The sequence below is a fragment of the Bufo bufo genome, chromosome 1 (genome assembly GCF_905171765.1).
Source record: "Bufo bufo chromosome 1, aBufBuf1.1, whole genome shotgun sequence".
NCBI lineage: Eukaryota > Metazoa > Chordata > Amphibia > Anura > Bufonidae > Bufo > Bufo bufo.
In genome coordinates this window covers 757,818,533-757,890,621 of record NC_053389.1, presented here as the reverse complement: position 1 = coordinate 757,890,621, position 72,089 = coordinate 757,818,533, and the positions used below count along the sequence as shown (strand labels likewise).

The 72,089-nt window shown below is 45.2% G+C and overlaps 2 protein-coding genes and 1 long non-coding RNA gene across 4 annotated transcripts in view; 1 reads left to right on the top strand and 2 right to left on the bottom strand.

Moving 5' to 3' along the window:
* Positions 1-15,019: 15,019 nt before the first annotated feature.
* On the top strand, positions 15,020-36,098 carry LOC120986179. Its single transcript, XR_005775650.1, has 3 exons — positions 15,020-15,032; positions 19,058-19,059; positions 34,942-36,098. It is a non-coding gene; the product is annotated as an uncharacterized LOC120986179 (long non-coding RNA).
* A 4,679-nt stretch (positions 36,099-40,777) lies between these two features.
* On the bottom strand, positions 40,778-61,805 carry ELMOD3 (ELMO domain containing 3). Of its 2 annotated transcripts, none has more exons than XM_040414569.1 (13): positions 61,658-61,805; positions 59,602-59,748; positions 58,990-59,067; positions 55,695-55,767; positions 54,591-54,650; positions 51,561-51,581; positions 50,606-50,697; positions 49,737-49,860; positions 46,703-46,825; positions 46,084-46,214; positions 45,923-45,999; positions 44,968-45,095; positions 40,778-41,751 (listed from the first exon to the last, which is right to left on the bottom strand). In XM_040414569.1, the coding sequence occupies exons 2-13, from the start codon at positions 59,611-59,613 to the stop codon at positions 41,531-41,533; spliced, it is 1,140 nt and encodes a 379-aa protein (XP_040270503.1). In that variant the 5' UTR covers positions 59,614-59,748; positions 61,658-61,805; the 3' UTR covers positions 40,778-41,530. The 2 variants fall into 2 exon arrangements, with proteins under 2 accessions (XP_040270503.1, XP_040270504.1); XM_040414570.1 differs by having other exon boundaries at positions 41,681-41,805.
* A 7,305-nt stretch (positions 61,806-69,110) lies between these two features.
* DBNL (drebrin like) overlaps positions 69,111-72,089 on the bottom strand; it is a 24,357-nt gene continuing 21,378 nt past the window's right edge. Inside the window, exon 13 of the mRNA XM_040414568.1 lies at positions 69,111-69,459. Coding sequence (XP_040270502.1) covers positions 69,320-69,459 — 140 coding nt within the window. The 3' untranslated portion in view covers positions 69,111-69,319. The remainder of the gene's footprint in view (positions 69,460-72,089) is intronic.

Here is a 72,089-nt window from a genome sequence, read left to right as displayed (position 1 = left end):
GTATTTCCCCCGCTATCTTATGTTTGCAAGAAACCCACTTTAGGAAGGAAGGGGCACAGGCATTCCATAGGCATTCCATAGGTCATGGATGAGTCATACTTTCCACTCAGCGTTATCCAGCTATTCCCAAGGGGTTAGCGTCCTAGTCCATAAATCAAATCCCTTCCAGGTTCAGTCGTCCAGTATAGACCCTGATGGTCGCTTTATTTGCATATGTTGTACTATCTTCACGCAGGAATATCTATTAGTATCATTATACACTCACCTAAAGAATTATTAGGAACACCTGTTCTATTTCTCATTAATGCAATTATCTAGTCAACCAATCACATGGCAGTTGCTTCAATGCATTTAGGGGGGTGGTCCTGGTCAAGACAATCTCCTGAACTCCAAACTGAATGTCAGAATGGGAAAGAAAGGTGATTTAAGCTATTTTGAGCGTGGCATGGTTGTTGGTGCCAGACGGGCCGGTCTGAGTATTTCACAATCTGCTCAGTTACTGGGATTTTCACGCACAACCATTTCTAGGGTTTACAAAGAATGGTGTGAAAAGGGAAAAACATCCAGTATGCGGCAGTCCAGTGGGCAAAAATGCCTTGTGGATGCTAGAGGTCAGAGGAGAATGGGCCGACTGATTCAAGCTGATAGAAGAGCAATGTTGACTGAAATAACCACTCGTTACAACCGAGGTATGCAGCAAAGCATTTGTGAAGCCACAACACGCACAACCTTGAGGCGGATGGGCTACACCAGCAGAAGACCCCACCCTGTACCACTCATCTCCACTACAAATAGGAAAAAGAGGCTACAATTTGCACGAGCTCACCAAAACTGGACTGTTGAAGACTGGAAAAATGTTGCCTGGTCTGATGAGTCTCGATTTCTGTTGAGACATTCAAATGGTAGAGTCCGAATTTGGCATAAACAGAATGAGAACATGTATCCATCCTCTGATGGCTACTTCCAGCAGGATAATGCACCATGTCATAAAGCTCGAATCATTTCAAATTGGTTTCTTGAACATGACAATGAGTTCACTGTACTAAAATGGCCCCACAGTCACCAGATCTCAACCCAATAGAGCATCTTTGGGATGTGGTGGAACGGCAGCTTCGTGCCCTGGATGTAAATCTCCATCAACTGCAAGATGCTATCCTATCAATATGGGCCAACATTTCTAAAGAATGCTATCAGCACCTTGTTGAATCAATGCCACGTAGAATTAAGGCAGTTCTGACGGCAAAAGGGGGTCCAACACTGTATTAGTATGGTGTTCCTAATAATTCTTTAGGTGAGTGTATATACCTCCACCTTATAGCAGTGTGCCGTTAAAAGGCGCCCTGACATTTATTAATGATAACCCTGATATACCCGTTATTATGGTGGGAGACTTTAACAATACTATTCACCCCTACTGGGATAGATATGGGGGGACGCGGGCAGACGCTGATGGTCCTGTATCAGCCTTTATTAGATTGGAGGAGGTGGCCTTAATAGAGTTGTTTTCACCTGGAGGTGGGAGGAGAGGTTGCGACTAGCCTATATAGACATGGCCAATTGGATTTCTGATCGGTCACGACTAAGAACATGTTTGTTCGAAACGCGTAGACGTTCATTTGGAACACTGAGGTGATGCTGTCACTGTATGGATCTGTACTATACTGAATAAAGGAACCCACAATATTTTCAAACTTCGATGCTGGATCCATCTCTTTATTTCTACTATTTCACGGTCTTACCAAGGTCTCCGTGCATCAAGGAAGTTGATACAAGGGATAGAGACAGCAGGTGAGCTGGACATTGTTTACAATAGAGGAACTCTTCGCCTGGAGTTACTTCCCTGCTCTATCAGGCTATACTGGATCGATCTCTGCGAGACTACCCAGTGAATAGTAGGGCAAAGTGGGCAGTAGAGATGGGGCCGTTGGAGGAAAACCAGTGGCAGGAGATATTGGAAAGGACTCCGCAGCTTTCTTTCAGTGAAGCCCACAGGTTGTCACAATTGTACCTGATCCATCGGGTTTACAAAACCCCTCAGTTTCTGTTTAATATTGGACTCTGTTCAGATTCCAAGTGTCCTCGATGTGGGGAGGAGAATGCGTGCATGTTGCACATGCTGTGGTCATGTTCGGCACTGGAGGGCTTTTGGCGCGCTGTGCTGCATCTTATTAACTCCCTATATAAAGTTACATTGGATGTGACCCCATTTGTTTGTGTATTGGGATACGTGGAGGACCTGCTAACCACTGAGCCCAGATAGATAGCAGTGGCCAAAATTTTATATATGGCTCGTAAATTGATTGCCCAACATTGGCTTGATGAGTGTAGTCCTAGTAGAACCTAATATATAGCCAAGATTAATTGGCTAATCAACCTGGAACGAGGGGTCTATAGGAAAAGGGGTGCTCTGACCAAATTTGAAAAACTTTGGACTCCCTGGATTGATGCCAACTGGGCTGGTGTCTAGGATACTCCAGAGATACCGCTTGGGATTGGTGTGAGGTGTACTACTGCCTGCTGTCTATATCTGGCGGTTGGCGATCTCTTGTAGGACTTAGGGAATGTCTATCTACCATTTAATGAAGGGAAGATGTGCCTGATAACCCATGTAATGTTCTCTACAGGATCCAAGATTTAATTCAATTATATTGATGGGAGTTGTGGAGGAGGGGGGGCACGTATTGTCACGCTGAAATGTTGGTGTGGTTGGGAGGTGTAGGGTGTGGCGGATAGAGAGCATCTTCACAATATTTTGTGGGGGGAGGGTATAGGGGTGTTGGGGTTTTCTGTATGTAAAATTCATATTCTGCTAATAAAAATGACTCAAATAAAAAATAATATATATGAGATAGATAGATAGATAGAGTAGGGGTCGGCTCAATAGAGGTAGGCACAGCAGTCAGAGACAGTGACACAATGGCACAGTTCACACAGGGATTTACCTGTTTTCTTTATTTTCATCCACAAGAAAAAATATAAGGCCTTTACGTTCAGGCAAAAACACAAAATAAATTCCTGCTCGGCTGAGCACTAACTAAACACAAGATCACCCTTTCTATACGGGCGACCTACTACCGGCCACACCACACAACTCGGCCACACCACACAACTCAAAGTAAACTTACAGTGTCCTTTTTGTTGTTTTAGCAGACTTCAGCAGCAATGGTGAAAAACAGTCTGTTCAACCAGTCCCCACCCAGACATATGGTCATAGTGCAGACCTTTATAGCCCAGAAATGAGCTGAGCTCCATCACCTGGCTGAGAGTTCTATAGGAAACCTGTTCTGGACAGGAAGGGAATAAGGAGCCCGCTACCAACCTGCATCCTCATTCCATAAAAATCCAGGCCTGACAACACCATTTACCAAAGTCCTCAGCAAACAATGTTTTGCTAAGGCAACCCATCTTTCCTGGATTTCTGATATCTCACCCAGGTTTCCTAGTTGAGATATCCACTTTCTGTACCCTAGTACATTGTATATGAAAGAAACCTAGGCTGAATATAACAATTTTCTACTACTTTTCCAGTGACTGTCTCACAATAGATAGATATGAGAGATAGATAGATAGATAGATAGATAGATATGAGATAGATAGATAGATAGATAGATAGATAGATAGATATGATATACCGTAGATAGATATGAGATAGATAGATAGATATGAGATAGATAGATATGAGATAGATAGATAGATAGATATGAGATAGATAGATAGATAGATAGATAGATAGATAGATAGATAGATAGATAATAGATATGAGATAGATAGATAGATATGAGATAGATAGATAGGAGATAGATAGATAGATATGAGATAGATAGATAGATAGATAGATAGATAGATAGATAGATAGATAGATAGATATGAGATAAATAGATAGATAGATGATAGATAGATAGATAGATATATATGAGATAGATAGATATGAGATAAATAGATAGATATGAGATAGATAGATAGATAGATATGATATAGATAGATATGAGATAGATAGATAGATAGATAGATAGATAGATAGATAGATAGATAGATATGAGATAGATAGATATGAGATAAATAGATAGATATGAGATAGATAGATAGATAGATATGATATAGATAGATATGAGATAGATAGATAGATAGATAGATAGATAGATAGATAGATAGATAGATATGAGATAGATAGATATGAGATAAATAGATAGATATGAGATAGATAGATAGATAGATAGATATGATATAGATAGATATGAGATAGATAGATAGATAGATAGATAGATATGAGATAGATAGATAGATAGATAGATAGATAGATATGAGATAGATAGATATGAGATAGATAGATAGATAGATAGATAGATAGATATGAGATAGATAGATAGATAGATAGATAGATAGATAGATAGATAGATAGATATGAGATAGATAGATATTTCCAAAAAATGAGGCAGCACTCCAGATAAAAGTGAAGTGAAGGTGATGACCCATTTTATTCCCAGGCAACGTTTCAGCCCACTCAATGAGGCCTTTGTCAAGCAAGGCAATAGTGTCACAATTGGAGCGCCGCCTGTATGTGCTCAATGGATCCACTATCTCCTTTATTCTACCAGTTTTTGTCTTTTTTTTTTTTATAATACTCAAATGATCCCACTGATGCCCTGTATTGATTTCACGATCGCTACCTTAGTGATCACACACGCCCCTGGTGCTGATTGGCCAAGGTGGAGTCACGTGGTCCACCCCTCTCTCCTTTTGCTGCGGGCGACACGGTCTCCGCCAGCACGTCCCCGGTCACGTGGACGGTGGCTGGGAGGAGCGCCGCTCACGCGGGGAGGGTGGAGCGGACTGTCTGGCCCCACGCTTGCGCGGTTCGCACAGGAGAACTCTGGCTACATGTGGATATACTGAACCACCAATGGTATGCTGGTTTTGATATATGTAATTGTGAAATATAGGTCAGCTGTGTATTAACTAGCTAGACTAGATTTTTTAACCCTTCACTAGCACAATGCACTTGCACTTTATTATTATGATAGCTATTCACATAGCAAGTTTTTGAGTATGTCTTTTTTAGTTATTTGTGTTCAAAGTTTCATTGGTCCCTTTAGTAATTATTAATAATTATGCACTTATTTTGTATTTTTGTAATTTTTGATTCTGTGTATCGATCATGTGACCAATTGTTTTGATGTATCATGTGTTCAATTATTAACTTATGCATCATGTGATCAATTTTGGGTATATATACTCACTTGTGACACTATTGCCTTGCTTGACAAGGGCCTCATTGAGTGGGCTGAAACGTTGCCTGGGAATAAATTGGGTCATCAGCTTTCACTTTTATCTGGCGTGCTCCCTCATTTTTTGTAAATATTGTACAGTGGAATGGTCGTCTACCGTCCCTGCGGCGAGAGGCCAAGAAGAATGATATAGAAGATAGACATTGTGGGATTCATGATAGTAAGGTGGTGATGTCTGGACCAGAGAGGTAGATTTGTGTGCCGTCAGCGTAGGAGTGATACTGAAAGCCATGGGACTCTATGAGCTGTCCCAGGTTAAAAGTGTAGATAGAGAAGAGCAGGGGTCCTAGGACAGAGCCTTGCGGGACATCAACAGAGAGGGAATGAGACGAGGATGTGGTGCGAGAGTGGGAGACGCTAAACGTCTGGTCTGTGAGGTATGATGTGATCCAGGAGAGGGCCAGGTCAGTGATGCCAAGAGATGAGAGAGTTTGCAACAGAAGGGAGTGGTCGACAGTGTCGAAGGCAGAGGACAGGTCAAAGAGAAGGAGGACAGAGTATTGTTTCTTGGTTTTGGCTGTCAGTAGGTCATTGGTGACTTTGGTAATGGCAGTCTCAGTCGAGTGGTGGGGTCGGAAGCCAGATTGTAGGCGGTCGAAGAGGGAGCAGGAGGAGAGGTGAGAGGACAGTTCAGAATGGACATGTTGTTCAAGTAGCTTTGAGGCATACGGAAGAAGTGATATGGGGCGATAACTGGACAAAGAAGATGGGTCAAGTGAAGACTTTTTGAGGATGGGTGTAATGGTAGCATGTTTAAAAGCAGAGGGGAAGACACCAGAGGTTAGTGATAGGTTGAAGAGATGAGTTAGGGCTGGGATAAACACTGTGGTGAGGTTAGGTATGAGGTGGGATGGGATTGGGTCAAGTGCACAGGTGGTCAGATGAGATTTGGAGAGTAGAGTATAAAGTTTTTCTTCTGTAATGGTGGAGAAGCAGGTTTTGGAAGAAGAGGGACCGAGCAGTTGTGTAGAGGGTCTGTGGGGACTGTGTACTGAAGCTTTCTCTGATGTTGACTATCTTTTGTTTGAAATATTTGGCAAAGTCCTCAGCTGAGAGGAGAGGGTCGGGGCGCTGGGGGACGGAGAAGGGAGTTAAAAGTGCTAAAAAGTTGTTTAGGGCTACATGCACACGAACGTTGTTTGTTTCCGTGTCCGTCCCATTTTTTTTTTGTTGCGGATAGGATGCGGACCCATTCATTTCAATGGGTCCGCCAAAAAATGCGGACAGAACACCGTGTGCTGTCCGCACCACCCCCGGAGCCCCGCAAAAAAAAATAGAACATGTCCTATTCTTGTCCGTTTTAGGCATTGTTACAATGGATCCGCAAAAAAAACTGTTGGCATACGGATGTCATCCGTTTTATTTTTTGCGGATCTGCAATTTGCGGACCGCAAAACAGATACGGTCGTGTGCATGTAGCCTAAGAGGTACAGTAGATTGGACTCCAGGCGCTGACTTGTTTATCTCCCATCTGTCCTCCCTCCTCCTGAATAAACACAATATAACTGGACTGTTGTCTTATTGTCTCCGCTGATTTCCTTCACCCCTTTTCCTTGGATTATATCTTTGACCCTACACTCCTCCACGCTATTCATTCTCCTGGTCAGTCTCTCTCTTTTGGCCTCTCTAGGACCCTTTCTTTTTTCTTTGTCTTCCTGTCTCACACAGCCTTTCTCCTGTTGTCTATACTGTTTTTTTTATCTACTCTTCAGACTGTGCAGGAAAACATCCTTTTGACAAGGGGAATGGTAAGCCCCCAACACCAACCTCCCCCCCCCCCCCCTTCCCCATATTATTTATTTATTCACACATTTCCAGGAGGAACTACAGAGGATTAGCATAACGCAGAGCTCTAAGAAAAAAAAAAAGGCAATATCCAGTAATCTGTTGTAGGAAAATCTTAGGGCTCTTTCACACCTGCGTTATTGTCTTCCGGCATAGAGTTCCCTCGTCGGGGCTCTATGCCGGAAGAATCCTGATCAGGATTATCCTAATGCATTCTGAATGGAGAGTAATCCGTTCAGGATGCATCAGGATGTCTTCAGTTCCGGAACGGAACGTTTGTTGGCCGGAGAAAATACCGCAGCATGCTGCGCTTTTTGCTCCGGCCAAAAATCCGGAACACTTGCCGCAAGGCCGGATCCGGAATTAATGCCCATTGGAAGGCATTGATCCGGATCCGGCCTTAAGCTAAACGTCGTTTCGGTGCATTGCCGGAGCCGACATTTAGCTTTTTCAGAGTGGTTACCATGGCTGCCGGGACGCTAAAGTCCTGACAGCCATGGTAAGTGTAGTGGGGAGCGGGGGAGCAGCATACTTACCGTCCGTGCGGCTCCCGGGGTGCTCCAGAGTGACGTCAGGGCGCCCCAAGCGCATGGATCACGTGATCGCATGGATCACGTCATCCATGCGCATGGGGCGCTCTGACGTCATTCTGGAGCGCCCCGGGAGCCGCACGGACTGTAAGTATACCGCTCCCCCGCTCCCCGCTCCTACTATGGCAACCAGGACTTTAATAGCGTCCTGGGTGCCATAGTAACACTGAAAGCATTTGGAAGACGGTTCCGTCTTCAAATGCTTTCAGTACACTTGCGTTTTTCCGGATCCGGCAGGCACCTCCGGCAACGGAAGTGCATGCCGGATCCCAACAACGCAAGTGTGAAAGAGGCCTTACTGTGCCACTGCAGCATAGGAGCTCAGATAAGATGCAATGCACGGCCACACGAGGTGGATACACTGTGAATTTGCCCTGCAGCGTATTACAGCACCAGCAAAGTGGATGAGATTTTAGCATATTCTTGACTCTTCGCATCGCATAGGATTAAATCTGTAACAAACGCACAAAAAAATCTGGATGCAACACATGGAGATTTCACTGTGAATTGTTGTGGAATTTTCTACTGCCGATTACAGCTCCACTATTTCCAATAACAACCAGCAGAATTACGAATGCAGCTCTGGATTATTATACAGGCCTTATGTATACCAGGTGTGATTTGTAACCAAGGCATCTCTTCGTTCAAGACTATCCTGGTGTATTTCCATACTGTCTCCTAAGATCCAGCCGTCATACTTGATGTTCATCGCCTCATATCCAAAGTCTTCTCAGAAATTGCATTCCGATGTTGTTCAGAGGCCAGTTGGCGATAATAGGAATAAGCTGTGCATCGGGACCTTGAATATGTTCTGATCCTCCACCATACACACCGACTACTCCCGCTGCTCTAGAATTTCATTAAAGACCATATGTACACCAGCCCTGCAGCATAGTACATACCGGAGGAGCAATGGCTCCAATGCCCCCCGCATTCACACACAGGTCCTGAGAATTTAACCTGTTATCTTCTCAAGACATTTACAAGTCGCATTGAATTTATCAAAAAAAGCCTAATAAGTTTTCTCTAGACCAGGCATGCTCAAACTGCGGCCCTCCAGCTGTTGCAAAACTACAACTCCCAGCATGCCCAAATAGCCTACAGCTATGAGCCTACAGCAGTGCATGATGGGAGTTGTAGTTTTACAACAGCTGGAGGGCCGCAGGTTGAGCATGCCTGCTCTAGACGGTTAAATTGTCTGGGTTTAAAATAATCAATAAAGTGGTTGGATAAGATTAGAAAAACATAGTTGCTTTAGTCAACTATTTGGTTGTATCTGGTACTGCAGCTCAGCCCCATTTATGTGAGTAGAGGTGATCTTCGGTAGTACATATCACAGTGGACCTGTAGTATTATGGTCAACCCTCAAAAGCAACTATTTCCTCATGTCGCAGTCATTCTGCTTTTATGCAGTATCCAAAATGTACTCCATTATAAGCCCATATAATACTGCCATATAGTTCCGTTCCCTAAAAATAACACCACCATACACTACCAACGGTACTTGGTAGTGTATGGTTTTTGTTTGCTGTTGGGCTTTCCATCCCTGGAGGCCTCCTTGTCTATTGCGTAGTTTGTAACCTTCCTAAAATTGGCAGTGGCCAGAATTATCAGTACGGGGTGCTGTGGGGGCATTTGGAAAGGGGTATATGAGAAGTCTAGCATAGTAATTTTGTACTCATTCCACAACTCGAGAGACACTTAAAGGGGTTGTACCATTATGGCTGCTGGCAGTTGAAGATTTAAACTGAGCGCGTGTGACCACCTCAGTGTGGTGGACAGAGAAAGGAAAAAGAACAAACAGCAGGTGGCGCTATACAGATACATTTTATTGAATAGTTCAGTAGCTAGACTAAGTTTTACATTACATTCAATTATAAAAGTATTCAGATTCAGGTGAGGGTTTGAAAAATTTTGAATATTTTTCGTGGCACAACCAGTGTTCCCTCTAAGCCTTGGCAGCTGCTGAGCGGGGTCGGCTCAGAGCTGTGCACAGCGCCATCAAAGGTGGGCGATAGGAAAACCTAAGATAATTGTCACTTCAAAGAGCATACAAACCACTGCGCCATCCCGTACAATATACAGTATAACCCCTGCACCATCCCGTACAATATACAGTATAGTCCTCTCTGTGATCACTGGACATTGCTCTCCATATATAAACCATACAGGGAAAAAAAATCTTTGATCCAGAGAACTTACATAGAAAAACTAATAACCAAGAGGCTAAACAAAACCCAGTTTCTGACCCTTATGTTAAAACATAACTTTCATTTGATTGCTTTAATACCTAAACACCTAAATATTTTTTTATTTTTTTTAAAAACCTGCTGTTTCTCTAGATGACCTTATGTTTATGGTAGTGGTAATAGAGTCTCAAGGGTCTATAAAAGCAGCTACACTATTTTTTACAAACCATTGAGACTCTAATAACACTACTATCAACATAAGGTCATCTAGAGAAACAGTAGGTTTTTCTTTTTTTTCTTTCTCTTTAGGTGTTAAAACATAACTTTAATTAGATTGCTCTAACACCTAAACGGGGAAAAAAAGAATTTTAAAAACCTGCTTTTTCTCTAGATGACCTTATGTTAATAGTAGTGTTAATAGAGTCTCAAAGGTCTGTAAAAATAGTGTAGCTGCTTTTATAGACCCTTGAGACTCTATTACCACTACCATAAACATAAGGTCATCTAGAGAAACAGCAGCTTTTTAAAATTATTTTTTTCCTTTAGGTATTAAAGCAATCAAATGAAAGTTATGTTTTAACATAAGGGTCAGAACAGAACCCCACACAAAATGTCTCCTGCGGAGTGAAGAAAGACCTTGTCAAGTGCTAACCTGACACTGGCTAGGACGTCTAACTTATACATCTTCTTGTATATAGTGATATGGACCGTGCTGGTATTACCTGGGCATCTCCTGTATATAATTATATATGTACAGCTGGTATAAGATATACATCTTCTTGTATACAGTGATATGGACCATGCTGGTAGAACCTGGGCATCTCCTGTATATAATTATATACGTACAGCTGGTATAAGATATACATCTTCTTGTATACAGTGATATGGACCATGCTGGTAGAACCTGGGCATCTCCTGTATATAATTATATACGTACAGCTGGTATAAGTTATACATCTTCTTGTATACAGTGATATGGAACATGCTGGTATAACCCAGGCATCTCCTGTTGTATATAAAAAATGGTATATCACCCGTGGGTGATGTGAGACAAAAAGGGCTTTTTGTCTCGCATCACCCATGGGTGATATACCATTTTATATATACTTTCCTAAGGAGAACAATAGCTCCTTAATAGACAGCAAGCAGCGGGATCTTCCTATTAAGGTAGATTTACACATCCAAACAATAGGAGCGCAGGGGGGACCTTTTACTTCCTGTTTTATATAGTTATATATGTTACTTTTCCCCCCATTTTCCTTGGCTGAGACAAGCAACATTGCCAATGCAAAACCTGAAGGGAAAGCAATGCTGTTCCAGAGAGACTCACTCTAGCCTCTCTAAGATGGCGGCGCCAACCAGCATTCCCTTGTTTTGCATTGGCGAGTCTGCTGTGATAAAACCTCCCATACAGTACATGCTGTTTTCATTGCTTTCACAGACACAGCTCCTGCTGCCCACATGAAGGACTTATCACTATCAGGCTCGGCCAGAGAGACTCATTCACTTCACTCACTCTAGCCTATAGGATTAAAAATAACTAAGATTGTTGTGTTCTCCCCTACTACTGACATTCTACCGTCATTGATTGCTGAGCTGGTCTCTCCTGGTATTTCTAGAGTGTGAACTCGTAACAAGAAGTGGAGAACAGCGGGGGACAATAGTGGCACTAGTAGACTACTAGTGCCACTATTGTCCCCTGCTGTTCTCCACTTCTTGTCACGAGTTCACACTCTAGAAATACCAGGACAGACCAGCTCAGCAATCAATGACGGTTTCTAGGATTTTACTCATTGTAGGTAGCCCATAAGAGAAACTCACTCTCACTGTGTGCCTCTGGCCTGGCTCTAAGATGGCGGTGCCGCCGCCACTATCGCACCTTACTGCCTGCTGCTGCAGCTCAGTCCTCCTCTTCCTGCAAAAAGAAGGAGGAGGCAGAAGTCGCACGTGGTAGCTGGTAGGCGGCGCCCCGCTGTGCTGAGCCGCACAAGACTACGAGGAGGACGTCGGCGCCGTCACGCAGATGAGTCTGACGACAAGTGCTGGCATTTTACCAGCAGCGTTAGCGAACTTAGCGGCACGCTGTAGGCTGAGTGAGCGGGCATTATAAAATTGTGAGCGGGGCCACAATAATTGCTGCGCGGCCGCCCACCCGCGCAGCTTAGAGGGAACACTGGGCACAACTCGTTTGAGGCCCTTTTACATGGGTTGATATACGGGCAATGATCAGGAACGAATCAAATTCCCATCTGAAATAATTGTTATAATTCTCAGCCCATTTAAAAGTATCTTTAAACTGGGTTACGATTAACTCTTTGTTTACTGAGAAGAATGTGGTAAACATCTTTACACTGTGACATGTAACATGTACAGGGAGTGCAGAATTATTAGGCAAGTTGTATTTTTGAGGATTAATTTTATTATTGAACAACAACCATGTTCTCAATGAACCCAAAAAACTCATTAATATCAAAGCTGAATATTTTTGGAAGTAGTTTTTAGTTTGTTTTTAGTTTTAGCTATTTTAGGGGGATATCTGTGTGTGCAGGTGACTATTACTGTGCATAATTATTAGGCAACTTAACAAAAAACAAATATATACCCATTTCAATTATTTATTTTTACCAGTGAAACCAATATAACATCTCAACATTCACAAATATACATTTCTGACATTCAAAAACAAAACAAAAACAAATCAGTGACCAATATAGCCACCTTTCTTTGCAAGGACACTCAAAAGCCTGCCATCCATGGATTCTGTCAGTGTTTTGATCTGTTCACCATCAACATTGCGTGCAGCAGCAACCACAGCCTCCCAGACACTGTTCAGAGAGGTGTACTGTTTCCCTCCTTGTAAATCTCACATTTGATGATGGACCACAGGTTCTCAATGGGGCTCAGATCAGGTGAACAAGGAGGCCATGTCATTATATATTCTTCTTTTATACCCTTTCTTGCCAGCCACGCTGTGGAGTACTTGGACGCGTGTGATGGAGCATTGTCCTGCATGAAAATCATGTTTTTCTTGAAGGATGCAGACTTCTTCCTGTACCACTGCTTGAAGAAGGTGTCTTCCAGAAACTGGCAGTAGGACTGGGAGTTGAGCTTGACTCCATCCTCAACCCGAAAACGCCCCACAAGCTCATCTTTGATGATACCAGCCCACACCAGTACTCCACCTCCAACTTGCTGGCGTCTGAGTCGGACTGGAGCTCTCTGCCCTTTACCAATCCAGCCACGGGCCCATCCATCTGGCCCATCAAGACTCACTCTCATTTCATCAGTCCATAAAACCTTAGAAAAATCAGTCTTGAGATATTTCTTGGCCCAGTCTTGACGTTTCAGCTTGTGTGTCTTGTTCAGTGGTGGTCGTCTTTCAGCCTTTCTTACCTTGGCCATGTCTCTGAGTATTGCACACCTTGTGCTTTTGGGCACTCCAGTGATGTTGCAGCTCTGAAATATGGCCAAACTGGTGGCAAGTGGCATCTTGGCAGCTGCACGCTTGACTTTTCTCAGTTCATGGGCAGTTATTTTGCGCCTTGGTTTTTCCACACGCTTCTTGAGACCCTGTTGACTATTTTGAATGAAACGCTTGATTGTTCGATGATCACGCTTCAGAAGCTTTGCAATTTTAAGAGTGCTGCATCCCTCTGCAAGATATCTCACTATTTTGGACTTTTCTGAGCCTGTCAAGTTATTCTTTTGACCCATTTTGCCAAAGGAAAGGAAGTTGCCTAATAATTATGCACACCTAATATAGGGTGTTGATGTCATTAGACCACACCCCTTCTCATTACAGAGATGCACATCACCTAATATGCTTAATTGGTAGTAGGCTTTCGAGCCTATACAGCTTGGAGTAAGACAACATGCATAAAGAGGATGATGTGGTCAAAATACTCATTTGCCTAATAATTCTGCACGCAGTGTAGATATGAAGAGTGTTCAATAAGTTATCTACCTGAATATGAAAAAAAATTCTGTGAAAATTGAACTGGCTACTTTTCAATGTAATCCTCCTTGACTTCAACACACTTAGGGCTCATGCCCTACACGGGCATCGGCCGTGTGCACCCCGTATCACGGATGTGGACCCATTCACTTGAATTGGTCTGCAATCCCGGCGATGCGGTGCGGAACGGAGGCATGGATCGGAAGCCCACGGAAGCACTACAGGGTGCTTCCATGGGTTTTCTGTCCGTGCCTCCACACCGCAAAAAAAATAGTGCATGCACTACTTTTTTGTGGTTCGGACCATTGGTTGCAGATCGCGGACCCCATTGTTGGTGCCTCTGCATTGTGGACCACAATTTGCGGTCTGCAGCAAGGGCCCTGCCAGCACACGACAGCATGAGACCTTATTCTACTTCGCCTCCAGCAATCGGCTGCTCCTGGATTTTCTCTAAGCATGTCTAAATTATCCTGGTCTAATTGCTGGCGACAGCATTTTTGCTCAGGCATCAACATTAGTAGCACCCACCGGGAACTGACCTTTGACATAATCAAAACTTCATGAATAATACTGGAAACTGTGCCAACTGAAATCTCTAATTTATGAGCTATAACACTGACTTTGACCCACCAAGCTTCCAAAATCATGGCCTCCACTTTATGGCAGGTTTCCTCTGAAGGTGCTTTCGATAGGACGCCCTGAACGGGGTCATCTTCAACTGAAAAATGCATCGTCACCATATAAGGCAATCATCCTTTCATGGGTTTCTTAAAGCTTCTTTCTTTACCTTTATAAGAAATGTAATCACGGAAGGAAGCTCCAAATTCCTCACTTTCTTGGTAGATCTGCACTGTACTGCACTTGCCATCCTGTCACTTCCAGTGCTTTCATCAGACTGAACTGCTGCTGTGGGTGTTGCATGTCCAGACATGTCTCAACCTGCCCAGACAAGCTCAGCTCTCTAAGGCTAGTTTCACACTAGAGGCAGGGGACTCCGGATGGCTGTTCCGGTGGGGGAACAGCCTGTCGAATCCGTCCTGCCGCTAGTTCACGTGTGCCCCCAGACTGCCGCTCTGTCCCCATTGACGTGCGCTGCCGTGCCGCCGCCGGAACTACGGCCCCGCCCCCATTATAGTCAATAGGGATGGAGCGGCAGTCCGGGGGCACAAGTGAACTAGCAGCAGGACGGATCCGACAGGCTGTTCACCCGCCGGAACAACCTGCCGGAGTCCCCTGCTGCTAATGTGAAAGTACCCTTACACTGACATAACATGCTGGGGTGGATAACTTATTGAACACCCCCCTAGTATGTATACAACAGTCTTGTCATGTCCCACAGTGACAAGCAGGATGATGGAATGCCAAAACAGTCTCCACACTCAGGAATTGCTTGTACTTGATCTGAGGACAACCTCAGAACAATATTGTGTTCAGCCTCTGTATACACCGGGTGCCCTCTACTGGTAATGTCTGTCCCAGGGATGAGAATTGCCTGTCCTCTAGCAGTGATGTGACTTGTACACTTCTGAGGTACATTAAGCTCCACTTGTTATCAGAATCTGTGATGACAATACTTAGTATCTGAAAGTGTGCTGTCCCAGCTATGGCATCTAATTAAGTTTAATTGTTTTCAGTGTTATATTTATTAACCACTATTCTTAGTGTACTTTGCTGCCATCTAGTAACCATTGTTATATTTGGTTTTATGAAGTGATCTATACAGTAATTTCTTTGTTATTCATCCTGCAAGTCCTTCTCTTCTGTGAGCTCACATCCTGTGTCCTGCAGTCCTTTTCTGTTTGTCAGACATGTATCACAGAGCTGTAGAGAGGATTTTCCTTTGATCTCTATCATCATATCTGAGTACATTCCAAAAATTACCTAATGGCATCTCCCTCACTGGAATTCTACTGGTGTTGGTAGGGGAATGATTATAGCGAGTTGATTATCTTCCACTGTACAAAAGCTTGCCACTCACTTCATCAAAGGCTTCTCTCACATACATCGGTGGCAGAATAAAAAGACTAGGCCATAACTTTTCCTATTGTGGCTCCAGTTCTCCCCTCTGCTCTGGTACCTGGGTATTTAGCCCTGACTGAGCTAGACACCTGATCTCTGCACACAAGTGCACACACTGAAGCAGTATTCTCTGACTCTGCTTCACTGTCATCTTGACCAAGGATTTAATGCCCTCTGCTGGCTGCTACATTGCTTGTACATCATGAAATGAATGCAGTAGAATTACCTACAGTCGTATGTAAATTCACAAACTGATCAGTCCTACATCTATCTGGGACAAATTCTTCATAGGCATAGTCAACCTTCATCCCCAACTTTGTCTGATCTGTAATTCATGCTGATTGGACAGGCTGAGGCTTATGTAAACAAGATTGGCGGGTTGTCTTCCCCCACAGTCAATCATTGTAGTATAGGATTTATAAGTCAGCAGGACTCTTCATATTCCTTAGGACAGGGTTAGCATTCCTAACCAATGTGTCAGGAGAGATGGAAACTGAGTCACAAGTGTGTAAGGCCTCCAGCAGATGTTCCTTGCTAGATCTGAAGAAGAAGAAAGGATGTTTGCAGTGTGGCTGTGTCATCTGTTCATGCTTCAGTCTGGCGCAGACAATAAAGACGGGGAAAGTGGACTCGTGAACAATGCAAGTGCATGCAGAATGTAAGCTCTTAAAGAGCATCTATCAGCACGATCAACCAGGCATAATGCACAGGAGTCATCTGCGCTGCTTAGGAAGCTGTTGCACTGCGCATGTACCGATAGTGTAAACTACGGCACAGTGATGAGATTACAGGGCCAGGCAAAAGTTAAAGAGTTTGGCCCATCTCACATATATTCTAGTGATATGCCACCAATGTCGGATAGGTGCAGGTCCCAAAATGGCCCCCAAAGTAAACTTCTATGGGATTTCCATAAATAGCTGAGCACTAGCTCAGCTATTTCCAGAACTCCCATAGAGGTGAATGGAGAGGTGGCAGAGATGCTCTCTCCATCACTTTGGGGGCCCCATTCTAGAGACGGAAGCGGGTCCCAGAGATTTGGGTGAGATGGGCCAACCACTTTGAAGGGAAGGACCTGTCACCCCCTCTGACATGTCTGTTTTAGTAACTCTGTGCACTTAGCATGTAATAATTCTGGAGCATATTTTTATATAACTTTATGTTGCGCCAATTCTCTAATATTCCTACCAGAAGTTTATGGAGTCTTACCAGTTGAGGGTGTTGTCCCTGCACAGTCTAACACTGGCAGCATTGATTGGATAGTGTCAGGCTATGTAAGGACACCCCCCAACTGGTAATGCTCAGCTGGACCTTTATGGGATACTGCTGGAAATGCACTTATAAAATGATATAAGGAATAATAGAGGAAAGACACAACATACATGTAGATGAAAAGATGATCCAGAATTGTTAATGTGCGGAGAATGCAAGCAGTTATTAAAACAGAGACGTGAGGAGAGGTTAGACTCATCTTTAATGTGTACATTCCTTTTAAGTTGGAACTTACTGCAAATCCTACGAATACACTCTTTTAGATTCAGTATGGTTCCAAGTTCCAAGATGTGCACCGACTTTCATGGCCCATTGTAACATCCTAACCTGGATGGAAGACCAGATATGAGCAACATTACACAGCAGACACTTCTAGGAAGGTTTGTGTCACGCGTACAATATATTTTTATATAATAAATCTCAATAAACATGTTTATCTCTTTTATAGATCATGTCATCTGCATGTGCAGTAACCAGGTTTGGGGTGACCACAACGCTACCCTGGACCCCGTCAAGGTGTCACCATGTGTTGCTGCTCTGCGGAAGGGATGGTAAGGAGTGGTACATCCCAATGGGAAATAAGTCCAGAGAGTCAGGGTCTGCAGTAAACCAGTCTGCTTCTTTACTGAAAGAAGTAAAGTGCAAAACAATTCAGGCAAGGCACTGGGCTGGATTCTCCATTCTCCTCCCTGGCAGAAGAAAGGTTTGATGCTGAGGAAAGGCCTGAGCTAGCTGTCTCTCTCTCTCTCTCAGAAGGCTGGTATTCTGACCAAAGGCTGGTGGTCCAGGGTCTGTGGCTCAGTAGTGGGGCTAGCTCCTTGGTCACAGGGCTGGTGACCCAGGGTCTGTGGCAGAGTATCCCCATCTCAGCATCTTCTTCTGCTCACTCATGCAAGGAGAGGTGGAGTGGAGAAACACAGCCCAAATAGAAACACTGTTACAATTTTTGTCTGTCATAGACTTGCATTAAAACTTGAATAATAGTCAACGGGAATGAGGAAGCAGTCTTTCCGGACAAAAACAAGCCTTCAGACATAATAACAGTGCTAGACCAGACATCCAAAAGGTCAGTCTGTTTTGGTGGTAAACAAGTCTGTTTTTTCTCTCCAAAAACATATTCTTCTTTAACCCTTATGGTAACTGTGGAAAATGATTAGCTTCTCATTATTAGCTAGAAAGTCCCAAAAGTCTCTCAGTATTCATTAACCCTTGCCACAGTGATATATATCACTACAAACATATAAAATGCAGTTACACAGTATTAAACAGTAAAAGTCAGCACAAGTTAACCCTTAAAAGTGCAATAAAGTAAGAATTGATGACTTTGCATAGGGGAAATAGGGGAAAATGCTCACAAATGTCCAGACCTCAAAGTACCTGCTCCAGGGAACTACACATGTCACACTAAACATTATTTGATGCATTTCAGTTCTTCTAAAAGGTGAGAAAGTCTTCTTCATTGCGGAATGTTCTAGAACATGTTTAGATGATAGGTAGAGCTGTAATCCACCAACTTCCACTCCATATACTATAATCCAGTCCTTACTACAACCCCCCTAGGCTAGGGCCTACTGTGCCTTGTTACAAATGTATTACCTGTTTCAGATAAATTAAAAGCCCCATGTGACCTGATGTCTGGATATGCAGCACTCTGGCATGCAGGGGAGGCGTGGGGGTGGAAAACGAGAGGATAGGAGTGGTGTCTGCAGCAATAAGGGTGGTTGTAGTGCTCCAGCACTACCTGGGCAGTGTCCAAAGTTAATGGAGGGGTGCAACCCTTGCTTCTCTGGCAGCTTTAAATCACACATGGATGGTGTCTCTCAGGATCCACTCACACACTAGACACGTCCCCTCTCGTGCTTGTTCACTAGAACAGTGTTTCCCAAACAGTGTGCCTCCAGCTGTTGCAAAACTACAACTCCCAGCATGCCCGCACAGCCAAAAGCTGTCCGGGCATGCTGGGAGTTGTAGTTTTGCAACAGCTGGAGGCACACTGGTTGGGAAACACTGCACTAGAAGACTCACTAACCAGGGGAAATGGAACCATCACACCACCTGGAAACTAACACTAAGAACTGCCAATTAACTGTTTCCTACCCATACATGGCCTTTTTGGATTACATGGTGCATAGCATCACAGTAAACATTTCAACAGCTTTAGTAGTCAAGTATAACATTAACCCTTTAGCCGTGAACAAGTAGGTCACTGCAGATATATAAATAATAATACTAAAGTCTACCAAAAGTATTGGGACACCTACAAGAGCTTTTATGACATCCCAGTCTAAATCCATAGACATTAATATGGAATTTTTCCAAGATTTTGGAGTGTGTCTGTGGAAAGGTTTGCCCATTCATCCAGAAAACCCTTTTTAGAGGTCAGACACTGATGTTGGACGTGAAGGCCTTGCTCTCAGTCTCAGTCTCTTGTCTAGTTCATCCCAAAGGGGTTTGTTGGGCTCTGTGTGGCCGGTGTGGGGCACAGTCATGCTGGAAAAGGGTTTTCCCTAAACTGTTCCTACAAAGATGGAAGCATACAATTGTCCAAAACGTCTTGGCATGTGGAAGCATTAAGATTTCCCTTCACAGGAACTAAGGGGTTGAGGCCATTAGTTTTTGTGCTGATCTCAATATCAGATGAGGTTTGGCAGTTATGGAGTCAGCAGAACGTTTGTGACTTTTATGCACTATGGAGGAGATTTATCATTCCCTGTGCGTCTTGATAAATCTCCCCCTATGTGTCTCAACACTCGACCCCCCCTCTGTAACTTTACATGGTCTTCACTTTGCGTTGCTGTGGTTCCTAGACGCTCCCGCTTTACACTAATGCCACTCACAGTTGATGGTGGAATATCTAGCAGAGAAAACATTTCAGGAACTGACATGTTACAACAGTGGCATCCTATTAGGGTAGGTTCATGTGGACGATTTTGTCCGTCACAAAATCTGCCACGTATCTCGTGGCAGAAACTGCTGCGCTGTGCTGCAGTTCCTGCTGTGGATTTTCATGTGGACTGTTCTAAGTTTATTGAATGGGAAAGACAATGAAGATAAATTACAAACAGTTGATTTCTCAGTATTCAATGACTGTCTGGAATAGAGTGTTAGTCATAAAGGACCAAAAAAGCCAGTTTATGTACGGGAACTGAACACCGCATGGCTTAACGAAGATCAGATCTGAAGATTCTGGCATGGGAACAATGGTATTTTTGAAGGAAATTAAAGGAAAGAAGATGCTTTATAGAAAAACACCCCCAAGTGGTTCCTTTATAGAACTGCATTGTAAAATAAAGACATAATCTGCGGCATCATTCCACGGTAAGCAAGCAAGCAAGCACGCGTGGTATATGCCATATAGCAGGGATGTCAAACTCGTGACACCCTCAAGGTGTCGCCCAGAAAACCTACAGCTATGAGGGTATGCTGGGAGTTGTAGTTTTGCAATAGCTGGAGGGCCACGAGTTTGACATCCCTGCCATATAGGTGATCTAAGCTCATACTTCTGGCTAGGGCTGAAACAATTACTCGATTTAATCGAGTAATTCGACACAAAAAATTCTCGATGCAAATTTTTTGCATTGAGGATTCGTTTGTGTCATGTGACCACGGAGCAGGAGTGAAGCGCTTGCTATTACTTACCGCTCCGTGGTCACCCACCGGCCCGCACCGCGCTGCACTGGATCCTGACACATTGTCAGGACGTCAGTGCAGCGCGCAGAGAAGAAGATGGAGGAGCTGAGCAGCACCCCTACAGGAAAGGTAAGTACTGTCACTGGGGACATGGCTAAGAGGGGGAGATGGTGGCACTGGAGGGCAGTTGGTGGCACAAGCTGGTGGGACTGGGGGGCAGTTGGTGGCACTGTAGGGCAGTTGGCGCAAGCTGGTGGCACAGGGGGCAATGGTGGCACTGGGGGGCAAGGTGGTAGCACTGGGGCAGTTGGTTGCACTGGGGGGCAAGCTGGTGGCAGTTGGCACCAGGGGGCAAGCTGGTGGCACTGGGGGGCAGTTGGTGGCACTGGGGGCAGTTGGTGGCACTGAGGGGGCAGCTGATGGCACTGAGGGGGCAGCTGATGGCACTGGGGTAAGGAAGAGCTGAAGGCACTGGGGGGAACTGATGCACTTGGGCTAATCGCACAGGGGGGAAGGGTGTTGGGGACCGATGGCAGGGGGTCTGATGAGTTTTTATAAAGGAAAACAGTCTATTAATTCATGTTTTCTTATTAGATTACTCGATTAATCGTAAAAAATAATCGATAAAATAATCGTTTACTGCAGCCCTACTTCTGCCATCAAAAAAGTAAAACCTACCTCAAATAACTGAGCACATCATGGCTTTATCCCTGTCTAAGGCTCCATTCAGACGACATATTGCACTCGAGTTTCAATTTCACCAATTTTTTTTTTATAAGGGGCAGAAATGTTTTAAAAAAAAATAATAATAAGTATTACTCATCTCACTAACCCCCCACCACTGCTGCTCTGATGGTTACTGGGTCTCCATTCCCTGGTCCTGGCTCTACACACAGGAAATGGCTGCGCCAATTTGGCATCTCCTGCAATTTCCTGTGTGTAGAGCCGGGACTAAGAAACGGTGACCAGTGATGACCCCCTAAGCATCAGACTGGCAAAGTTTGGGAACAGAAGGGTGAGTAATGCTTTCTTTTTTTTTTTTTATAAACAATTTCTATATTAAAAAATTAGTTATCAAATGTTTTTTTTTATTATCACACAGAACAAACCCCTTTAATGATGAGAAACAATTGAGCAATTTTTAGTTAACTGCTATATCATTTTACTGGAATAATTTTCGTTTTACACCGCCACCTTTTAGGAGGTATTGGGATTGACTGTGGGATCAGTGGTTAAGTGAGAGCACGCACTAATAGAGAGAATCAATTGATCTGCTGACAAACATGAGCAGCTCCCACAGATTCGTTGTCCACCATCCAGACACCAGTGGCACCTTCATTACACACCTGTCTCTGCAAAGACCATTTCCAGAAACTTTGCAGAAGGAAATTTGGCATCATGGCACCCGTTATGTGTATTACATGTGACAGCCAGCTACCATTGCCTTTGTTTGTACTGGTGTCGTGAACAAGAAGCCTGGACTGCTACGGACTGGAACCATATCATCTTTAGCGATAAATCCAGGTCTGGTTTGGAATCCCATGATGGTCGAGTATGGAGGCCTCGTGGTGAGCTCTTCACCAGTGATGGTCAGTTCGCAGTGTCTGCCAGCGAACACATGCGGGCTGCCATCTTTAGTAAGGTAGACTCACCCGTCCGGCGATGCACAGGTAAGCCTTTACCTGTGCCTGTGCCGGGAGCCGGTCTGAAATCAAATGCGGTCACCGGGAGCAGGCAGTTCCAAGAACAGCCAGATGAAGGCCCCCGGCGGCTGTTCTCGATACTGCCTGCTCCCGATGACTGCATTTGATTTCAGACCGGCTCCCGACACAGGTAAGGGCTTACCTGTGCATCGCCGGACGGGTGAGTCTACCTTACTAAAGATGGCAGCCCGCATGTGTTCGCTGGCAGACACTGCGAACTGACCATCACTGCTCTTCACTTCTGCCTTTGCGGTGTAGTGACACACTGCCCCAACTGCTGGTGTGATGATCTGGGGAGCCATTGCGTGCGACAAGACGGTCACCACTAGTAGTGATACGAAGCACACTCTGTTATCTAACAGGATAAATTCTGTGTTATCTAATAGGATAAATCAGCGTGAAAAGTAGACATTCACAATTGTCAATAATTCTCAGCCTGTACGTTAAAATAAAACAAAAACTAACTTTATTGCGGATTCAATACTAAAGTCTGGGGCGGTACAGCCCACCTAAAGCGTCAAATGCAAGCTAGGGTTCAATAGTTAATTAGAGGTATGTCTATAAATATTCCCCTCAGTCCTACTGCTCCCCATAAGGTGTAAGGATACACTAACAGTGTGCCAGCCTGGTAGTTTTCCACACTGGTATAGACGACCAGCCGTGCTAGTAAACAGCCCAGTCTATACCAGGGAGGTTTTAGGCAGTACGTCAGCGCTCTGTGTTGTGTTTCACAGCCGCGCTCACTTAGTAATAGTGTTCCTGACGTTAGGTGCCGATATTTGCCCTACACACTATCACCCTGCCTGTGGAATACTACCATATTTTCTGGCGTATAAGACGAGTGGGCGCATAAGACGACACCCAACTTTTCCATTTAAAATATAGGGTTTGGGCTATACTCGCCGTATAAGACTACCCCTCTTCCAACGCACACTAAATAAAAATTGAAAAGCATCAGATTTGATTTCAATATGGCAATTTTAATTGAAATGCTTATGACATGCATGGTTTACAGTTTTTATTGCAAAAAAGCGATTTTATAGAAATGCAAATTACCAGTACCTTTGTGCCCAAGGGGCTGTCCCTCCGCCGTTTTGCGCCCAGCCGCGCCCTGAATCCTGGATCCCAGCGCCGCCCCTCTCTTAATTTATTCACTGCACTTTCTTTTTTTTATCTTCTGAAGCCGCTCGTCATCTAGCGCATGTGCAGTTAGTTGGCGCTGTCTCCTCTATTACCTCCGCCCTCACAGCAAGAATGAGCGAATGCTCCAATTAACTGCGCATGTGCGAGATTACGATCGGCTTCAGAAGATAAAAAAAATGGAAGTGCAGTGAATAAATTAAGAGAGGGGCAGCGCTGGGATCCAGAATTTGGGGCGCGGCTGGGCACAAAACGGAGACAGCCTCTTGGGCACAAAGGTACCGGTACTGGTAATTTGTATATCTATAAAATCATTTTTTTTGCAATAAATAAACTACAGGCCCCTCCTCCGCCCCTCTCTCATCATTGGTGGCAGCGGGCAGCACAGGGGGAGGGACTGCTTCCTCCTCCCCTGTGCTGCCTTATACCCGGCGTATAAGACGACCCCCGAACTTTTGAAAATAATTTCTAGTGTTAGAAAGTCGTCTTATACGCCGGAAAATATCTACTAGATGATGGTTCGCCATGTCCACTCAGCATGTGAACCTAATAGCTGCTCAACGCGTTTCTACTGAGGGCGAAATTCCCCTGTGTCATCAGGAGCAGATATTAATAATGGCTGCAAAGACAGAAAGTGCTACCCACCGCTGATGGTGTGCGGACAGCATGTATCCGGCACTGGAATGGCCGTTCGTTCAGGACATTCTCCGGCCACATGTGTTCCTCTGACATTTTTCAGCAGGATAATTGCAGCGAGCCGGGACCGCAGGGGGATAACTTGTGAGGTGACGGTGTACTGAGGAATAGTAACAGTTTTGACGCTCCCTGCGCCGGGCTGCAATGAAGGGGAGAACAGCACCAGTCTCCGGGGCACACTCTTCTACAGGGGACACCGGACAGGTGGTGATTGAGGTGCCCTTGATGATGATTGGATTCTCTGGGTGCTTGTGCGGCTGGGCCCCGGAATTAGGTCAAATCGTGACGCCAGCACCTTGGTGGTGCAAAATGATGAGAGTGGTTGTAGTATGGAGATGGAAGAATGAGGCAGGGTTCGAATCCACCTAAGAACTTTACTATAAGCAGGGTCTTGACAGCAATTTACATCCAGATATAAACAGTCTCTCATATATATTGAGGTTGGATGTTGTAAATCCAGGTAACAGGCTATGGTAGAAGGTTGTGTACTCACTGGTATTCAGCTCTTTGCCTTGTTCTAATCTCAGTAAAGGTGGTTTAGGTCCTTATCTTCTACACCCAAGTGCTACAACAGATGGCCTGTCTGTCCTTGAAGCAACGGTGAGGCTGCCGGAAGCTAATAAACCTTCACCTGGGTACAAAGGCGCCTAAAGCCTAGTATAATCGCTATTGTCCTTCCTTTGTCTTTTCACATAGCAATGATAAAGTCACCTGGCACTCCAGAAGAGTAGACGGTAGAAGAATGTCCCTTTGCCTGTTTCTTGGCTTGACAACCGAGACAACGAATTGGCTCCTCTGGGCCGTGGAGGGGTCCTCTCCTTCCTCCTGCTCCTCACTCCAGCTCCTTCTACTCCAACCAACCACTAACTAGGCCTGAACTGTGGTATAAATACACTATGGTGCTATCTAGTGGTGGAATAAGTGTAGTGCACCTGACAGCCTGTTAACAGAGATTTTACATAAAAGTGCAACACAGCATGATATAACACATAATATGACAAACTTTGCAGTGCCCACGTATACGAGTGGGACGCTGCATAATGCTCGCCCACACAGAGCAAGGGTTTCCCAAGAATGTCTCCACCAGATTACAACATTTCCTTGTCTGCCCGGTCCAAGGTTTATCACCAGATGGAACGCCAGCCTCGGCAACCTACGAGTGTGCAGAATCTACAGGCCCAGCTGCACCATCTGTGTTGCATGGATACCATAGGGAACCTATATGCCTCCACCACTTCCAACCGTATCATCTTGTATCCAGGCTAGAGGTGGACCAGTAGGGTCCTAGAGCCGCCTTTCACCAATAAACTTCTCCTTTCTCTCTAATATTGTAATCACATCCATATATCATCATTACGTTCACACAAAAAGTTAAATTTTTCTTGTTGTGGGATTTATTTTTATTTTTTTGCTGCCATTGGACTCCACGTTTGCTCCGGAGCTTGTGGCCGCCAGTAACAGGCAGCAGCTGTAGAACTCTTCACATCCGAATAAAATGGCTGCCATATAGTCACGTCGCTGGATGTAAAAGGGGTTCCTGATCCTCCTGTTATTAATCCTCTCAGTGAAATCTAACACAGAGAAGTCCTGGCTCTGATTCCTCTCTACCTCATATCTGTGTGAGCACTGGAGCTCGGAAACATGTGTCATTTCAATTACCCCAGCTGAACACTGGAGGCTTTTGTACGTCTGGCAGCGAAACGTAGTAAAATGAAATTCCACATGTGTAAGGAGGGCCGCTCCCCAGAGAAGACTTCGAAGAAAGTATAGTCAAACATTTTATTAGGCATGTGGGAAACTGGCTTCCCTTATAACGGACCCATCACTACAACCGTCTGCTTCATATTTATTAAAGGATATATTCATCTTTACTACCAAATTTTAAAATCATTCCGAGGCATCAAACATTAAAAAGAAGCAAGTTTACGAATCGTCTAAAAGAGGACATGTCACCTCTCCTGATGTGTCTGTCCTAGTATGACTTTGAGTTGTCTCATTCCTCTGTTATTCCTACTAGAGGTTAATAAATGAACTGCCAGCAGTCTGCAACCAAGGTCCAGATGTGTGTTTGCTAGTTGGGGGGTGTCCCTGCACAGTCTGGCACTGGCAGGACTGATCGGATAGTGTCAGACTGTGCAGGGACACACCCCAAACCGGTAACACCCAGGCGGACCTTTATAGCTTACTGCTGGTAATTCATTCATAAACGTCTAGTAGGAATAATGAAGGAATGGCACAACATAGAGTCATAAGAATAGATGCGCCAAAATGGTAATTACATGGGGAATGCAGGTAGTTAATATAACAGACATGTCAGGAGGGGTGACAGTTCCTCTTTAATTAAAAATATAAAAAAATATTTTACAGTTTTCAAACCAGCACCTGGATCTGAATACATTTGTAATTGCATGTAATTAGAAATTCAGCATAGCCACTGAGTTATTCAATAAAATCTATCTGTATAGCGCCACCTGCTGTTTGTTTGTTTTTTCTTATTTCTTTTACCTGCTCACTTTATCTGTCAGCTTGATATAAATCTAGCAGAGCAATGAATGAGGAGATCTCTGGATCCATGTGAGGTACAGGGCTGGTTCTAGCTTTGTTACAAAGAGATTGTCATGTACTAGATGATATCTGATTTTCATTTTTTACATTAGTCAGCTGGAGAGCTGAAGGTTGCTGATCCCTGCTTCTGTGGTTACAGACTACAGACAGTGCCACAACAAAGTCCACATAAGGATTTAGCGTCTACTTTATGTGAACATGTCCTAAAAATGAAACCTGTTTGTCCTATTATTTTAGCGCAAACAGGATCAGATTCAGTGGTAACTGGTAGAAAGGTTGGGCTCCTTTAGGATAAAGCCACCACTAGGTGGCAGCATTTTCTCTAAATATGTACATTTTGGATGATTAAACGCTACAAATTAACAGTAAAGGGCACCAGAAGACACTGATATGGTAGGGTTCCCAGAGAGAAGACCCTAAAGCAGGGGAGCCTAACCTGCGGCCCTCCAGCTGTTGCAAAACTACAACTCCCAGTATGCCTGGACATCTTACAGCTTTTAGGGCATGCTGGGAATTGTAGTTTTGCAACAGCTAGAGGGCCGCAGGTTGAGCATCCATGCTCTAAAGCATAAGACCCTAAAGAAAATACTAGGAAGGTGTAGTTTCAATGTAGAAACCCCACTGGGAGAGATTTATTGAAATTGGTGCAAGGCAAAACTGGTTTAGTGCCCCATAGCCAGTGGTGGATTGGCCATAGACCTTACAGGGAAATTTCCCGGTGGCCGATGCCCAGGGGCCCACCTGAGCCCTCCTCACGGCCGGCCAGTGGAAGTTTTTGGGGATGTAGTTTGTGCTGCTGGCAGTATTTTGTGATGGACTGTGGTATTTGGCTCTGTTGGGGTGGTATAATGTGCAAAGATATGGTATTGCTGGCCCTGCCTTCCATCACTTTTGACCCGACTACAAGATGGGGCCACTTTTAGGCCCCTTTCACATGAGCAAGTTTTCCGCACGGGTGCAATGCTTGACGTGAACGCATAGCACTCGCACTGAATCCTGACCCATTTTTTTTTTTTCACGCATCAGTTCTGTGTTGCGTGAAAAATGCAACATGTTCTATATTCTGTGTTTTTCACGCAGCTCTGGCCCCATAGAAGTGAATGTCGCTTCAGTGAAAAACGCATTGTATCCGCAAGCAAGTGCGGATGCAATGCGTTTTTCACTGATGGTTGCTAGGAGATGTTGTTTGTAAACCTCCAGTTTTTTATACAGCGCGTGAAAAACGCATCAAAACGTATTGCACCCACGCGGAAAAAACTGAACGCAATCACAGACAAAACTGACTGAACTTGCTTGCAAAATGGTGCGAGTTTCACTGAACGCATCCGGAGCCAATCCGTATCGTTCATTCGTTCATGTGAAAGGGGCCTTAGTATTTTTCCTGGGCCACTTCCGTCCGCCCATAGACTATAAACGTCCGGGAGGTGGTTCTCTATTTCTGAATGGACGTTCCTGAACGTCCATTCAGAGACTGCAGCTGCACGCTAATCGTGTAGCTGCTGATCGGGTTACCCGCTGTCAGTGACAGCAGGGCAACCCAGAGAGAAGGCAGGGGCAGTGCCCAGGTGTCCCTGCCTTCTAGATCGCTGCATACACAGCGCTCACCGAGCGCTGTGCGTACAGAGCAGGAAGCGCTATGCGCTTCCTGTTCCAGCACCGGAGGTCATGTGATCGCCGGGACCGGAGAGTGCAGGGGCTGTGAGGTCTTTCAGAGACCTCGATCAGCCCTGCACTGAGGCTGTATTGCGCTGTACAGCCTCTCTGGGGGGTGCATTTCTCCTGTAACTGGGGCTACTAATTCAGAGAAATCAACAGTGAAAAGAAAAAAAAAATTGAAGTTAAATGTCCCCCAGAGGTCTTGTATGACCTTATGGGGGACAAAAAGTGTAAAATAAAATTAAAAAAATTAAGAAATTTCACATGTAAAAAAAAAATTCCCCAAGTAAGGCTACTTTCACACTAGCGTTCGGGGCTCCGCTTGTGAGTTCCGTTTGAAGGCTCTCACAAGCGGCCCCGAACGGATCCGTCCAGCCCTAATGCATTCTGAATGGATGCGGATCCGCTCAGAATGCATCAGTCTGGCTCCGTTTGTCCTCCGCTCCGCTCAGCAGGCGGACACCTGAACGCCTGGCCGTGCGGAGGCAAACGGATCCGTCCAGACTTACAATGTAAGGCTACTTTCACACTAGCGTTCGGGTGTCCGCTTGTGCGCACCGTTTGAAGGGGCTCACGAGCGGCCCCGAACGCATCCGTCTGGCCCCAATGCATTCTCAGTGGAGGCGGATCCACTGAGAATGCATCCGCCTGCCAGCGTTCAGCCTCCGCTCCGCTCAGTGAGCGGACACCTGAACGCTGCTTGCAGCGTTCGGGTGTCCGCCTGGCCGTGCGGAGGCGAGCGGATCCGTCCAGACTTACAATGTAAGTCAATGGGGACGGATCCGTTTGAAGTTGACACAATATGGCTCAATCTTCAAGCGGATCCGTTCCCCATTGACTTTCAATGTAAAGTCTGAACGGATCCGCTCAGACATCTTTCACACTTAGAAAATTTTCTAAGTTTTAATGCAGACGCATCCGTTCTGAACGGATGCGAACGTCTGCATTATCAGAGCGGATCCGTCTGATGAAACATCAGACGGATCCGCTCCGAACGCTAGTGTGAAAGTAGCCTAAGTCAATGGGGACGGATCCGTTTGAAGATGACACAATATGGCTCAATTTTCAAACGGATCCGTCTCCCATTGACTTTCAATGTAAAGTCAAAACGGATAATAATAATTTTTTTTTTTTTTGTTCATGGTAATGCAAACGGATCCGTTCTGAACGGATCTAAGCATTTGCATTATAGGTGCGGATCCGTCTGGGCACATACCAGACGGATCCGACCTAAACGCAGGTGTGAAAGTAGCCTAAGGAATAAAAAAAAAAAGTTTAAAATAGAAAAAAAAAAAAAGTTTAAAATAGAAAAAAAAAAATAGACATATTTGGTATTGCCGCGTCCGTGACGGCCGGCTCTATAAATATATCACATGATCGACCCAGTCCAATAAACACCATTAAAAAAAAGTGTCAAAAAAGCAATTTTTGTCACCTTACATAACAAAAAGTGCAACACCAAGTGATCAAAAAGGTGTATGTCCCACAAAACGGTACCAATAAAACCGTCACCTCATCCCGCAAAAAATGAGCCCCTACATAAGAAAATCTCTGAAAAAATGAAAAAACTATAGCTCTCAGAACATGGACACATTAAAATATAATTTTATTGTTTCAAAAATGCTATTATTGTGTAAAACTTACCTAATATGTATACTTTTTCTTATTTATTTATCGCCACGTCTGTAACGATCTGCTCTATAAAAATGTCACTTGACCGAACCCCTCAGGTGAACGCTGTTAAAATAAATAAATAAAAACTGTGCTAAAACAGCCAATTTTTTGGTCACCTTGCCCCATAAAGTGTTATAATGAATGATCAAAAATCATATGTACCCAAAAATAGTACCAATAAAACTGGCACCTTATCCCCTAGTTTCCAAAATGGGGTCACTTCTTGGGAGTTTCTACTCTAAGGGTGCATCAGGGGGCTTCAAATGGGACATGGCATCTAAAAACCATGTGGAGTTCCTTTTCTTCTCGTCCTGCCGTGTGCCTATACAGCAGTTTATGACCACATGTGGGGTGTTTCTGTAAACCGCAGAATCTGGGTAATAAATATTGAGTTTTGTTTGTCTGTTAACCATCGATGTGTTAAAGAAAAAATTGGATTAAAATGGAAAATCTGCCAAAAAAGTGAAATTTAAAAATTTGATCTCCATTTTCCTTTAATTCTTGTGGAACGCCTAAAGGGTTAACAAAGTTTGTAAAATCGGTTTTAAGTAACTTGAGTGGAGTAGTTTCTACAATGGGGTCATTTATGGGGGTATCCACTATGTAGGCCCCACAAAGTGACTTCAGACCTGAACTGGTCCTTAAAAAGTGGGTTTTGGCAATTTTAAGAATTGCTTCTAAACTTCTAACGTCCTAAAAAAATAAAATGACATTTCCAAAAAGATGCCAACATAAAGTAGACATATGGGGAATGTTAAGTAATAAATATTTTATGAGGTATCACTTTCTGTTTTAAAAGCAGAGAAATTGAAATTTGCTAATTTTTCTAAATTTTTTCATAAATAAAAGGTGAAATATATTGACTCAAATTTATGACTATCATGAAGTACAATGTGTGACGAGAAAATATCTGAATGGCTTGGATAAGTAAAAGCGTTCCAAAGTTATTACCACATAAGGTGAGATAGGTCAGATTTGCAAAATTAGGCCTGGTCAGTAAGGGGGCAAATGGCCCAGATGTGAAGTGGTTAAGTTCCCAGACCGCCCCTGCCCATAGCAACCAATCAAATTCTTTCTTTTTCCAAAGGAGCTGTGAAAAATGAAAGGTGGAATCTGATTGGTTGCTATGGGTAACTAAGCCAGTTTATCTTTGTGCCAGTTTTGATAAATGTTCCCACATTGCCTACAATGGTGACCCATAGAAACCTGCCAACATTTTACACTCGCGGCAATACAAAAAAGGAAGGAAAATGGTCTATGCAGAGTCACCTCATCGTATAAGTTAGATCACTTTTATGGAATGATTTACTGTTAAAGAAAGCCCAAGATTGGGGTCAGACAGAGGAAACCTCATCCGCAGAGCATAACGGAGGCCGATAGTCTGTGGCCTGAGGTTTCACACAGCGAGCATTAACCCCTCCATTAGAGGAACATATGACATGGTTGCTGGTTGTGCTAATTTCCATGACGGACATTTCTGTGAAGATTTCTATGGCGGTGTATACCTGAAGAAACCAGACCAATGTTTCCACATCTTCACATACACCTTGATCGGCTCATATCTGTCTTTACACAGTCAAAAATGGGGAAAAAGTCCCTAAAGAGATCTGAAAATTCCTGGGAATGGAATAAGTCAGTCACAGACGGTAGTGATGATTGGTAGGAAAATCCATTTCAAGACCTAATTTCATTGTCAGATTTTCCAGTTATTTCCATAGATATTAATTTGTGGCTGCAGGATTTACATGTCAAGAGTTTTAAAGGGAAACGTATCAGAGGGTGAAATGGGACAGAGGAGGAGATGCCGAGTCCAGGATATACAGTGTTCTGATTTGATTCATTATTTTCATGTAAAAAGCTGTATAAATTCTGCCAGGACTCCTAGAGAAAGCCTGAGAGTCCCAGCCCCCCCACATAGAGAAAGCTCGTCCCCGTCCACACACGCGGAGTGACAGCTCTACATGTATATAATCTCATACACCACGAGCGGGCAGTCACTGTGTCTGGGGGAAGCTGGACTCCTTTCTGAGAGTCCTGGCAGCATTTACACAGCTCTAAATCCTGAATCAAGTGGAGCCGCAGTGCTGGACCGTTTCTGGAGCGGCTTCTCCGTGCACCGTCACATTTTCCAGGGATTTGGACTTTGCAAAGTGGTTTAGTGGTGAGTAGTGTTGAGCGAACTTATTTTTTTTAAGTTCTGCGTCCAAAGTTTGGGTTATCGAAGAATCCCGTTATGGATTCCAAATTCAGTCATGGTCCTTGGTAGCAGAATCCATATCGGGATTCTTCGATAACCCGAACTTAAAAAACAAGTTCGTTCAACACTAGTGGTGAGCTGTATGACCTTCCCTCATCTTTGTTCATTTGCAAGTTTTTGCACCACCCTATGTGTCTCGCTCTGTAATGTCACGTGGTCTCCACTTTGTGGCTGAGTTGCTGTAGTTCCAGATGCTTCCGCTTTACACCAGTCACAGTGGAATATCTAGGAGGGAAGTAATTTTAACAAACTGACTTGTGGCAGCGAGGACGTCCTATTACAGGACCACACTTGAATTCCCTGCGCTCTTTAAGAGGACCCGTTCTTTCCCAAAGGGTTGTAAAGGGGGACTGCATGGCTAGGGGCTGGATTTTATACACCTGCGGCAATGGGGCTGAATGAAACCCCTGAATTCAGTGATTAAGATGAGTGTCCCAATACTTTTCTCCATATACTATATACAGGGTAAGGGCTCATGCACACGACCATTTTAGTTTTGCAGTCCGTTTTTAACTGATCCGTATCGGAGGTGTTTTTTTTTCTGTTTTGTGGCTGCATCCGTTCCGTTATGCCACAAAACATATCCGTATACGATCTGTTTTTTGCGGATCGCAAATGGAAACAGGAAGATTGTTATCATTACTGTAATGTTTGCAAACAGTAAAAGCATGGGCAAACTGGGCATGGATCCGCAAAATACGGAAGTATTCCGTATGCATTCCGTATTTTTTGCGGACCCATCGACTTGAATGGAGCCACAGACCATGATTTGCGGACAATAATAGGACATGCACTACTTTTTTGCAGAACGGCCAAGCGCACGTACGGAAACGGAATGCAAACTGAGTCTTTCCGTTGTTTTTGCGGACCCATTGAATTGATTGGTTCAGCATACGGTCCGCAAATAAAAATAAAATAAAAAAAGGAACGAACGGACACGGGAAGAAAATACGTTTGTGTGCATGAGCCCTAAGGCAAAAGTCTCAACCCCCCCCCCCCCTTTTAACTGGTGTAATTTGCAGAAAATTGACTTCCAATGTGTATTGACTTCTGCATTATCTGGACATTTTTGGCCGCCATTTTGAAACCTGCCATATTAAATTCAGCTCAGGTTTTTCCAATAGGGGAGGGGGCTATGTGATATATCAATCTTGGCTAGAATTTACTCAGAAACGCGCTGGAGGTGTCAGGAGTTTTCCGAGACATTACTACTACTTCCTTTGGATAGGTCTTCAGTATCTGATCAGCGGGGGTCCGACGCCCAGGACCCCCACCAATCAGCTGTTTGAGAAGGCTCGGCACCAGCACGGCAGCCTTAGTCTAGGCCGTGTGACATCACGCTCATCGGTCACATGGCCTCGGTGCAGCACAGCCGCGTTGTACTTGGTGAGCTGAGAGAAGGGTGTGGCGCTACTGCGGGGGCCTTCTCAAACAGCCGATCGGCAGGGGTCCTGGGTGTCGGACCTATCCAGAGGTTACAGGCTAACCTATGCAGGTTCTTCTCCAGGAGAAAAGGCTTTCTTTCTCCATCTTGTCAGCACCAGCGGAGTCACCTTCGTAGATGTTATAAGAGACACGAAGCCAAAGTGTAAAATACCATGCACAGATTTATTGTTGCACATGCACATATTACATAGCATGACATTCCCATGTAGAATGGTACACGTACAGCAAGTGCTCCAATATCACATTAGATGTCCACAGCGCAAAATTATTTCCTCGTATTTTCAATGGTTCATCCACAATTCAAAATTTATTCCCAAAATATTGTATACACCATTCATTCACAGTCATCCACCACGGTTATCACAGACTAGGTTCATGAAGACGGCAGACATCTGCTCGCTTCTAGCTGCCGAGACTCTCTGAAGGACGGGGAGCCGAGCCTCAGACGATGGGATGAAGGTCATCGTTCCAGCCCTTAAAAGCCGTCCCAAGTGCAATATTTTATAGATCCCCGCAAATAAATAAATGACGCATGTAATGAATGATCTCATGATCCGCCATGTGGAGTGTAATCACTGTATGCCGTGCCTTCAGGCCCTGGGTAACACAAACATGAAAACATGGGCCTTGGTGCAAGACCAGATTCGGGCACACATTTCCACACCCGTCATGATACCCATCTCAGGCTACTTTCACACTAGCGTTATTCTTTTCCGGTAAAGTGTATCAATACGGGAAAAAAAACGCATCAGGTTTGTCCTAAGGCATTTTGAATGGAAAGCAATTTGTTCGGTATGTATCAGGATGTCTTCTCTTGCACGGTATTTGACCGGACAATATACTGCAGCTTGCCAAAATCCCGCACTTGCCGGAGATGTATTAATGCCGGATCCGGTACCAAGTGCTTTGGAAATCGCCACATCGCCGGATCAGGTTTTCCAGTCTGCGCATGCGCCGGGATATAGGAGGAACTAGTTTCGCTTTTATTCTTTGATAAAATGTAAATACCGGATCCATTATTCTGGATGAGACAGATCCGGTATATCACCAGATCCAAAAATTAAAAAAAAAAAAAAAAAAAGCTATCTGTATAACGCTAGTATGAAAGTACCTTCACATATTAGGAATCATCGACTGGTTACCAATACAAAAAATGTCCTAAATTTGGCAAATAGGCCATGCTGGTGATTCTGCAGTCATAAGGCAAGGGAGATTGAACTGAAAAGTAGGAGGCCATGATGTGCCTCCTTTCAAGCTTGTCCACAGATTTATCGGATTAATAATGCAGGCTATGGTATGGTATTTGGCATAAATGGTGCCAAGATGATTTCCCTCCCCAGCTGGTTGTATGGTGCCTGTTGAGCTTTAATGGGATTGGGTAGCTTAGAAAATCCTATGTCATACACTCTATTAGAGAATCATGAGTTAAAGGGGTACTCCTCCCTCATGAGGATTTTTTTTTTTTTTAACCTTCTTCTGGATCAACTTTGCTGGTTAACAGGCTGAACTAGATGGACGTATGTATTTTTTCAGGCTTTCCGACTCCCGCCACCCCCACGATCAGCCCGGACAAGCGCTGCAGAGTATTCCAAGCACAGCGCCGTACATTATATAGTGGCTGTGCTTGGTATTGAAGCTCAGTCTCATTCACTTGAATGGGACTGAGCTGCACAAAGGCTATGCGACAGAGGAACCGGATGTTACAGGTTGAGAAGGAGGCTGCAGGCCCCTTTAAACAGCTGATCGGCAGGGGTGCTGGAAGTCAGACCCCCACCGATGACTTCTACTGTGAAGTCATCAGTACTAAGCCTGTCCTTTAACAAACTCCGCCACAATATGATCAAGGCCACTGATCACAGTAGAAGAGTGCCATCTAGTGGGCATAACTGTGTGATATCCTGGATTGTCTGCATTGATCCGTGAAGGCATTTATTATGTGCACAGTAGACCAACTTCTGCATTATGTCACATCTGGGAGACAAACAGTACGCCACATTTACAGCTTCAGTGCTGCTAAAAAACAACTGCCTGCAATTTAAAGGATGACGCAGGTAAGGTCTATGAGCCGAGCACAATGGCGACTATTCCGCATGCTGCGATACGGTGTCTGCAACGCCCGCCCACAGCCTACAACACGGATGTCTACAAAGTTTACAAATACAAAAGGTTGAGAAAGCTTGTAAAAATGGTGACTTGTCTTGGTACTGATGCCAAATTACAACCCATTTGGTAGCCCAGAGCGGCCTTCACATTTCTGCAGGCTTCAGAGCTGAAATCTAACAGCATTCATTGCTGGCTCAACGTCTTCATTGTGTAAAGTGCAATCTTCACACCAGGCACTGCACTGTAATCTGATGCATTACGGAAACTCAGCAATACTTTTGGGGCTGTGTCTGACTACAGGTTTGTTGCTGAATTGTGAATGCAGCTCTGGAGTATAATAGAGGCTGTAACTCAGGATCAGGACAGAATAAGGAACACAGTGTCCATCAACTAGCTGTGTACAAGCTCGCTATAAGGCCTTATACACATTGACCGTATCAGTTTGGCGGTCTTAAACTGCAGATCCGCAAAATACGGTTATGGTCAGTGTGCTGTCCACATTTCTTTTTTGTAGACCCATTGACTTCAATGGGTCCGCGGTCCACTTTCCGGGACTGTACGTCCGTTTGGCAAAAGATAGAACATGTTCTATACTTGTCCGTAACATTGCAGACCCATTAAAGTCAATGTGTCCGCAAAAAAATACAGACAGCACACGGACACTTTTTGGATTTTTATGCTTTAAACTAGATTTCCAATAGGTTTAAATAGGAGACAGGATGTTATTTATTATTATTATTATTAGGGATTGTATGAACATTAATCTACCACTCTTATTTGCAGTGTTTTTTGAATTGTGTTGCAAATGCACCCTGAGTGTGTCTGAATAGTGCTCTATCTACTTGTGTTGAAGAATTGCTGCAGCACATTCCACCCACAGGTGGTTGTTACCTTGGTGCTAATTTAAAGGGGTTCTGCAGTTTGTTTAAACTGATCTGTCCTCTGGATAGATCATCAGCATCTGATCGGCGGGGGTCCAACACCCGGGACCCCCGCCGATCAGCTGTTTCAGAAGGGAGCGGCGCTCCAGCAGTGTCGCGGCCTTCTCACTGTTTTCCGCTGGCTAAGTGACATCACGACTAGTCTCGACTGGACTGGGCGGGGCTAAGCTCTGTTCACTTGAATAGAGCTTAGCCTCGCCCAGGCCAGTGATACTAGCTGTCACATCACTGGGCCTGTGAGAAACAGCGAGAAGGCCGTGGCGCTACTGGAACGCTGATGCCCTCTCAAACAGCTGATCGTGGGGGTCCCGGATGTCAGACCCCCGCCGATCAGATGCTGATGAGCTATCCAGATCCAGAGGATAGATCATGAGAAAGAAAAAACTGCAGAACCCCTTTAAAGGGGGAAATCATTTTTCTACCAAAGAATGCTGTTAATTCCGGTTTTAAAGTCATTTGCAGTTTTTCGAGCAAGTCCACCAGCACACAGGTCGTTAGATGGACGTGCACGTTGCTGTGCACTTTGACCATCAGGTGGCGCTACACTATGTCAGCAAATTTCACTGGATCATTATTTAATAGCAAGTAAATGACAAATATGCTTCATTTTTATGATGTATACCAATTACATCCCCTTTAAGAGTGCTCCAACGTGGCAGACACCAGAAGACAATCGCTTTGATTAAACTGGATTTTCCCTGAATCTAGATCTGGAACAGTGGCCATAGATTTTTTTTTCCCGGTGTGCAGCAGTTATGGAGGTAAAGGAACATCGGGTATACTCTGGACAGTAACATTTTATGTGCTTCCCCAATAAATGAATGAAGGACGTTATAATGGAATGTCGGAGAAAACCGTATCATACGCTCGCACTTTATACACATGCCGAAACCTCATAGCTCCTCCCCCGCTTACAAAAATAAATAATTGTTAAAAAATAAAATCTACCCCATCCCAGTCTATTCCCACTGCATCTATTCACCTCGTTATCTCCTGAAATACACAGGCCATTTATGTGGACTAAACAAAATGGCTGCCAATGCCTTAAAAGTGCTTAACTGCCTGGACGTAGGCAAATTCCTGCCACTCGTGTGGCTATAATGTGAACGCGTACCTATCGGGGGGCCCAGCGGAAGAGTTAGTGGGGGAGCCTGCACGAACGGGCTAGTGTAACATTCAGGTGAACGTGCAGGCAGACAGGCGGCTGCCGGACATTAGAGGCGCCGCTTATACTGAACTAAAGGATAGGATTGGACATCAGGTCCTTAAAAGGGGGTGTCCAGGATTAGAAAAAACATGGCTGCTTTCCTCCAGAAGCACACGCTGTGTTTGGTATTGCAACTTGTCTCCACTGAAGCGAATTGGGCTGAGCTGCAATACTGCACACAACCTGCGGACAGGGGGCGGTGCTGTTTTTGGAAGTAAGCAGCCATGTTTTTCTAATCCTAGAAACACCTATTAAATTGCCTTCTCAGGTCATATTGTTAATAATCTGTTCAGATGTCAGTAACGTCGGTTTCAGGGAAAGCTGGGTGACCACTAATGCCACTGCAATTACGTCTTGTATGGCGGTAGCAAATGTATAGCGTGCGCTGGCATCCATTATTGCTTAACAAGTCAGATTTGCCATTCAGGGGTCTGGAAGAAGCAGTGTGTGAAACCCAGCAGGAGAGTAAGTACAGGTCCTATGAGAGGTCATCCAGCTTTCCCAGAAACAGATATAACTAAGGTTGGCCATACACTGTAGATAGCCGTCAGGCAAAGGAGCATTTGGCGGACAGCCATCTCGCCCACCCTCCATGCACATGCCTACTTGGCTAATTTTGCATATGTCCTGAATGAGTAGGGGGAATGAGCCGCTGCTAGACACCCCTGGCTGGCTTATCTCCCTGAGATTAAAGGGATCGGACATGTTGAAGTCCAGACGGAGCAGCTGGAATTTCACTGCTCAGCAGAAGCAATGACGACGGCGTGCAGTGAAGAGACCACCGCGCTCGTAATTGCTGATTGGTGGGGTGCTCAAGAAAGGTCATCAATACAGGAAACTGGACAACCCCTTTAAACGACATCACAAATTGAATTTCTCCTTTTATCATTTTTAGGTTTAAAATCCTGTGCCGATTAATTTCTTAGAAAATCCTAAAAGATTAAAGATCTTAAAAACACTCTAGAGCAGGGTTTCCCACTTTTTTTTTTTTAGCATTGGAAATCTCCTGAAAAAAAAAATCTCATCTTTGGGAACCACTACCAATTAAAGGGTTTGCCCATTGTCCATTTGAATAGGCTGCAGAGCACAGCGCCACTCATTGTATAGTGGCTGTGCCTGGTATTGCAGCTCAGTCCCATTCACTTGAAGGGGACAGAGTACACAAAGGATGCGACGTCACAGGCCAAGGAGGAGCCCACACAGCGCTCAACCGAGGGCCGCGGCTCCATCCAACAGCTGATTGTTGGGGGGTGTTGGAAGCTGGACCCCCATGTCAGATATATATCAAAAGGAAAAAAAGCAATATGTCAGACGAAGTAAATGAATTGAGAACTCAGAACCCCACTGTTTTCAGAAGTCACAACCTAAAAGGATTTCAGACCCCCCAAAACACACAATGATTTCAGGCCCCTAAATTAAAGGGGTTTGCTGGGATTAATATATTGATGACCTATCCTGAGGATACAATATCAATTTTTGATTGGTGGCGGTCCAACTCCGAGCACCCTCAGCTGTTGAAGAGGCCATGCCGCCCCGGTGAGCACTGCAGCTTCTTCCTAGGCCGGTGACATTACAGTCATCATTCACATGGTCTATGTGAGCTCCAGTGAATAAGCTTGGACTGCAATACCAAGTACAGCCACTGTACAATGTTCGGCGCTGTGCATGGTTAGCTGTGGGGAGGCAGCAGTGCTCACTGGGTGGCGTGGCCTCTTCAAAGCTGATCGCTGAGGGTGTCGGGAGTTGGACTCCCATCAATCAGAAATTTATGTCGTATCCTCAGGAGCTGGGAAACCCTACTTCTCAGGGTAGGCCATCAATTTCTGATTGGTGGGGACCCACCGCCGACGATCACATGTGCAACCTCCCCGCAGCTTACCAAGCACAACACAGTCCATTGTATAGTGGCTGTGCTTGGTTCTGCAGCTGAAGCCCATTCACTTGAATGAGACCGAGATGCCCCCTAGGCCTTGTGACCGGCCTACGAAAAGGTCACAGCACTCAATTAGCGTTGTGGGACCCCCCCCCGCCAATCTGACATTGATGACCTCTGCTCAGGAAAGGCAATCAATATCAACAACTCGGACAACCCCTTTAAATCTATGTCTAAGCAGGGGATTGGGATGTCTCTATCAGTAAGGCTACATGCACACAACCGCATGTGATTTGCGGTCCGCAAATTGCGGATGACGTTCCGTATGGCATCCGTTTTTTTGCGGATCCATTGTAATAATGCCTAGCCTTGTCCGCAAACTAGAAAAAAAAAATAGGACATGCACTATTTTTTTTTTTGCAGGGCAACGGAACGGACATACTGATGCGGACAGCACACGGCGTGCTGTCTGCGTTTTTTTTGCAGACCCATTAAAATGAATGGGTCCACATATCCGCAAAAAAAAAACGGAACGGACACAAACAACGTTCGTGTGCATGTAGCCTAAATCTAATAAGATATATTAAGAAATTAACCAGCTCAGAGTTCTGGAGCCAGTTTACATTCACAATAAGCTTTAGATGTGCAGATTTGCCTGAACTGGTCACAAAATATTCACATGAGGCCTCGTTCACATTTCCGTTTTTCACAGAAAATGCGGACAGCACACGTACCCAATGATTTAAATGGGTCTGTTTTCATTTCAGTATTTAATATTTTTTTTAAAATCAGAGACATGCACTACTTTGATCCATGATGCGGACCAAGCAGCATTGAAATCTATGGGTCTGTGAAAATCACGGATGCTGTCCGTGCCGCGTCTGTTTTTCACTGAAGACTAATAGGAGATTCTTTGGAAATTATTTTTTTTGGCTGAAAAACGTCCGTGAATTACGGATGACACGCTGATGGCAAAAACGGACCCGTTACGAATGAAACACGTACGCATTTTTTTCTCACAGACGTGACACGGACTCAGAAATGTGAAGAGGCCTTACAGAAAAGGAAGCATCTCAGAGACTGGTCCTTTGGGACTTCTCAAGGAGAATTGATCTACTTGCTGCAGGCGGCCAGCGAGATGCATATGGAAGTTCCCTGGAATATTCCCGGACATCAGATCATCACGAAGAGAACGGTGGAAAACTCTAGAACCGGTCCTAGAATCACAACTATAGAAAGACCAGAGCTGATCTACATGACAGAAATAGAACTTTATCCTGTCCTTATGCCATCGCCCTGACGGAGGTGTATGTGCCACACAGGAATTCTGCATTCTGACCAGCCTGGAGGAATAGCCCTGAGCGTTTTACATTCCTAGGACCACACGGGTGTGCCCCTCATCTATACACGACGCCCTAGAGAAGCGGCAACCAAACGTCGTTCATTACAGCAGTCCACATTCCCCAATGCAGACATGGAGAATGAGAAAATTGCTGGTTATCGATGGCATCAAGTATTACCACTGTGCCCACAGCATGCCCCCGGTCTCAGATAAGCCTATCCTCTTGCACTTGCTGCTCACACACCCCTGTGAAACAGATCGCACCCGCCTGTGCATGGCTCCCCTCGTGATTTTCAATCCGTTGCTCTGCAGGGTGGTGCATCCAGATCTCAAGGGGCAGATCCTTGGGTAGAGGCCGTTCTTTCAGATGGGCATCTAACTGGCGGAAAAGGTCTTTGGGCTTTTTCTTGGCAAGAGCTTCGACCTCTACATTAGGAAAGAAGAATCAGCAACAGTCAACTGCAGACTTCCCATCCACTGCTGTAACAGAACATGGTGTTAGGCTCTGGATGTCCGGGCCATGTCAACTAGACATCACACGATACTGTACACCCCAAAAATATGGGGGAACGGCGCGGAGAAGTGTTTACAACTGCGAGTTTTATTATAATGCTGTCATAATGAGCTCCTAATGGAAAATTCGGAGCTGAAAGGGGTCGTCTCACTTTGGCAAATGGCATTTATCATGTAGAGAAAGTTAATAAAAGGCACTTACTAATGTATTGTGATTGTCCATATTGCCTCCTTTGCTGTCTGGATTCATTTTTCTATCACATTATACACTGCTCATTCCCATGGTTACGACCACACTGCAATCGATCACACTTGCACACTATAGGAAAAAGCACTAGCTTATGTGCAGTGCCATGGTCCCAGGTACCAGAGAGGCCAATGCTTTTCCCTGTGGCGTGCAAGAATGACCACCACTGATGGACTGCTGGGTGGTCATAACCATGGAAACAAGTAGTGTATAATGTGATGGAAAAATGAATCCAGGCATCAAAGGAGACAATATGGAGAATCACAATACATTAGTGCCTTTTATTAACTTTCTCTACATAATAAATGCCATTTGCTGGAGTGAGACAACCCCTTTAAAGGGGTTTTCCAGGCTACAGATATTGATGACCGCACCTCTGAATAGGTCATTAATATCAGATCGGTGGGGTCAGACACCACCACCCCCATCGATCAACCGTTTTGGGCTGCTGCAGCACTAGGTACTAGCAGTGTACAGAGGGGAAGCAGAAGGCTCCATCCACTGTGTAGTTTCCAAAGCTCTGCTCCAGTTCACTTGAATAAGAGAAGAGCTGCAGTACCCTGGTGCAGCCACTAGACGGTGTACGGAGCTCTCTGCCGCCAGCTTTGTACCGTATAGCACAAAACAGCTGATCGGTAGGGGCGTCACATTCCCCACAATCTGAAATGAATGACCTCGTCATCAATACCCGTAGCCCAGACAAACCCTTTAAATGTAACTTACTATATATACAATTTACTGAGCTAAATCATTAACAGTAGTCTGTAGAAAAAGTTATCAGGCACCCAGGACCTTTTTGAGTGGCAATAGAGGTAGCCAGGAGCCACGCACTATTGTGTCCCTATAGGGGTTTCATGTGACAACTGTTTTCTAAAGGAAGGTTACGCGAGGATGCATGCACTCTGCGGATCCTGGCCTGGGTTGGTATATGTGCTGGGAAACGCCAAACAGATGCTCCTTCCCATTGAAATCATTATTTTTTTTAATGGAGTCTGTCAACACCTTTATGCTGCCCTCTCTGAGGGGAGCTTGGGGTCCTGATTGGCAGTTTCATTCCATGGCTTCCTCTTATATCTACCTACATCCGGTTTTAAGAAATGCCCCTTTTAAGAGCGACAGCGCCGGAATCTTACTATGAGGGAGTAGCCCTGATAACCATGAGCTGTGTCCATAGCTCCGGACACCTGCCAATGACCGACACTGCTCTCCCTATTAGGCCCCTTTCACACGAGCGAGTATTCCGCGCGGATGCGATGCGGGAGGTGAACGCATTGCACCCGCACTGAATACTGACCCATTCATTTCTATGGGGCTGTGCACACGAGCGGTGATTTTCACGCATCACTTTTGCGTTGCGTGAAAATCGCAGCATGCTCCTCTTTGTGCGTTTTTCACGTAACGCAGGCCCCATAGAAATGAATGGGGTTGCGTGAAAATCGCAAGCACCCGCAAGCAAGTGCGGATGCGGTGCGATTTTCACGCACGGTTGCTAGAAGACGATCGGGATGGAGACCCGAACCTTATTATTTTCCCTTATAACATGGTTATAAGGGAAAATAATAGCATTCTGAATACAGAATGCTAAGTAAAACAGGGCTGGAGGGGTTAAAAAAAAATAAAAAGTCATTTAACTCACCTTTATCCACTTGCTCGCGTAGCCGGCATCTCCGTCTGACTCTTTTACTGTCTAGGACCTGTGGAGAGCATTAACTATAGTTTAAGGACCTGGGATGACGTCACTCCGGTCATCACATGGTACGTCACATGATCTTTTACCATGGACCATGGTAAAAGATCATGTGACGTACCATGTGATGACCAGAGTGACGTCATCCCAGGTCCTTAAACTATAGTTAATGCTCTCCACAGGTCCTAGACAGTAAAAGAGTCAGACGGAGATGCCCGGCATCGCGAGCAAGTGGATTAAGGCGAGTTAAATGATTTTTTATTTTTTTTAACCCCCTCCAGCCCTGTTTTACTTAGCATTCTGTATTCAGAATGCTATTATTTTCCCTTATAACCATGTAATAAGGGAAAATAATACTATTTACAGAACACCGATCCCAAGCCCGAACTTCTGTGAAGAAGTTCGGGTTTGGGTACCAAACACGCGCGATTTTTCTCACGCGAGTGCAAAACGCATTACAAGGTTTTGCACTCACGCGGAAAAATCGCGGGTGTTCCCGCAACGCACCCGGACATTTTTCCGCAACGCCCGTGTGAAAGAGGCCTTAGGGCCTGACTACACGACAACGTTTGTTGCGCAACATTTTTTTAATGACAGTCAATGGTGTTACGCTGTGACAGTTGGATTTTAGTGCGATTATTGCGTCCCTGTAGGTTAAAGTGCGACACCATTGACTATTATTACAAAACAATGTTGCATAACATCGTCCCGCTGCAGTTGCATCCTTCTTGTTGTGGGACATTGTCGTTGTGTCAAGTATCAGCAGGCAAGCGGAGCTATTGACGCGGCTCAGGAATGTTTCCCCATGGCGAGATTCCAGCCCTTTTAAAAAGGTACAAAAAACCCTACTTTATGTAGACCTAAAGCAGCATAAAGGTGGTGACAGGTTCCCTTCAAAGGTCTCTCCGACTGTTCGCGGCATTATAATTAAAGCAGCATGGCGGCGGAGGGAACGTGTGGTGCATCAAGGTTCCCAGGACAATCGGGGCTGTTCATTATTAGAAATCTGCAACTGGAAGCAATTATAGCATCTGCCCTCTAAGACGTCTACATTTACAATGAGAAAGATGGATTCGTGTGGCTGGAGATGCACCTGAACCTCATGTGTCAAGTCTACAGAAAACCCAAGATAATCAGAAAGACATGAATATACAGAGGGCGATACATAAATGAAGCAGGTGACGTCCAGACCCACCTTTCAGGATGAAGCCAGAATCGCTGATGGTTCTGTTCTGTGTCTTCCACACGTGGTAGAGGTGGTAGTAAATGGCCACGTAGAGGTCGTTGAGCACAGCAAACACCTGCCGTCTGCGGTTACATTCCCTATAGAATGTAAAAGGCTAATAACTACGTGGATATCGGCAGCAAGGTCCTTCTAATGTACGTCATGGACGGGTGTCAGTTGTCACCCCATAATGATCCTGTGGATGTTGGTAGTGCACCCATGAGATCAGAAGCAGGTGAAGGTCTGTGGTACCATCCCTTTTAATGGCAGATGAACTGGGGTTGCGTCAGTTCCTGAGAAGGGGTCTACTGCATTCTCAGGGGTCTACACATTCTCAGAGTGACTGTCAAGACATCACCATTCAATAAGCACCACCGACATTCTCACCACCGACATTCTCACCACCGACATTCTATGAACCTCTTACCCCCGAGAAAACGATCAAAGTATAGCAAGCCATAAAAAAAGATGTAGCAGAGCTGAAATTCAATCAAACTCCTTTGAGTTAGGCCTCTTGCACACAAACAATTTTTTTTCTCCCCTGTTTACGTTACGTTTTTTGCGTTCCGTATACAGAACAGTTCATTTCAATGGATCCGCAAAAAAACGGAAGGTACTCCGTTTGTCTTCCGTTTTCCGTTCAAAGATAGAACATGTCCTATTATTGTCCGCATAACGGACAAGGATAGTACTGTTCTATGAGGGGCCAGCTGTTCCGTTCCGCAAAAAACGTAAAGCGCACAGATGTCATCCGTGTTTTTTGCAAACCGCAAAATACTGAAAAAGCCATACGGTCGTGTGCAAGAGGCCTTAAGTTAATACAATGTGGATACACGCAACCACAGATAACACAGCGATCCCCATGAGCAACAGCAAAAAAAAAAACCTCAGCTCTGCCATGTGCAATCTACACGGTGTCACTTACCTGCTCACTCTCTCCTCTCTCAGAACCTGGATACAGATTCTTGTGACATTTAGGGACATGAGACAGAATGGGAAATTCTGGAAGAGAACGTACAGCATTAGATTCACAAATGAGGGTTATAGTCCAACTGATGCTACACATACACTGTAAGTACTAGAGACCTGTGTGTGGTGCTGCGACAGGCGGAAAATGCCATGAGCCAAAGGCAGTATTTTGGGATCCATCACCATGTGCAACAGGTGCATGAGACCAAGAACGCCGGCAGCTCTCAGGTCGGTGCCAGGATCCAGACCTGCAGGGCAAGAGAATGGGCATGTCATAAATAGACTGGCAGAGTAGATTAAATCAGTCTGACGATGAAATGTCTGATGATGTGGATGGAGGGAGATATGAGACTCGGACGTCTCCACTGCCTTTCTATTCAGCTGGTAGTTTGTTTCCTGAACCATCACTACTATTTCCACCGTGCCATTTTTTAAGAACGCAGCCAATGAATTCAGCCATGGCATCATCAAGCCTTCCTCTATGACAGGGATAGGCAACCTGAAGCTCTCCAGCTGTTGCAAAACTACAATTCCCAGCATGCCTAGACTGACGACAACTATCAGCCTACAGCACGGCATGGTGAGAGTTGTAGTTTTACAACAGCTGGAGAGCCTGAGGTTGGCCATCCCTGCTCCATGATGTTCAATGGCAGCCTCCCCTCTTGGGGTCACCGAAACATTACCACCAGAGGCTCACTTAGCATTTATCCCGGAACCAGTCAAACCACCAACTCACCTTGGAATCCCAGTTGCTCCCAGTGTGATCCATACAGTGGGCAGTCGAACCTGGCACCAGTCAGCTTTTTGTATATGGTCTGTAGCACTCGAACATGAACTTGCTGACTATTATCGAGAGGACCTATGTACATAAACAGGATACTGTATATAGCACCACAGCGCAAGCGATAGTCATTCAATAGATCTTCCACCGAGAGAGAATTTCTGTTCACCGAGCAAATCAGTAATCTGACAGTAATATTTAGGAATTCTTCTATACTGTACACTTGTTACTCCGTTCACTATGTGTCTGACATTTGAAAGGCTTGATGATCAGCTGTAAACAGGGGGAGTGGGAGCCAGCCATACATTTTCCTGGAGGCATAAACTAGTTATACATGGGGGCAATTCCAGAGCGGATTGGTAAGGCTGAGTTCACATCAGCGTTCTTCTGCTCCGTTATAGGAACAGGAGAACGGAAAGGACGGATTCGGCTCATAACTGAGCAGAATGGAACCTAAGGACCCAATAAACTATAATGGGGTCCATTCGATTTCCGCTCAGAGGAAAAATTTTGAAGTGGAGACAAAAGTTCTGCGAGCAGAACTTTTGTCTCCGCTTCAAAGCGGAAACCTAACGGACCCCATTATAGTCTATGGGGCCCGAAGGCTCCGTTATGTTCCGCACCCGTCCTTTCTGTTCTTCTGCACCTATAACGGGAGGCTGATGTGAGCTCAGCCTAAGGTGTGTATAGGGGGACTGGGAGGGAGAGCTGCGAGTCAAACAAGCAGTAAAGCCAAGTATTGGCCCACGTAAAGGTGCTGCCGAAGAACGAGCAAAGTTCGTTCTTCTGGTGAAGGCGCTGTTATATAGGATTGTGCTGTGTATGGTGTTATATGCACACAACGCTTATTATGCGTGGATATTCATCTGGAAAATCTGCTTCGTAACACAGTGCCAGCAAAGGAGATTTTCAAAATCTCATGCACAATTCCGCTCAGAAATTGATCTGAAACCCACATCATGTCAGTTGCTGGTGCGGATTTTCAGAGCAGATTTCAAGTTACACATGCAGATTTTGAATGAGGCAGTGAAATCAGGATGCAAATTTGTGCGGAAAATTTGACATAAATTACACTGCTGTGTATATCTACCCTAAACAAGTATGTTCTGTCTGGTATCAATGAATGCATCGAGAAAAGTGACTTCACGATAATGGCCTGCCGAATCAGCCAGTGTAAATGGGCCTTTGGGCCGACGACCATCTACAGTGTATGGCCACCTTTAGCAGTTCTAAGTCCGCAGTATTTAATGAGCCTAGTGGTGCCCCCACCATGATGACGGCAGCCGCTGTACTAGAGTAGAGAGTAGGGCGGCAATCACTCTGCACTGAGAAGGTTGGGGTTGGCGGGGAGGTCATCAGTAGAGTTGAGCGAAGATCGCTACGGATGCTTAATCCAAAGTAGCTTTGTTCAAAACTTTGGAAAAACACAGTCCGGAGATCTGTATTAGAATGTATGGGCTCCGATGAGCCGAAGTAAGTTACTCGTGTGACTTCGTTGAATAACTTCGGTAGCGGAAAACCACTTTAAAACTTGAAACCCAACTCGGCTTTGGTTCTGAGGTACTAGTCGGAACTGAAGCAGAGTTCGGTTTCAAGTTTTAAAGTGGTTTTCCACTTTAAAAATCAACTACCAAAAGTTATCCAACGAAGTCTCGCACGACTTCGCAAATAACTTACTTTGGCTCATCAGAGCCTGTACATTTTAATACTGTACAAAGATGGATCTCCGTACAGTATTATTCCGAAGTTTTGAACGAAGCGACTTCGCATTAAGTATCCGAATATAGTGCACCTGTACTTATATGTGTCCTAATATTAGGCGACACTTTAAATTGACACCAGTTAAAGGGGTTGTCCGAGATCAAAATTATTTTTTAAAAACAGTTTACTCACTATTACTAGCCGAGTCAAGGTTCCCCAGATGTATTTAGGTCGTTTTTACACTGCTGCATGGCTCCTATGGTCCCCAACAGATTGTTGACATAGTTGTTTATCTGTGCGATCACTTCCTGCCGCACTGCACTGTGGGTCCCAGAACAGCACGGCATCTCCCACTTTCTACAGTCTAACATCTCGTCCCTGCACCCGCCCCCCTCATATCGTCCACTCCTCCATCTATCCGCCCCCTTATAGAAAGCTGCATGACCGGTGACGTCCCCGGACTGGAGGGGCGTGGCTTAGCGCTATGTCAGCCAGCCTTGTTACCGCCCCTTCTTCAACTCTGCATAATTACTTAGCGCTAAGCCACGCCCCTCCAGTCCGGTGACGTCACCGGCAGCCTAAGTAATTGTGCAGAGTTGAAGAAGGGGCGGTAACAAGGCTGGCCGACATAGCACTAAGCCACGCCCCTCCAGTCCGGTGACGTCACCGGCAGCCTATGTCGGCCAGCCTTGTTACTGCCCCTTCTTCAACTCTGCATAATTACTTAGGCTGCCGGTGACGTCACCGGCTCCCTGAGCAGCCGGAAGAAGAGGCTGCGATCGCCTGCAAGGGACCCGGTACGTCACCGGGTCTAAGAAAACAAACACTTCCGGCTAATAATTTCATATATGAAAACTGGGCTTCACAAATATCTGTCAAGGGTAGGACATGCATGTATGTAATATGTATGTCACTATAGTACTATTGCAACCATGTCCCCAATCCCGGACAACCCCTTTAATAGATAACTGTCAACTGACTCCCAAAAATAGAAAGAGCCATTACTTTCCCTGGGAGATACCTCTTTACATATTATTTTCCCATGGAGCAATTTCAATAAGTCTACATACACATATGGTCCCTTTAAGGAGATTTGCACCCTGCGTAAGCGGACTCCAATAATCCCACCCAACTCCTGCTGCTTTGACCACTGTCAGAATCAGATGCCCCATACTAACAGGAGAGAACTACTAATAATTTCCACATTGTCATTCATCCCCAGCCAAGCACCAGTGACCCCAGTCTATAATGTGCTGCCATAAACCGCCATTAAATACTATATACTTACACTGAGCTATGGTCAGCACCAAGTCCCTCTCTGCATGCAGATCTCTATGGAGCCGAGGGGGTCCAAACAACAGATGACTGACTGCCGACAGCCCCGAGCGCGGTACAGTGGGCTGGATCTTCTTCTACAAATAGAAAGCATGACTTAGGTTCCATTCACACGTCCGTAGTGTATTGCGGATCCGCAATACACCCGGCCGGCACCCCCATAGAACTGCCTATTCTTGTCCACAATTGCGGACAAGAATAGGACATGTTCTATTTGTTTCCGGAGCCGCGGACCGGAAGTTCGAGGCCGGCTCCGGAAATGCGGACAGCACACTGTGTGCTGTCCGCATCCATTCCTGCCCCATAGAGAATGAATGTTTCAGCACCCGTTCCGGATAACTGCGGAACGGGTGCGGACACATTCTACGGATGTGTGAATGGACCCTTACGCCAAGGGGAAGGAAGAATCAGAGGATAAATGGAGGCGGATTTCCCCTTTAAAGGGGTTGTCCCATTGCCAATCCACATGATAAAGGATAAGCGTCTGACTGGCGGGGGTCCAGCAGCTGGGCCCCCACCAATTCCGATAACGGAGGCCCTGTGTTGTCCTGTTTGAATGGAGCGGTGTTCGTGCATGTCACCTCTAAGGGACTGCCGAAGACAGCGGAGTCCAAGCGCTTTGCTATCTCCAGCAGTCCCACAGAATGAAACGGCAGTGCAGATACGTGACTGCAACCCCATTCAAATGGAGGAACATGGGCTCCCGATCATGCGATAGGTGGGGGGGCCCAGCACCCACCGATCAGACACTTACCCCCTGTGATGGGACAAGCTCTAACATTTTTATGTTGTGTGATCTGCACACCTTAGCCAGCTCCATACCATGTATTCTGACAGGTCGGCTGTCTGGAAGTATTGCAGTGCTTCATTGACGGATATCAAAGGCGTCTGTCCAGGAAGGACCCCGAGAAGCCCTGTATACAGACACAGGAAGAGGTTAATGTCTCAAGGACCACCAATGGAGCAGAAAATACGGAGACTCAGGAGCTCAGCTGCAATACCACAAGCACCCTATGGACAGCAGTGGCGCTCTTTTAGTAAGAAACCAGCCATGCTTTTCTTACCCTGAACCATCCCTTTAATAAATTTGGTGCATTTCTGTCTCTCTTAGAGAATGACATCTACTCTTGCTATGAACTGTGAATTTGCATCTCTATTTGTGCCATTTTCAGGCTAATAGAAAGACTGAGGCCACGAACACTCTTACTAAACCCGGACCACTTTTCAAAATTGCAAGTGTCGAGAAAAGTTGCACATTTCAGCATAAATATGGTGTGCGCAATAGGAAAAAAACAGCCGCAAATCAATTTTGTTTTTTAATCTTTAACCATTTTCAAGATCTCCGTTTGCTCTCAGTGAATAAAAAACACTTTTGTCATGCATTGTGACTGGACCCTTGTCAGGTTTTAATATACTGCGATAAAACGTCATGGTGATAAATCCAGGAGACCCCTTTAATGTCTCCTATACAAACACATTTAACTCATACCTGCAGCCCCACGTCTCCGCTAAATCTGTACTGACATTCACAATTCAGTTCCACATATACCATGTGTCTCGCCCCCACAGAACCCTGTTCAGTTCAGTGGAATAGTCTACATTTTGCTTCATACATATCTGGACACCAGCTATCCCCTCAGACTCCCCCCTTAACATGCATATTTGGGTACTTGTTTCCCCAACTCAACAGACATGACATGGTCGGTGTGTAACAATGAAATGAGGTGGATCCCCACCCTCCAACCCAGTAACATGTCTACGGCAAGGTCATACATACCTGATTTTTTGCAGTACAACTCTAAGAGAGAAACCAGAGATACAATTAGACTTTACACAAAAAAAAGGAGGGTAGGAAATACGACATATGCCAAAATGCAAGTGAATAGTGCACTTGAAGGGGGTTTTCCCACGAAAAATATTGTACAGTTTTGAAACCAGCACCTGGATCTGAATACTTTTGTAATTGCATGTAATAAAAAATTTTGCCTAGCCACTGAGCTATTCAATAAAATCTATCTATCTGTGAAGCGCCACCTGCTGTTTTTTTTTTCTTATTTCTTTGACCTGCTCACTGAGATGGCCGCACATGCTCAGTTTCATCCTTCAACTATTTCCTGAATTGTGATAGGGAGAGCATGGACACGCCTCCTGAGCTGTGATAGGGAGAGCATGGACACGCCTCCTGAGCTGTGATAGGGAGAGCATGGACACGCCTCCTGAGCTGTGATAGGGAGAGCATGGACACGCCTCCTGAGCTGTGATAGGGAGAGCATGGACACGCCTCCTGAGCTGTGATAGGGAGAGCATGGACACGCCCCTTGAGCGCTTAGCTTGATATAAATCTAGCAGAGCAATGTAGGAGATCTCTGGATCCATGTGAGGTACAGGGCTGGTTCTAGCTTTGTTAGAAAGAGATTGTCATGTACTATATGATGTCTGATTATCATTCTTTACATTAGTCATGGGATAGCCCCTTTAAAAGGGGTTGTCCAGGATTTTATTATTGATGGGGTATCCTAAAGATAGGCCAACAATATCTGACTTGCGGAGGTCCGACAACCTCACATCCGACAATCCTCACCAATCAGCTGTCCCGCAGTTGCACGCCACCAGAACTACAAGGCTCCAGGAGCAACTGCAGCCCAGAGGGTGTCGGAAACCAGCCGAGTGGGTGTCGGACTTCTGCAGATCAGATATTGATGGCCTATCCTGAAGATAAGCCATCAATAGTAAAAAAAAATCCTGGCCACTAGTCCAAATACTGCTGTCCATTTTGAAAACAGGGGTGTAAGCTTTAGGTGCCTAAGCCGCCAAGGCCACCGGGTCCCGCTGCAGCAGTGAAATGCTTTGTGCACGGTGACACAGATTTTGCGCCGATTTTTAAGTAAATCCAAACACAGCAAAAAAAGATGAAACGGCTCTCACCTGCTCTGCATCTGCTATGAGCACGGAACAACCGCACTTGGATGCGGGTAAGTGGAAATCCAGCTCAATACGCTGACGGTGCAACGGTACTTTATTTCAGCGGTTAAAAATCAAACATCCAGTTAAACAAAATCCTCGTCTACTGGTTTCGGGCTGTTGTGATGTCTGCCCTTTACTCATGACATTTGATTTTTAACCGCTGAAATAAAGTACCGTTGCACCGTCTGCGTATTGAGCTGGATTACCTTTTTTTCTACTGGATTTTTAAGTAATACACATCTGCATCCACACACAAATATGAGTTTTAGCTGTGGATTTATACTGCAAATTAGGGCTCATTCAGACGGTCGTATACTGTCTGCAAAATGCGGATCCGTTTTTTTGCTGATCCATAGTCTTCAATAGGGCCATGTCCTGATTTTCACTGATAAGTATAGGACAGGTTTAATTTTTTATTTTTTTTGCTGAGCCGTGTAATGGAAGAAAAGGGCCCCATAGAAGTGATATGGGACAGCATCTAATCAGCAAAAAAACGCATCCGCATTTTTGCAGAGAGCATTTGGCCGTCTGAATGAGCCCTTATCCTGAAAATCCACAGCAAGCTTGCCTGGTTCAGATCCTGACTGTCTGAACATAGTTCTGTCCTTTCACACTTTGCTCAAGGTGAACAATACACTTCAGGTCCACAACATCACAGGGAATAACAAAATGCTCGCATGCCCCCCACGCAGTAGAGCAATCGGCTAAAATGAAGCCGAGCGCCCTCTGTATTACCCGCATTATACGCAGAGTGCCTGCAGGGGGCGGGCTGAGCAGGAAGTCTGCGAGGTGCAACTTCAGCCAATAGCTGAAGAGTAGGAAGTGATGTCACAGAAGGGGGGGGGGGGCGCAATCTGGCAAATTCTCCTGTATAGTCCATTAGCATGCAGGCATTTTGGAGTTTCCTATGCTGTTAAGGACCTATAGTTATAGGGCTAATTTGCATGTGGGACCAGAATGAATTAACCCCTTAGTGACCACCAATACGCCTTTTTACATAGGGGGGGTTTTAGCTAAACAGCTGGCTTTAATCAATCATTACATGTACCCAAAATGGTGCATTAAAAACTAGAACTTCTCCTGCAAAAAATAAGACCTCATATAAGTACATTGATGAAAAAACTAAAAAAAAAGTTATAGCTCTTGGAACACGATTTAAAAAAAAAAATATGTGCGTGGTCACTAAGGGGTTATAGGCCCTGGTACATTACATGATCATTTATAAATTGTAAAAAAAAAAAAAATTGTGTGTGCACAGGCTTCCTTTCAGATTTTGTGTGGGCACAGTATTTAGCACAATACTGTCTGGTTTTCAGAGGTTCATTATTGGGCTACACCAGTGGTGGCGAACCTATGGCACGGGTGCCAGAGATGGCACTCAGATACCTCTCTGTGGGCATCCGCACCCTGGAAAAGTCTATGGTATACCAATATGCCTTAGACTGTCCCAGCCATTCATCAGCGCAGGGCGCACTATGAACAGCACAGGCAGCGCAGTAAATGATAAAGTACATGGAAGATATGCTATACAAGACTGTAGTGCTCAGGTTACATTGCTGTGTTGGCACTTTGTGATAAATAAGTGGGTTTTGGGATCTCGGCCTCTAAACGGTTCACCATCACTGGGCTAGAGGGTCATTTTTAGTAACACACAAACCACTTCCATCCTACCCAGTCCCAGGCCTTTACATGTACTGAGAATTGGTATCTGGGACATTATGGTCAGTACAGGTCTACTCCTGCAAAGACACAGTCCTTCATTAGCAGATCTCTGTAGCTCTCCCTCACATTCAATCTGGATCACATTCGGTAACAAATGCTAACCCCATGATGGCACACTGACCTGTCTGTATATTTTCCAAGGCATCCCATTCCTGCTCTGCTCTGAGCAAGTCTTCACTTTCTGCAAACAGAATAAATGCATTAAAAGTGATAGCGTGAGACTATAATGGAGGAGGATCTAGGAGTACGTGTAGGATCACAGATCAACAGCAAAAATGGGTTGAATCTCGCTTCACTCTACATTAAGGCTCAGTTCACACCTGAGCGTTCTGAAAGGAGCGCTCTGTATGCGCGATTGTACGGGCGTTTACAAGCGCGCATACAGAGACAAGTGTACACACAGTGTCGCGCGTTCCCGAAAGTCTATGTACGGGAACGCGCGACAAGCGCCCAAAAAAACGCTCCTGTACTTGTGTGAGCGTTGGGCGTTTTACAGCGCGATCGTACGCGCTGTAAAACGCCCAGGTGAGAACCATTCCCATAGGAAAGCATTGGTTTCTCCTTGTTGAGCGTTTTACAGCGCGTAGGAATGCGCTGTAAAACGCTCAGGTGTGAACTCAGCCTTAAGGAAACCTGTCACCAGGATTTTGTGTATAGAGCTGAGGACATGGGTTGCTAGATGGCCACTAGCACATCCGCAATACCCAGTCCCCATAGCTCTGTGTGCTTTTATTGTGTAAAAAAAACGGATTTGATCCATATGCAAATTAACATAAAAGAGTCATATCTTACTTGTGTGACCAAAGAGTCATATTTTCAAGCTCTGACTCATCTCAGGTTAATTTGCATATGTGAGTCAGAGCTTGAAAATATGACTCTTTGGTCACACAAGTAAGATATGACTCTTTTATGTTAATTTGCATATGGATCAAATCCGTTTTTTTACACAATAAAAGCACACAGAGCTATAGGGGCTGGGTATTGCGGATGTGCTAGCGGCCATCTAGCAACCCATGTCCTCAGCTCTATACACAAAATCCTGGTGACAGGTTTCCTTTAATGTAGAGTGAAGGGAGATTCAACCTTGCTGCTTTATAAAGGAAATTAGTGAGAAGCTTAGTGTATTGTAACAGCAGCGTATGTAAGTTTATGGGATTATACTTCCAGCCCATTAAGAAAAAACCAACACTGGAATGATGGGAGGACAGGGAGGGTGGCAACGTACCAGGTTCCTTCTCAGGTTCCTCACTCTTGCTCACCAGACTTTGTAAAACACTGTTCTGTTTCACAGCAGAAATCTAAAAGATGGAAACTGTGAATTAGAGTTCAGATATTGATAGATAACCATATTTATTATAAAGAGCAGAAACATGGGTTAGGGGACCAGGGCCTCCATGCAATGTAATGGCCTTTACATGGTTCAAATCCTGACCTGAGACCTCTATCCAGATTAGCAAAACCCTAATGGGACCTGTTCTGGGCATGGACAGTACATATCTAGACTAGAAGCCCTAATGGGACCTGTTCTGGGCATGGACAGTACATATCTAGACTAGAAGCCCTAATGGGACCTGTTCTGGGCATGGACAGTACATATCTAGACTAGAAGCCCTAATGGGACCTGTTCTGGGCATAGACAGTACATATCTAGACTAGAAGCCCTAATGGGACCTGTTCTGGGCATGGACAGTACATATCTGGACTAGAAGCCCTAATGGGACCTGTTCTGGGCATAGACAGTACATATCTAGACTAGAAGCCCTAATGGGACCTGTTCTAGTCTAGATATGTACTGTCCATGCCCAGAAGCCCTAATGGGACCTGTTCTGGGCATAGACAGTACATATCTAGACTAGAAGCCCTAATGGGACCTGTTCTGGGCATGGACAGTACATATCTAGACTAGAAGCCCTAATGGGACCTGTTCTGGGCATGGACAGTACATATCTAGACTAGAAGCCCTAATGGGACCTGTTCTGGGCATGGACAGTACATATCTAGACTAGAAGCCCTAATGGGACCTGTTCTGGGCATGGACAGTACATATCTAGACTAGAAGCCCTAATGGGACCTGTTCTGGGCATAGACAGTACATATCTAGACTAGAAGCCCTAATGGGACCTGTTCTGGGCATGGACAGTACATATCTAGACTAGAAGCCCTAATGGGACCTGTTCTGGGCATGGACAGTACATATCTAGACTAGAAGCCCTAATGGGACCTGTTCTGGGCATGGACAGTACATATCTAGACTAGAAGCCCTAAAGGGAGCTGCTCTGGACATAGACAGGACATATCTGAGCTAAAGGCCTTAATGGGAACAGTTCTGGGCATGGAAATGACATATGTAGACTAGAAGCCCTTCAAACATTCACTCTAATATGGTATAAGTTTTTTTAAATCAGATAATTTTTATTAGCGATTTTCAATACAATGAATGCAAACACACCCAAATCCCCCCTCCCTTCCCACCCCCCCCAACTTTCCCCTTCAAGGCAAGAGCAGTATACCAAAGTTCCAATATATTGAAAAGCTCATTTCCTTTTGTAGACTAAACCATTACACAATGCTCGATAAGGTAATGTGACGTTGCATATATATAAAAAAGCACCTGGGTAATTATTTATTCATCCATGTGTATACCTTTACCCACATGCGATACCTTGTATGTATACCTTTTAGACACCTCCTAGAATAGGATTTTACCCATACTTTCCCAAACTCAATTCGCTTTCACCATTTAACCCTCCACTTCCAGACCTACTCATACACTCATACCCTTTCTCACACTTGGATATTGTAGTGTTGAATGCAGGGTGACCAGATTTTTTCAAATTTTTTTAAACTATTTCTTTTATGGTAAACAAATTGCTCAAGGAGTATCAGTACATGTACCTTACTTTCCAGTTCTTTCACCGATGGCGGTTGTCTATCCAACCAGTGAAATGCTATCACCTTCCTCGCCTGATACATCACTCGCATGATAGCTAGTTTTTTCTCCGCCATCCCTTCTGACAACTCCACATATCCCATAATACAGGACCGAACTGTCATATCCAGTCTGACTTCAAATACATTCTTTATTATTTCCTCTATTCCCCTCCAATATCTCCTCAACCTAGGGCAATTCCACATTAGGTGTATAAGATCAGCGTTTGCCCCGTCGCATCTTGGGCAACAGTCGTCTATTCTGTACCCCATCTTCTTCAGTAGAACCGGTGTCTTATACACTCGATGTAGTAACAGGAGTTGAGCCACTCTGTGGACTCACTTACCGCTACCTTAGTAAAATCCTCTAAGACAGTGTCCCACTGCTCCTCTGTAAGATCCAGAACATCCTTCCTCCATTTCTCATATAGTGGGAAATCTTGTTTTTTAAACTGTGCTTCCATAAGGCAAGCGTAATTTAGTGATATCACCCCTGATGTGCCCCCACTTGTTTTAACCAGATCTATTACTGAGTTTTTCTGTGCAGGACCCACCGCCTCTACCTGTTCTTGAGCTCGTAGTGCATGTCTGAGTTGCAGGTATAGATAGAATTGGGACTTCAGCAATCCAAATTCCTGCAATATGGTATAAGTTTAGTGACAACTCCTATTGTCACCTAAAGTCACAACTATAGTGGATGTAACATCTCAACACCCATGTCTGGAGCCAGCACCCAAGTCTGATATGGGTCCATACAGTGCTGCACAATTAGGCGCAATATGAAACACTAAAAGGGGTTATCCGGGAATTTATATTGATGACCTATTCTCAGGATAGGTCATCAATGTCAGATTGGCAGAGGTCCGAACCCTGGGACCCCCGCCGATCAGCTATTAGAAGAGGCCAGTGTTCCTTGAGGGCCACAGCCTCTTTCTAGGCCATGTGACATCACCGTACATTGGTCACATGGCCTAGTTGCAGCTCAGTCCCATTCAAGTCTGCAATACCAAGCACTGCCACTATACTATACACAGCGCTGTGCATGGAGAGCTGCTGGGAGGCGGCTGAGCTCCCTGAAACAGCTGATCTGAGTCCCAGCACCCCCACCAATGAGGATAGGTCATCTTTATCAATTCCTGGATAGCCCCATTAAAGGGCAATATTGCTATAGCATGGCAGCATGCAGGAACTCGGGGAGTGGCAGCACTGCGCTGGTGATTCTGACTGACGTCAATCTCCTAATGCCTGCTGTAATAACGGCATTCCTATCCCGGGCACCTCCATCCCTCAAGATGTTCTTTGATTAACACTAGCGGCACTGTGGTCGTCACTGCTATTGGTCGCACTGTGGTAGGTGCTTTGTGTTACAATCTGTTGGTACCTTGGCGGAAATTTCCCTGAATGCGGTTTCCACATTTAGGGCAGTCGGTGGTCCCATAAGGAGTAGGATAAAGTTGTGAGTCACATACAAAGAGGCACTGCACACACCCGCAGGCCTCTGTCAGGGAATATACTACAGAGAGCTGGCACTACGGCAGGTTCCTACTGACACCCAACCTCCAAACAAATGCAGTCTTGGTTGTCGCACTTACTGGCATGGATTTAATGGCTGGCAGGAAGTTGTCGCGAGTTTGGTGAACATCAGGGCACACAGCCCAACCATTTATTACCTGGAAGGAGAGAGATAATTTAGCAGAACGTAAGACATCACGATGTAGAGACCACCGGCGCCAAGTAAGGTTTCCACTTTGAAATTAGGGTACTGAGCAGAAAAAAAGGCCAGAGGGCAGACCATCCAACCAGTTGTGGCTGGAAGATGGGCTGTGGTGTTACTATACGGCGACTTAAAGGGGTTGTCCCACCTTGGACATTGGGGGCATATCTCTGGGACCCGCACCTATCCTTAAAAACGGAGCCTGCAAAGTGACAGAGGGTGAACCTCGCAATGCGCTGCCGCTCTCCATTCATTTCTATGAGAGTGGCAGTGTTCAGCTATTTCCTCCGAGCGGTGGCCGCGCTTCCCTTTCATTTCAATGGGACTTCCAAAAATAGACGAGAGCGCCGCAGGCACTGGGGGCATATCCTAGCGTTATACCCCCAATGTCCAAGATGAGAGGTTAGAGGTTGTGCAGTTCTTGCACACCCCCCCCCCCCCCCCCCCATCCGTCCGTTCAGGACCAGACAGCACAGGGGTATCACTGTACCTCACTATCCATGCTTCATCCTGGTGTGCCACCAAAGTCGTCAGTGCAAATAGCGGGCTGTCCTTGCTACAGTTGTGCAATGTTCACACTCCATTCTACCGCCAACGTCTCCATCACGGGCTACACCGGGCAGTCGGTGGAGGTCGCCTAGTGGGGGAAGATGTGAGAACGGATATCACTCTGCACAATTCTGAGAGGTTTTAAGGTCGTTAAAATAGCGGTCAATAGATGAAGCGGCGTGCTCGGTGGGGGGTGAGGGGTTTTGCGGCCCTCCACTGATCAGATGTGCCCGAGGATAGGCCATCAAAATAAAAGGAACGGAAAACCCCTTTAAAGGGAATCTGTCACCTGCTTTTACCATTTTTAAGCTGGCACCATCGCTATGTGGACTAAAGTACCTTATTTCCAGCAGTCTTCTTTTTACTTGATTTCGTTTTGTAGTTTTCTGTTATGCTAATTAGGGTCCAAGGAGTCCAGAGGGGCGTTTTTTTCCCCTCTCCTGTGCCCAGTGACGCCCCCCACCCCTGCAGTGCCCAGCCCGCCTTAATTTGAATTCCAAGGACGCCTCCTGATCCTCAAATAACCTCCCACAGCTCGGCAAACTGTTCCGCCCCCTCCCCACGTCATAGTCTACCTTATAGAAATGCGCCGTCCTCCTTCCTGTCTGCGGCTAGAAAACTCGCGCAGGCGCAGTACTGCCAGCGCGATCATCAACGTCCTGAGGGCAACAGCGCTCAGGTCACATCACTGGGCTCGGCGCATGCCCAGTGAGACTTTTGAGGCTGTTGCCCTCAGGAGGTTGATGATCGCGCAGGCCGCTGGCAGTACTGCGCCTGCGCGAGTTTTCTGGCCGCAGACAGGAAGAAGGACGGGGCATTTCTATAAGGTAGACTATGACGTGGGGAGGGGGCAGAACCGTTTGCCGAGCTGTGGGAGGTTATTTGATGATCAGGAGGCGTCCTTGGAATTCAAATTAAGGCGGGCTGGGCACTGCAGGGGGGCGTCACTGGGCACCGGAGAGGGGAAAAAAAACGCCCCTCTGGGCTCCTTGGACCCTAATTAGCATAACAGAAAAAGCGCTTTTATATCAAAACTACAAAACGAAATCAAGTAAAAAGAAGACTGCTGGAAATAAGGTACTTTAGTCCACATAGCGATGGTGCCAGCTTAAAATGGTAAAAGCAGGTGACAGATTCCCTTTAAGCACATTACTATGACTGGGCCATTATCGTATCTCGTGATAAAAATCCCAAAATGTTGGATTTTGCCCACAGATCACAAACGTTCCAGGATATGAATCAATTGAAAATTAGCATTTGCGAAACGTTAGGCTTTATTTTTTTAGGGTCTATTCAGCGTCTCAAATTCTAAACTGCATGCAGCTCGCATCCTTAAAAGGGGTTGTCCAAGCTAAAAAAAAAAAAATAATGTTAGGAAAGGGTTTAAAATAGTCATACTTCTCCAATTTAAACCCTCTCCGCTCCAGCGCCGCTGTCTTCCTGACCGGGATTTATTTACATGGCTGCAGTGGCGATGGGCCCACATATTGCAGGTGCCTGCTGCAGCCAATCACTGTTCTCAGCAGTATACGGCCCAAGGCTGCCACTTCGGGCAATCATGTGCAGTGTATGACTGCTGCAGCCATGGAAATATACCCCAACTGGTGCTGGAGCGGAGGGGGCGGGGTCAGGAAGTAGGACTTGGTTGATTAATTTAACCCCTTCCCTGCCATGTAACAAGTTTTACTTTACCTCTGGCAACCCCTTCTCAGGGAACCCAAACACCTGCCGCCGGTGAAGCCTCCGGATCTTTCTTTGCCAGATGAGGCCAGGGGAAAGAAAGATCAGGATGGATGGAAAGATAGATGGATGGATTAGATAGATATATAGATAGATAGATATTTCCAGCCTAGAGAAGGCTCTATTGTTCATATATACTTTGCAGGTTTTAGTCAAAATGCTGTTCCCCTGCAGTTAGCAAGATAGCTGCAGACAGTGCCAGACCCCTGCTCGGCGCACCCCCTTTCAGCAGACACGAGAGACAATCAGTGCATTACCCCCAATACAGAGCACGTCCACCGGCTACGCACTAGAGACAACGCCGCCGCCGCTCCCCCGTCACACACACCAGCCCTTATCTCTCATAGCTCCCTCCAATCTCTGCGGCCATCATCAACTTTCCCGAGTCCTGGCAACCAAGCGGCGCACTGCATCCTGGGAAGTGTAGTTTAACAAGTCCATTCCTCTACGCTAAAGATTCAACCGCAGACTACATTACCCAGAAGCCTTCGACTCCCAGTCCTGGAACTGCAACCGTTACCCGTCTTCAGTCTTAGCGGCTGAGGTCTAAGGCGGCGCCCATTTTGTTGTAGACTAATCCTATGGTAGGTTCAACCAAACCAGGGTGGTCTATGGTAATATGTCTTCCGAGTGGAAGACATTGATGTAAAATAAGACCTATAAGCAGGATTGTGGGCAGTAATCAGGATGGTGGCAGAGACAGAGGCACAATAATATTAGTCAAAGGCTTCTACTGGTTTTCTAGTTTTAATATCTGTATATGTGTGTGTGTATATATATATATATATATACATATATATATATATATATATATATATATATACACACACCTTGTGTGGCAGTCATAGACTTCTTGCCAGGATTTTCCACATATAAACACCATATTTTCAGTTCTTAGCTGATAATACCAGTAATTGGCACACTATACTCCCAATAGAGCTGGTCCCTATAGAAACCGCATCCTGCATGTGACATCTCCTCCCCCACATGATGTTTGAGTATTTATAACCCCTTCATGACCACATTATTTTATCCATTTCACCCTCATAATAAGAGCTTATATGTAGCTGTATTATATAACTGTTCACTCGATGCCCTGCCCTAGTCTGATTAAACATAGACCAGTTGTTTGGATTTAGGGGGGTAACGTGCCGTTTCCTGGGCCCCATCCTACCGGGTCCTACTGCTGGGACCACCACTGATCACGAGAACGCGTGGAGCACACCTGAAATGAACAGAGCGGCTGGTTGGAAATGCATGCCGCCGCCGCTCCATTAATTTCTATGGGAGCGCCTGAGATACCGCCCACCAATCTGATAGTTATTCCCTATATAGGTGATCACTTATTACAACCGGAATACCTCTTTAAGGCCTATTGCACACGACCGTATGGCTTTTTCAGTGTTTTGCGGTCCGTTTTTCATTGATCCGTTGTTCCATTTTTTTTGTTTCCGTGGTGTTTCCGTTCCGTTTTTCCGTATGGCATATACAGTAATTACATAGATAAAATTGGGCTGGGCATAACATTTTCAATAGATGGTTCAGCAAAAAACGGAACGGAAACGGAAGACATACGGATGCATTTCCGTATGCGTTCCGTTTTTTTTGTGGACCCATTGACTTGAATGGAGCCACGGAACGTGATTTGCGGGCAATAATAGGATATGTTCTATGTTAAAACGAAACGGAATGCATACGGAGTACATTCTGTTTTTTTTGCGGAACCATTGAAATTAATGGTTCCGTATACGGAACGCAAAAAACGGCCAGTAAACGGGAAAAAAAACGGCCGTGTGCAGGAGGCCTAAAGGTGAGAGCTGCTCCCATTGACTTCAGAGGGAGCAGCGCTGTGGCAGTGAGCTGATGCTGTGTAGCTCTGGCACTGACTTCTGTCGACGGAGCTACACAGACCACCTGGATCAACGGGGGAGTGGGATGTCAGACTCCCACCGATCAGCTGCTGAGGATAGGCCAGCACTTAAAAAACCCTGGACAACCCCTTTAAAATAGACCTGATAGAGCTGGAAGCTTTTGTATTAAGCCTCATTCACATGTCCGTGCTCAAATCCGTGAAAAGGTGGTCAGTGATGCCTCCGTGAAGATGTCCGTAAAGGATCTGTGTTTGCTGTCCGTGTGTCACTGACACTGCACAGCTGAAGAATTATTTTCAAAGCATATCTTCCTAATGATCTGCGAAACACGGATGGCATCCGTGGTTTTCATGGACCCATAGACTGTAATGGGCGTGATGGATCCGTGAACATGGACAAAATAGAGCATGCATCCGTGCTAAAAACACGGACCCTGGTATATATAAAAAAAAAAAACTGATGTGTGAATACACATATTAAACTGGTTGTGTATGCTGTCCATGGAGAACATGTACGTGGAACACGGATATGTGAATGAGGATTAACACGGAGCATTGTCAGTGTCAGGGCTCATGCACACAGCTGTTGTTTTTGTCCGCATTTTTTGCGGGTCGGATGCGGACCCATTCACTTCAACTGGGCCACAAAAGATGTGGACAGCACTCAGTGTACTTCCTGCATCCGTATGTCCTATTCTTATCCTTATTACGCAAGATGTGAAACACACACGCCAGTATCCGTGTTTTGTGGACTGAAAAAACGGCCGTGTCCACGAGCCCTAATATTCCAGCATTATAAATCAGTATAAGGCCTCATGCACATGACCACAGTTTTGGTCCGCATCCAATCTGCATTTTTTCCAGATCCGTTGCGGACCTGTTCAATTCAATGGGGCCACAAAAGATGTGGACAGCACACAGTGTGCAGTCTGCATGGGCACGTCCATTCCATGGCACTGCAAAAAAGATAGAGCATGTCCTATTCTTGGCCGTTTTGTGGACAAGAATAGGCAGTTCTTAGAGGGCAGGACGTACCGTTCCGACACAACCAGTACCCGTGTTTTGCAGATCAGCAATTTGTGGACCGCAAAAACGGCAATGGCTGTGTGCATGAGTCCTAATGCTATGTGATCCTGTCAGAGGAGCGAGGTCAAAACGGGAACACAGACTGACCTCGCTTGTCTATGTCTGGTCTTAGGTCCGTGAAAAAAAGCATACGTGAAGATGTCCGTTAAGGGTCAGTTTTTACCATCCGTGTGTCATCCGTAATATACTGACGTTGCTCAGCTGAAAATTTATTTCAAAATAATCTCCTATCAGTCTTCAGTGAAAAACGCATGCACCACAGATGACATCCATGGTGTGTGTGTGATTTTCACGGACCCATAGACTTCTATTGGCGTGCTTGGTCCGCATCACAAGTAGTGCATGTCTCAGATTTTTTTTTTTTACTGACCCACAGTCAGTAATAAAATACTGAAATGTGAACAGACACATTTAAAAGGGAACCTGTCATCACCTTTATGCTGTCCATACTAACGGCAGTATAAAGTAGAGACAGGTGAGCTGATTTCAGCGGTCTGTCATTTATAAGTTAAAAGTAAGTGGTTGTCAAGAACCAACATCACAATCATTGCAGACTGGGCCTGGAAAAGAGTCCCGGCCACCTGAGGAGTCCTGGTTATCCATGAAGTCCTGCTCTCCTGCCCACCTGCTGATGACTGACAGTCTAATACCTAGTTTTCTCCCTTTCTCTCTAGGAGAGAACTGCCAATCATCAGCAGATGGGGGAGAGAGCAGGAGATTATGGATAACCAGGACTCTTCTCAGGTAGATTTGACTCTTTTCAAGGCCTGGGCTGTAATGATTATGATGCTGGTTCTCAGCAACCACTTACTTTTAGCTCATGAGTGACACAGCGCTGAAATCGGCATGTCTGTCACTACTTCATGTTATCCTCAGTGAGGTCAGCATAAAGTTGATGACAGGTTCCCTTTAAATCAATGGGTATGTGTGCTGTCCGGTGAAAATGCGGACAGCACACGTCAGTGAAAAACGGAAATGTGGACGAGGCCTTAGACTGCTGCAGGCAGTACAAATGACTGGCCATACATTTGAGACATTTTTAGTCTGATGTTTTTGGGGATAGTCCACTGCGGCTCATTTACAAACATATTTACACCAGTTTTTGGTGTAAAAAAGTCACAGGATCCCTTTTTGCATCTTTTTAAACACCCATGTGATAATATTTTGTTGCACTGCCATTTTTACTCTCTTCACCACTTGGGGAAGGGGAGGGGGGCCCAGGCCTTTGGCAAATTTACTATCATTTAAGCCAGAAAACCTGTAAAAGAGGTGGCTGGAGTAGTTTTCACTCTAGGCGAATAGAGGTGCACACCTTGTCATAAATTAGGCGAATCCTCCAGCAGTACAGGTGGGTAATACAAAGACCAGCATAAGGCCCCTTTCAGACGAGCGAGTGTCACGCCCCGGACTCGCAGCGCAGCACCCGTCCTGGACTTCCAGCACTGCCGGGGTCGCACAGCATTATACTGACTTATGATGCTATGTAACCCCTAGAGGTCTGGAATGTAGTGTATAGCAGTGACATAACGCTGCCAGTGTTATCCAATACATTCCAGAACTGTAAGGGTTACATAGCATCATAAAATCAGTATAATTAATGCTATGCACCCCCGGCAGTGCTGGAAGTTCAGGACGGGTGCTGGGCTGCGATTCCAGGGCGTGACACTCGCTCGTCTGAAAGGGGCCCAAGAAGCCAGTCTTTGTAAAGGACCCTTGGCCGCTTAATATCATGCTGTGACTTCCTGCCCGGAGAGAGAACACTTCAGCACATGGGAGTAGTAGTCCTCAGACATTGCAGTAATTATTACATACAGTCTCACCTCTGGCAAATAACAAACGTTTGGTCTTTATGTTATCAAAGACTTTTATTTTATATTCTAATGATTAAAAAAAAAAAAGTTGCGACACAAGTATCGTGTGATTTCACATAGAATGATTTACTCGATCCCTTTACATGACAAGTTCAGACAGGTTTTCACAGACTGAGGATTAAAAATAAAAAATATAAAATAAAATAAAAATAAAAAAATCACACGAGAAGACACGAAAAGATAAGCGTCAATTACTTCCCACATAACACCCAGCACCTTACCCCCAGGCACAGTATATATACGTATGAACAGGAGAGGTGGGATCATGGCAGCCATTTTTCTCAGAACAGACATTCAGCTTGATAATTGCAGTTGATGGTAGTAGGGATTAACAACTGGGATTCTCACAAGGTAAGGTAAACCTAGAATATTCTTCCATAATGGTAAACTCCACTCTTACATCATTCACAGTTAAGCTCCTGTACGGGTATTTTGCTCCATGACTTCTTCTCTAGTCATAGCTAAAGCTACAGGCAAAATTCTAGTGGTTTCCTGCTATACGAGCTAAGCTGCCAGGTCACGCGTCTGTGCTGACTGTTTCCAAGGGCAACCAGAAGAATTTTGAAAACTTTGAGCCGATTCACACAACCGTGATCAGTCCGGGAAAGAATTTCTGTGTGTCGGCCGCATATCCCCCCGGACCCGAACTGGCTGCATCATAGTGATTTATGATGCAGTCAGTTCCTATCTGATTGTGGGTCTAATGTACTGTGCTCACTTCATGTCAGTACAATACAATAGACCCTCCAATCAGACAGGGACTGAGTGCACTATAATACAGCCAGATCAGGGGAGCAGAGGTCAGTCCAGGAGATGCGGCCGACACAGACTGATCACGCTCGTGTGAATTGGCCCTTCTAAAAAAAAAAAAAAAAAGTATCAGCAATGTGACTCAATTCTTACTGAAGATCTATCAATTAAATATTACGCTTTAAAGGGGCGTACACACCTGGTGGAAAAATCCACATAGTTTTGTAACCCCGTAGCAAACAATAAGCTTGGTTGTCAGAGATGGGGGGGGGGGTTTCTCATGCGCTTACTTATGGGTTAGATGTAACACATCAACAAATTACACGGGACAAGACAAGTCCAAGGATGATCCGCTCTGCCCGTACGGATTGGAGAATGACCGCCACTTAGTAGCACTGATGACATCATAAGCCTGCCACATTACAAACAGCACAATGCTTTCCAAACACTAGACGCTCAAGCTATTGCGATCAGGTTTATTCGGTCGTTTACTGTAGAAATCGAGCAACGCAGACGGCAGTGTTGTATATTGCAGAGAGTATAGGACAAAAGTAAGGGAAGTCAATACCATCAGGTTGCGGTAACCCAGACCATATTCTCCAGGCTGTAACCTCACCGAATGTAGTTACCATGTGTGGGTATGAATCTGCATCAATTACAAATTGGACAAAAGAAAGTACGAGCTACCTAAAGGTGTTGCCACAGTTCTACCTCCAGCACTCGAGGTTACTGCAGCTCGGCAATTATACTGCGCTGCAATGGAGACGGCGCACAGTTAACAGTAAAGAGGGCGCAGCGCATGAGTGAACAACTGATCGGTGTGGGGATCAGATCCCACCAATCTGATACTGATCAACTTTGCCCCTTAAAAGGGGTCGTCTCACTTAGCATTCATCACGTAGAGGCGGTTACAACACTTACTAATGTATTATCCATATTGCCTCCGTTGCTGGCTGGATTCATTTTTCCGTCACATTATACACTGCTCGTCTCCAGGAGTTATGACCACCGCTGCAGATAGGAGGTGGCTGGGATGGGAGCTGCTGCACACGCGTGCCTATGTGCACTCCCACCGTCCCCGGCCACCAGATAGGCTGGTGCCTTATCCTACAGTGTGCAAGCACGGCCACTGCTGCTGGATTGCAGGGTGGTCATAACCATGGAAACAATCGGTGTATAATGTGATGGAAAAATGAATCCAGCCAGGAAAGGAAGCAATATGGACAATCACAATACATTAGTAAGTGCCTTGTATTCCCTTTCTCCACATGATAAATGCCACTTACTGAAGTGACACAGACCTTTTACGATTGCAAAATATTCGTGCTTGTGGGCCGGTATGCATGTTGGTCTGTAAGGGTAATTGCACTGGTTGCTGCTGTCTTCCCTGCATTCTTCAGATTTCTCTTGTCTCTGGAAATCCATTCACGGGCAATTCCGCCTCATTTGATAATTACAGTCAAAATGGGTGGGTATGACTGGAATGGCCAACCATTAATATGCAGAGGGTGCCCTATTCTCCCCTGCAGACACGTATCAGGGAAAAGACGAGCTGAGCATGTTAAAGGCCCTTTACACGGGCTGACAGATCATCGCTAACCAGTGTTACTAGTAATGCTGGTTAGCGATGATCTGGGGGTGGAAATGCACCGCCGATTACCCGATAAACGAGAAAAACGCTTGTTCATCGGTTAATTGCATCTTTTGTGCAGCAGAAAAGATCATCGTTTCCAGGTGGCAGATTGTGCTGTGTAAACAGGATCTGCTGGCAGGAAACGAGACAGTATGGGGAAAAGCGATGGCATTAGCGGTCGCTCCTCCCCATACTCTGGAGGTGATCAGTGCATGTAAATGCACCAGTCTCCTCCACTAGCGATCAGCAGATTGTCAGGAAGGAACAACTCACAGATATAAGTGGAATGTAAAAGAAATCAAGAAGAAGGCAGAATCTCAAGTAAAAGGTGAAGTGAGGGACATTGTGGAGGAGGATCCTCCAAGCATAATTGTGGCACAAGAAATAATAAAAACCAACACCAAAAGGTCCCCCCCCCCCCCAGAGGTCACTGCAACGCCAAGACAGAAGGAAGTACCATAGTCAACCTTGCTAGTTGAGTTCTCCTTTTGTCAAACTCCTAGGTCTATGTGAAGAAGAGTCAAGAAAGAAAAAGCAGCAGGTGGCGGGCAGGAAGAATGGTGTGTACTGTGTAAGGACTAGCCGTCTGCCACATGGCTGAACATGGAGAACATTAGGTGGTTACAGCCCATCATAATATAACCGTTTCAGTAAAACAGGGGCCTCTCTCATTTTAAGGTCCCTCTTCAATCTCTTCTTCAGTCTTCGCTCATTCCAGCCGTTCCACGTAGTTGGCAGGGAACATGCCGAAATGCCCGTCGGGTCCATATCCACGCCACCAGCCCTCATCAATCATCTCGATGTGTGTGATAATTTGGTCGGGGTCAAATGATATCTCCGTATCATCGGCTGTGTAGGAGAAGAAGGAACATGCATGATATTATTATGGCATCATAGCTTATAATCTACAGAACAGAGGAGGAGTAAGCGGCGCTAGACAGGTCAGTGCTGAGATACTGGTTGGGAAACCCTTTGGGCTATGGGTACAGACTTGCTGGAAGAGGTATGTTTTCAGTGTTTGGAGGGTTAAAGGATTAGTGAAGCGTGGCTGATTTCATACAAAAACAGCACCACCTTGTCCATGGTTTGTGTTTGGTATTACAGCTCCTCTTCATTGCAGGGAATAGTGCTGAGCTGCAATACCACACACAACCTGTGGACGGGGTGGCACTACATTTGGAAGCCAGCAGACATGTTGTGATCCGGACAATCCCTCTAAAGTGTGGCGGAATGAGGGGTGGCGTTCTAGAAGAAAGCAGTTGTGCAGGGTAAGTTAGGGCTCATTGAGAAACTATGAAAAACTCGAGCTCTGTCAGTGAAAAACCGACTATTTGTCCTCCATGTTGGATCAGTTTTTCTGCAATTGCATTCAGGTTGCCAGCTATTTCGCCCCTGTGGCATCAGTGGTCATCTGTTCATACCCATAAAAAAAAAAAAAAAAAAAAAAAAAAAAAAAGGAAGAATGCCCACCCAGCGCCCCCTAGTTGCCATCTGTGGATAAAACAGCTTGTCTAAGCGGAATCCGAAGAAATCACGAACAAGCCGTGGACTGTAAAACCAACGGCGCTTTTACTTTACAACAAGGATTGTTTTCTGGCACGTTCATGCTTATGGTGAGATGCCGAATGACGGCACAATTGGTCAGGATTTAGGCGCATGATCCGTGTGTAAATCCTCTACATGTCAACATGGCCTCAAGGACAGACTCAAGAGGTTTTAGTACTGAAGCCATTCAGTGAACACCGCAATCTGTGTCTCCTGGGAAACCAGCGGAATACAAGGCATATGCCACCTAAGGCCGCCAGCTGCCCGCTCGCTATGCGTTCAAACACTTTATGTAATATAGTGACCTGTGTATGAAAGGAAAAAGGCAGCTCTCGCCTGTGTCTCCTTGCCACGACATAGCGTCTGGTAAACACTATTAGTAGAAACCTCGAAAAAACTTTGCAAGTCCAGCTTCAGTATGGAAGGTAAGAAACTTTAATCCAGCGGTTTTAGAAACATAGAATGTGTCGGCAGATAAGAACCATTTGGCCCATCTAGTCTGCCCAATATACTGAATACTATGGATAGCCCCTGGCCCTTATCTTATATGAAGGATGGCCTTATGCCTATCCCATGCATGCTTAAACTCCTTCACTGTATTTGCAGCTACCACTTCTGCAGGAAGGCTATTCCATGCATCCACTACTCTCTCAGTAAAGTAATACTTCCTGATATTTCTTTTAAACCTTTGCCCCTCTAATTTTAAACTATGTCCTCTTGTAGCAGTTTTTCTTCTTTTAAATATTCTCTCCTCTTTTACCTTGTTGATTCCCTTAAAACTTCCAATACACGGATATACTTGTAATGCGTTTCAGACCACTCTCAATATAGGTCCTTCATCATGACATAAAAAAGCTCAAAAAGATTGCGCCACATATGCCCCACCCACACCTGACCGCGCAATCAGGAAATCACGTGATCACGGGACAACATGCCATATTTAAAGATATATCAACATCAAATCGTGAACTAAAAGTAAATGACACTAAATTGATATTATTAAAACAATTGGTTGCTAAAGACTGGCTCATAGGTAATACCTTAAAGGGATATATGACCTATAACCTAATACTGCAAAATAAGATCGGGTCTTATTTAACCCCTGAGGGTAACGTGTGTGTGGCTAACTGGAACCTCCAGTATGCCTCTCTGTTTAACATGCCTTCTTCTGTGGTCTCCTCCTCAGGACAGGGACCACTACTCACTCAATGCCCTGCGCTCTAAATTTAGAGGTGTCCCCACCATGACAAACCGCAAAGTGCAGACTAGCCGCAGATACATTGCGGTTTTCATGGTGGGGCACATTGCGTACTCTGGCTTTTATCTGATTGGATGTACATCCCACATACTGCAATCGGCAATCCATACATGTAATCAGATAAATAGCGTTCCTAGTGTTGCAGTTGAGGTAGGATTGGATCGCAAATTCTTTGTCATTGGCAGTAGATTTAAAATCGGTTGGTAACCAACATGTGGTCACAGCAGATGCATCTGCTATGACCACATTTGAAGCTACCTTCACTGCTGATCCATGTGGATTTAGAGATAACCCCCAAACATACTGGGGCTAAGTGATTGGCCAAGGGTAGGAGCCCTGCCGGCTGCACATCTAATACCCTCCTCCACAATATCGGACCACTGTCATAACTAAGAAGAGGTAAATGTTTTTTTTTATTATTTTACATATTTCACTGAATTGCTCACTATATTGAGTCATTATTTTTAGTAGGGCACTGCCGATGTCTATTATCGGAGGCTCGTTTCTCAGGAAAGATCAGCGTGTTTCTCTCCATTTTAGAAACCATTTTATAGTGATTTAGAGTCACACTCCTGGAATATGTCCTACATGAAAGTCTCTTCATGATATTATTGTCTTCAAGGTTAAAGGATTCCTCATCCGTGCAATTCCTTTTTGCCCTGATGAGTTCACCTTT

Coding starts and splice junctions, on each gene's coding strand:
- ELMOD3 (XM_040414569.1), bottom strand. Junction 54,651..55,694: donor GGAACCTGAGAAGGAACCTG/GTACGTTGCCAC, acceptor TTCTGTTTGCAG/AAAGTGAAGACTTGCTCAGA. Junction 46,826..49,736: donor GGTGCTGACCATAGCTCAGT/GTAAGTATATAG, acceptor TTATGTACATAG/GTCCTCTCGATAATAGTCAG.